We start from the raw sequence: 72,089 nt of genomic DNA on the forward strand, positions 1-72,089 counted from the left end.
AATTTAGGACATTTAATTACATCATGATTCAAGGCAATAACAAATATATCGTTAAATTAATATAGTACAAAGTCATTAACTCCTAAACGTCATGTTTGAAAATAAAGCAATTAATGATTAAAACATGTTTTTAAACATTATTTCAGTAGAACATCTTGAGTTGTTATATTACATTGAAAGATACTGATCTAATTAGTCGTTGTTGTTTTTAAAAACATATTTCAACAACAAAAGCATCTCCCTTTTGATGTCCTTACTGAAATGCTCACATTAAGACTGTAGAACGAACTTGCCTTAAGCCACACCCCTACAAATATCACCAGGTGATGGGATTGCACCCCTCTCCAGCATGGCCACACAACGAGTAGTCTGTCTGCAAACGTTTTGAAGAAAATGAGTGAGCAACTTGGTAAATGGGCGGCGCACAATTGGCCCAGCGTCGTCCAGGGTAGGGGAGGGAATGGCCGGCAGGGATGTAGCTCAGTTGATAGAGCATGGCGTTTGCAACGCCAGGGTTGTGGGTTCGATTCCCACAGGGGCCAGTATAATAATAATAATATGTATTCACTAACTGTAAGTCGCTCTGGATAAGAGCGTCTGCTAAATGATTAAAATGTAAATGTAATGTAAAATGTAAATCTTCATGTATTTTTAAAAAGTGTCACTACCGAACATCTAATATTTGATGAAATATATAAAGTGTAGTTTTGGGACTAAAATATGTTTTCTGGGATGTACATCTGTCCAAATGAAAGCTAGCCAGTGATATGCTAGCTAAGGGGATTCATTAGTCCAAAATAAGTCTAAATTGTGCAAACCGAAACGTCACAACCGAAACAATTTACACCATAGAGACAGAGGTCTCATCTTTGTATCTGTGCCATTATGGCATCTGTGACAGCACAGGCAGGGCCATTGAGGCAATCTCTATTATAAAGTTGCAAGTGCCATGGTCTATCAACTGAGCTACAGAGGATGACCATGTGGGTAGTGGACAAGTGCACACTTCAGGGAAAAGTGTGGAGTTCAGATGCATAGCCAGTAGGGAGCTCCAACCCTCCAAGAGCCTAAACATTGACATCTATTTGGCCCAAACATAGAAGTCTATAATGTGCTGTACTAAACTGTATTGTATTGTACTGTAAAAAAAAAAAAAGGGAACGGAAAGGGGATACCTAGTCAGTTACACAATTCACAATTCATGGCAATATTTCAAATATGCAAGACAAACTGTGTGTGAGACATAGATATGTCTATGTAACATACTGTACGTTGTAAGAGATGTGTGCTGAAAGTTTGGTAAAAATAGGATACAAATGTGAATTTTTTTCCAACCCCCAATTTGCACCACTTTTGTAGAATCACCCATACACACTGAGTATACAAAATATTAAGAACACCTGCTATTTCCATGACATAGACTGACCAGGTGAAAGCTATGATCCCTTATTTATGTCACTTGGTAAGTCCACTTCAATCAGTGTAGATGAAGGGGAGGAGACAGGTTAAAGAAGGATTTTTAAGCCTTCAGACAATTGAGACATGGATTGTGTATGTGTGCCATTCAGAGGGTGAATGAGCCAGACAAAATATTTTAAGTGCCTTTGTTGAACGGGGTATGGTAGTAGCTGCCAGGCGCACCGGTTTGAGTGTATCAAGAACTGCAACACTGCTGGGTTTTTCACACTCAACAGTTTCCTGTGTGTATCAAGAATGGTCCACCACCCAAAGGACATCCAGCCAACTTGACACAACTGTGGGAAGCATTGGAGTCAACATGGGCCAGAATCCCTGTGGAATGCTTTCGACACCTTGTGTTGTCCATGCCCCAGTGAATTGAGGGTGCAACTCAATATTAGGAAGGTGTTCCTAATGTTTGGTATACTCAGTGTATGACTGGTTATGATATCAGAAAGGTCACCATACACTGCCTTAGTGTTATCAGATGACTCCAGCTGCCATTGTTGAGCGCCTGCCTGCCAAATAAGGGCTCATTTGTATACTGTGGATGCATCTCACAAAGGGCAGCAGAGCAGCTGAATCATTACCTGGGTTCGCAGCCATAATCCGATTGTCACTAGTTACCACAGCAACAAATATATATATGGCTACATCGTAAAAATTCATTAAAACAAAAATGTGCTTTTTGGTCTTAATTTGAGGCTAGGGTTAGACATAAAGTTAGCAGGGTGGTTAGGGTTAGGTCTAAAATCTGATGTTAAGAACATCAATTGTAAAAATAGGCGGGGTTTAGCCATAATTATGACTTTGTGGCGGTGGTAACTAGTGACGGCCCCATATTCCCTTTGAGGAAATATCCTGTGAATATGAGACTGTGTTTTTCTGCTACGGGGGTGCCAGCTATGCTAAAATATGAATTACTCAGTTAGTGTAATGCTATAGCCATTTTGCGGATGTGTGTGTTCCCCAATAATTGTCTGGCTAACCTCGTAAAAAGTGTTGCCCCAATATCTCAATACCACAGAGTGCTGAACAGTCAACAAATTAATAGTTTTGTTCCAAAACGCCATATATTCACATTTTTCACATTTGTGTTTATTCATTGGAAATCATTGCTTATGGGTACCTTCGTGTGTGTAAAATGTTAATGTTCTCAGATAGTTAATTCATAGATTTTAGATCTATATATTAAAATGGGTTTTGTTGCAAAACGCTATATATCAATTGTTTAGCTGGAATGGAATGCTAATATCCTGTATATTTGACTGTGATATGTGCTTGTCTCACCTACCAATCCTAATCCTAAAATGAATGCACTCTGGATAAAACTCTGCTAAATGACTAAAATGTCAAATGTAAATATTTTACATACAGATCTCATATTACTGTATAGATTAAAAAACAATGTTGATGTCACATGTACAGTTCTTTATAAAAAATGTGTCTGTGTAAAACCTAGCAGTACTACTATTTATCTGAGAGTGAGACGGATGTATAGCATTTTCAAACAAAACTTTTATTTGTCTCTGAAATGAAACCATCAGGTGATAGATTTCAAACAAATACATGTCTGTCATTTAACAATCCCATGCCATGATTAGATGGTCTATTTCATAAGTTCTTTAAATAATAATAGCTAATTTAAATGGAAGAAAATGGATATATAGCGTTTTGGAATGAATCTCTTCATATCTAATAGTATTTTCCCCAGTCCAGCCAGGGCAGACCTCTACATCACTGCTGAGTAGCCACAGGGCACTGCCCACATAAAAGCAATCACATTCCCTGCCACCCTCCCTGCCACCTACATCTCGGCAGGCACCCAAACAGGCTCGACTTCAACCCACTAGAACAGGCATGGGATTATGCTCAAATGGACTTTGTAATGATGTTGGCAATCATGTTCTGCAAATGGCATTGTACATCTACAATGTATGCCAGGCAGATCGATGACCACCTCAATGGATTGGGCAACAATGCACCAGTGGTTAGATATGGGGGACGAATAATGGCAAGCTTTGTCATATCAGCTGATGGCTGATATGAGAGAGCTTCACCCCAAGCTGGGTAGTGGTACCGTGAGACTAGGATATAAGTAATAAACCCACACAACCAGGATCAGATCTGCCTCAGAGCCATGACCCATATTTAAAAGGCAGGGGGGGTCCAAAATAGGGGAGGGTTGTGTGTGTTTTTTATTGGGCACAGGGAAGGGTAGTGCGTTCTTTCCCTGGTTTACATTCACAGTTTTTCAGGTTTTACTAAATAATTTCTTCCATCCTAGCCAAATTTCCTCATCTGCTTGCATGCGCCTCCCCTATCACGCTTTTCCGTGCTCTTACTATACCACCAGTCAATATAGTCTACCAGTCTAACTGTCTATCCTGCCCTCTATCCACCATTCATAGTCGCAATAGTGGTAGGTGGATCGTTTGTCCCATGACTATGTACCACACATAAAATCATTAAAAGCTGTACCAATTTTCTATATTAATCCACAAGAACAAAGAGGAATAGCTGATAGGTAGCAAAGTGGAAAGAACAGTGAAGGCATGAGACACGCAGCTCCCCTATTGATCTTGTTTAGGGACAATATAATTATCCTACCTAGACTAGCCTACAACACCACAATGCAATGAATAAGTGCATTATTGTTTTCAAGTGAGTACAAAATTATAGTCTAGGCTGTAAACTGCAGTGAAAATGTAATTTGAATAACGACGCAAAAGTTTGGTGATTTGAACGTCACATTCCATTCAATCCATTTGGATCAGTTGTGCGTCTACTCTCGACAGTTTATAAGGTCTAGAAAGGCAGAGTAGCAGGCCAGTCTGGCTGTATTTGTACATCTGATACTGAATGTGCTGTCTGTTGCAGATCATCATTCTCCCAAGTCATCCTATAATAATGTGGCCACGTGCTCCCAGCAGGCCCAGTTATTCAGGAAAGCTCTGCCTCCTCTCCGATCCAAGTGAAAATATTTGTCATTTAACTTTTCAAATGTATTACCTTGTGTGTGGCATAAACACAATCAGTCACAATCTTTAATCTGATTAGGCTACTTCAAAAGTCTCCTGTATGCCACCTGCACACATTCGTCCACTCTACTCTAATATAATTCCAGCATTCAAACAGTGCACCTGCCATCTAATGAATGGAAAGAGACATTTGACTACAAAACACCCAAATGTTTAATGACATTCGAAGACTGTCAAGCCAAGCCTTCCATACTGAGTAGGGAGGGATGTATTTTCTGTTTGTCGAGATTGACATAGCCCTCGTCTATTTGATTGTGGTGAAAACGCAAACCATGATGTTGAAGCGCCCAAAGTCAGTAATTGGTATGCAGTTACGCTTTGCTTATTGTTTGTGTGGTGCATTGGCACAGAAAACTGTTGGAGGGAGGGAGGGAGGGAGGGAGAGAGAGAGAGAATCAATCAAATGTTAAGAATGTCAGCGCATGAGTCACCAGTGCAGGTGAGACTTTGCCCTTGGTAATACATGAGTGACACAAGCAATTCAGCTTGCAATTGATGTCACGAGAAGGAGTGCAAAATATGTGTAGGACAGACTTTGCAGCAAAGTCCCCATGACTCATGTCACACTATTCCAGAATTGCTTTGATGCAGAGGCGCCATGGAGCGAACAGTAGCGGTGCGTGTGTAAAATCACCTGGGAAGCCAAGCCAGAAAAAAAACATATTACAACCTGTGTTGTGATAATTGAGTTGTTTGCTCTATAACCTGTTAGTTCATATAGCTTGCCACCGTTATATATAGGCCTAAGGCCAAGACAATAAGACGATACAGTGGCAGAATAAATTCAACCACACCTTTGTTTCATCACAATACCGGAGAGCAACATCTGTCCGGTGAAGTCCACAAAGCATATTGCATGTAACAAACAGTTACATTACTTTCAGCATGGTCCAGCAAGTTAATGTTTATGACATTTTCAGACTACTAAATAACAATTGATTTAGAACCCCGGTGTTACCGCAAGTCGCAAAGAAAACAGGAGCTGCCGCCACTATTCCAGGACCATTTCAACTTCAACATTTCAACATCATCAAATCACCTATGCTTAGTCCAGTGACAACTAAGATACCAAAAACTATTTAGTCCAATCAACGTAAGCTAAATATGATGTGGCTGTCCATGGTACTGATTTCTCTCTGTGTGTGTGTGTGTGTGTGTGTGTGTGTGTGTGCAAGGAGAAAAAACATGTTGACTCACTCTGCTTGTAGAGAAACAATGCCATCCTCCTCTCTTTCATTTTGCCGAAACGGTCTGTGACTGTCATACAGTACACGTTTTTATTTTTTGTTTTATGCTTGCTTCCTAGCCTAACTTCCTTTCATGGGCAATGATGAGCCAGGCCAGCTAGTTAACATTAGCCTATTACATGTAGCTACATATTGAATTTTCATCCTCTCAGGCCAGGGGCACAATGTATGAATTTATGGTTGGATCAGAATCGCCATTATAATCATTGGCCAGTACGGATAATTAAGTAAAACCACAAGTCCAAATCCCTATCTCCATCCATGGCAAATTAAGGAAAGGGCCAATTTTAGCTAGCTAGCCACTGGAGGACAAAGACACAATGAGATGCAACAGTTCAAGGTTTTTCTGTAAATTACCTTTTGCTTTTGATGTGATTGGTGTGAAGCCAAATCCAAACTGGCTTCCCTTGACACTTATTTTTGGTGCACCAGCACCATTCACAGTTGACCTCACTCAACAGCTGATTGGCTGTTGTTTTATATTTATTTATGTTTATGAAGGGAGGCCAATCCCTTGCATTCAATGCTACACGGGGCAACAATGTCATACTATTTTTGACCAGACAGCATCAGATAGATGGGCTACACATACTGAGACAGAGGGCGCTGTTTCGCTCGCTCGATTGCTTTCTCCTGTGAGATACACAGCCTCTTGCGAATTGAAGGAGAAGTATGAAACACAGAGAGACGAAAGATACATGATAAAAAAAATAAAAAAAATGGGAAGCCTAGCTTCCCTTGGCATCCATGAATACACGCCACTGCGGAGCGAATCTTGTATGTAGGGCAGCGCAGGCTACGCCTCTTCAAAACAAATTGTATATAGGCTGTAGTGTAGTGCGTAGTGTATTCCTTGCTAGGAGGACTTGAGAACTGCAGTACATTATCGCAATGTCAGTTGTTTCTGTGGAGGTGCGGCAGTTGTTGCCATGACAGCATATAGTTGGCAAACTCTCCTGTTGCCATCAATTATTAGCAATAGGCTACACATTCAAACCCATTGCTCTGGTCATTTTTCAGCTGTCTTTCGCCTGTTTTGGAATTAAAAGAACCGCAGTCACACCGAACGTTTTGTGGAACGCTGCATCATGTTGCAACTTGCTGGTAGGACGGGAAACACTCTAAAAAGTAGCCAGCGCTGTCCGTGTTTGGAAAACGTATTTATGTAATCTTTCATTCATGTAATCTTTCCTGACCTGATACAGTGTTGCCAGGACAGTAAGGGAAAGGGGAAACGCTTTACAGTAGGCTTAAGGCAATGGGAGTGACACTGCACTCACCCAATTCTACAAATATCCACAGTCTTGATTAAAACTAAATACAATGGGGACATCTGGAACTGATGCAGTCGCATTCTCAGGGGAAGAGGAGGAAGAAGAGGAGGAATACTATGAAGTTGAGCATCTGCCTCCACTCCTTGAAGATGAGGTGAGAGTAAATATTTATGTTTAGCCTACATTATTATCATCATAATTAAGGTTCTCTCAATGACATATATTACATCAGCCAGAATTATGTACCACCAATATTGTGGACTGAGGTCCCCAGGGGACTGACTTTATTGGCTGTGACATATGCACCTGTGTTACATCACTTGTGCAGTCCCAATAAATACACTATTGGGGGGTAAAAAGGTGCTATTTAACCTAAAGGGGTTCTTCGGCTGTCCCCATAGGAGAACCCTTTGAAGAACCCTTTTTGATTCCAAGTAGAACCCTTTTGGTTCCAGGTAGAACCCTTTTGGGTTCCATGTAAAACCCTTTCCACAGAGGGTTCTACATGGAACCAAAAAGGGTTCTACCTGGGACCAAAAACGGTTCTACATGGAACCAAAAAGGTTTCTCCTATTGGGACAGCCGCTATACGGCTAACATACAGTGAGGTGAAAAAAGTATTTGATCCCCTGCTGATTTTGTACGTTTGCCCACTGACAAAGAAATGATCAGTCTATAATTTTAATGGTAGGTTTATTTGAACAGTAAGAGACAGAATAACAACAACAAAATCCAGAAAAACGCATGTCAAAAATGTTATAAATTGATTTGCATTTTAATGAGGGAAATAAGTATTTGACCCCCTCTCAATCAGAAAGATTTCTGGCTTCCAGGTATCTTTTATACAGGTAACAAGCTGAGATTAGGAGCACACTCTTAAAGGGAGTGCTCCTAATCTCAGCTTGTTACCTGTATAAAAGACACCTGTCCACAGAAGCAATCAATCAATCAGATTCCAAACTCTCCACCATGTCCAAGACCAAAGAGCTCTCCAAGGATGTCAGGGACAATGATCATGAGAATGGTGAGGAATCAGCCCAGAACTACACGGGAGGATCTTGTCAATGATCTCAAGGCAGCTGGGACCATAGTCACCAAGAAAACAACTGGTAACGCACTACACCATGAAGGACTGCAATCCTACAGCGCCCGCAAGGTCCCCCTGCTCAAGAAAGCACATATACAGGCCCGTCTGAAGTTTGCCAATGAACATCTGAATGATTCAGAGGAGAACTGGGTGAAAGTGTTGTGGTCAGATCAGACCAAAATCGAGCTCTTTGGCATCAACTCAACTCGCCGTGTTTGGAGGAGGAGGAATGCTGCCTTAGCTCCTGAGTGGCGCAGTGGTCTAAGGCACTGCATCGCAGTGCTAACTGTGCCACTAGAGATCCTGGTTCGAATCCAGGCTCTGTCGCAGCCGGCCGCGACCGGGAGACTCATGGGCGGCGCACAATTGGCCCAGCGTCGTCCAGGGTAGGGGAGGGAATGGCCGGCAGGGATGTAGCTCAGTTGATAGAGCATGGCGTTTGCAACGCCAGGGTTGCGGGTTCGATTCCCACGGGGGGGCAGTATAAAAAAAAAATGTATTCACTAACTGTAAGTCGCTCTGGATAAGAGCGTCTGCTAAATGACTAAAATGTAAATGTAATGACCCCAAGAACACCATCCCCAAAGTCAAACATGGAGGTGAAAACATTACGCTTTGGGGGTGTTTTTCTGCTAAGGGGACAGGACAACTTCACCGCATCAAAGGGACAATGGACAGGGCCATGTATCGTCAAATCTTGGGTGAGAACCTCCTTCCCTCAGCCAGGGCATTGAAAATGGGTCGTGGATGGGTATTCCAGCATGACAATGATCCAAAACACACGGCCAAGGCAACAAAGGAGTGGCTCAAGGAGAAGCACATTAAGGTCCTGGAGTGGCCTAGCCAGTCTCCAGACCTTAATCCCATAGAAAATCTGTGGAGGGAGCTGAAAGTTCGAGTTACCAAACGTCAGCCTCGAAACCTTAATGACTTGGAGAAGATCTGCAAAGAGGAGTGGGACAAAATCCCTCCTGAGATGTGTGCAAAGCTGGTGGCCAACTACAAGAAACGTCTGACCTCTGTGATTGCCAACAAGGGTTTTGCCACCAAGTACTAAGTCATGTTTTGCAGAGGGGTCAAATACTTATTTCCCTCATTAAAATGCAAATCAATGTATAACATTTTTGACATGCGTTTTACTGGATTTTTTTGTTGTTATTCTGTCTCTCACTGTTCAAATAAACCTACCATTAAAATTATAGACTGATCATGTCTTTGTCAGTGGGCAAACGTGCAAAATCAGCAGGGGATCAAATACTTTTTTTCTCTCACTGTATGCTCTTGACCGAGTGATTGAATGATTGAAAAAGACTGTTTTCTAAGGTCTAATTTAATCAACAACATTCTCTCTCTCTCTCTCTCTCTCTCTCTCTCTCTCTCTCAGGACACCAATATAAGATTAATGTGTCTGTGGCCTTTCCTTATAACTCTCATGGTGATCTGGGACCATATTAATTGTACTGTGGGATGTACAGTAATACCCACCACAGCTTACTGTACAGATGTATTGACCCCTGCTGTGTCCTCTCTTGACTTAATGTGGATAATAAGGGTATTCATTAAAACACTACCCCATCCCCCAGTTTGAGTGTTAAAGTTCCAATGTGAAACAATGTACAGTGAGCAATATGATTCAGTGCAGAACAGTTGTTCAGTCCAGACGTTTTGAGCTGCAGGTGCCTTTGCAAGTGTGGAGACTCCAGAGACACTGCAGGGTAATCTTGAGTGGAGGGCGGTATGTGTGAGGTCAGCCTGACAGATGCATTCAGCTGTAGCCTACACACAAGGGGAACAAGTGTAAATGTAATCACTTTTTACCTTTGAATACTAAGGGATTAATTAAACCACTAACAGCTCACCATGATTTCCCTCAATTACTTAGTCACCCACTTAGTAGCCCACCCAGAAAAAAGTCCCTAACTACTTCACTCTTCTTTTCTTTCCTCTATCTCATTCTATTTCCTTCTCTAAACCTTGGAGGTGCTCCACCAGTGTATAGTTGGTCTTATTAGAGCTCTTATGGTGAGAGGGAAAGTTATGTAGGCCAGCATATTTAACTTGAGGAGGGAGGGAGAGACTCAATGTTTCTCTGCACTGTTCTCAAGGGAAACATTCTATTTATAGGCTTACTGTATGCTGCTGCTTAAAGTGACATCTTTTTGACCTATTATTGTGCCATATTATACAGCATTTTAGGTGTGCTTTATTCACCTTCTGCCAAAAATATTTTGTAACAAACAATAATCTCTTAGATCTCTCTCAGATCAATCGAAGAAGGATATTCTGTATTCACTCCAGTTCTAACTTTTTTAAATGTATGACAAAGACACAAAACCAGGGCCTGCAAAGTATCTCAGAGTAGGAGTGCTGATCTAGGATCAGGTCCCCCCCTGTCCATGTAATCTCATTCATTATGGTCTAAAAGACGAAACTGATCCTAGATCAGAACTCCGTCTCTGAAATGCTTTGTGTGTACGGACCCAGATGTTTTACAGAGAAAAGAATAATGGAACGTTATTGAGAATGGGACGTCCTAGTGATGAGCTCATCGTTCCACTCAGAAAGACAACTTGACTCCAATTCTGAAAAACAATGACAACAACTGAATGCCCATGTCCCATGAGACTAGGCTATTGTGAAAAGACAGTGGTCTGTTACACTGTCCAGTCACATGCACATAATGGAAATGCAGAGTATTGGACACCACATCACAATGGAGTCTCTTTATCTCAGTGGCATCAAATACTTTATTTTGTGCTCATGTGCCAAGCCAACAAAAGATCCTGTCTTCTTCACACACTGAAAATGTCAAACATGCCATGAGATGTTTTCTATTTATGGATGCAATTAGGCTTCTTCATAACACGAAATGTGCCCACTTGGCTTTCCACTGTTTGCAGCATGACATACAAGGATGTGGGTGTAAGTGGGTGTATTGCTGCATGACACTTACTGTATTAATTTTGCGTGTGCATGCTTGTTACTGCTGTGTGTGTATGTGTGTGTGCCCACAGGAGAACGTGTCCCTGGCAGATATCCTGTCGTTGCGGGACATCTGTCTGACGGAGCAGGAGGTGTGGGCGGTGTGTGTGGAGTGTGTCCTGGCTCTGCAGAGTATCGCCCCATCGCCCCTGTTCCACACCTTGTGCATCACGCCCGACACCCTGGCCTTCAACGCCCATGGCAACGTGTGCTTTATGGAGCAGCTCAGTGGTGAGTCAACACAGTTCAACAAAGCCCAACACAACCCTCCATAGCTCAACACAGCCCAACACAGCCCAACACAGTCCAACACAGCCCAACATGGCCCTCTCTACCTCACAGACGATGAAGTCTCCCTGTCTATTCAGGGTCACATTCATTAGGGCACACACAAACATTTAAAATGATTTGCAACGGGAAACTAAAATCAGTGTGTCCTATTGGACAAGTCCAGGTAGTCCCTCCCTGTTTCAGTTAATGTTCTACCATTTGGTGCCTAATGAACACGACCCAGGTCTATCAGTTATTCAGTGGATTATCTGGTGTTTCGTCCCATACAGTACATCTGTTAGTCAGTGGTGTCTTCTATTGTAAAAGGCTGAAGCAGCACTCTCTCCACTGATTAATCTGTCTGATCTGATCCACCATGGTATCCTGAGGTCATAGATCAATATGTCCTTCCTATGGGAAGTCAAAGGATCATGAAGATCAGGGCCTGTATTCAGGTCCCCCCTTCTATTTATTATGATTTAAAAGTTCAAACTGATCCTAGATCAGTACTCATACTCTGAAATGCTTTATGAATAGGGGCCCAGACTCTCCTCCCCATGAAAAGTTTGTTTCCATATTCTCTTTTGGTCAGCAGTATATGTCTCAAACTAGAAAGTTACACCTGATCCCAAAAGTATTGAAATGTAAAATGGCTGCATTTGGGCTGTCTCTTAATAAAAAAATGCTGAGCCTTTGTGTGATTACATCTGTGTGATGTGATTTTGCAGTCGTCTGCAGTGCCTGGTCTCATTTGGATGGAGAGGGTTGGTGAAACTGAGTCACATCTTTCATGTTCAGGATACTCTGCCGCTTTCTCACTATGGCTTGTCCCTCAGACATTGTGATAAATCCTCTCCGCTAACAGACTAGCTTCTTCTCCTCTCAGCGAACCGCAATCATCTGTCTTTTACCAAACAGGGTTACGTCACCGCCTGTCACACTCAGCCCCGTTGTCCGTTCCACACAAACGTACACAGGCACGTAAACACACACACACGTAAGCATGGACGCACAGACATACATGCGCACCGGATGCTCACACACACACGCACAAACCCATGCACACACATAACCATTCAGGGATAGCCTCCCATTTTCCCCATGGCAACATCAGTAATTGATAAGCATTGATGAGCTCAACAGTGTCCACATTGCCAAGGGGATTGTTGCCCTGGTAACAGATATTCTGGCAGTCAGCTGCCTATCAGTGCCTTTGACTCACCCTGGATTCACATTAGAATCTATTGCTGATCACTAATTGGGTTGATTTGTTTTAGCCACAATGAAATACTAACCAGCACTTATATGCCAATACTACTTTTCTCCCCTGCATTGATTAGGTTTAATTGAGCTTAGGAGCTTTTTCTTGAATACTGATGCATGTGTGAGATCATCACGAGTCCCCTCAGGAATTGAGCCTACAGAGTGACCTTAAGTGACCAGTTAATGACCAGCATGCAGCAGTGTATAAGTCATGGCGCAGTATCCATTCATTGGTAGAAAATAGCATTACACTTTTATGACACCTCGACCACATTGTAATAAATGTTCATATAAGCACTCTCCAGTCTCATCTGGGAGAATATGGGAGCCTTAATTTAGGTCGTTTTTCTCAATCATAGTGTTAGGGAGCACATTCCTTCACTCATTGAGTTCACTGCAGTCTCCTTCCTATGTGTTTGCCCCTCCTGTCATATCATAGAGCCAGCTTACCTTTGATCTGGCCGTAGCCTTTTACTGTTGAACCTCCTGAAATAGCCGAATATTCTGTATTCAGAATGAGCGAATTTGCAATTGCCCTTTTTCAATTAAACATTTTGTATAACCAAATAAACCCAAACCTCTTATTAACAGCACTTTATACAGGTATTTCCCTGTTTACCGATGGATTTCTCATTTTGCAGTATTACAATCCACTTACAATACCTATCGTTCCTTTCTCTTACCACCTCCGTTTCTCAGTCTTTCGACCTCTCCTCTCTTCTCTCCCTCTGTGTTTTTGTCTCTACCCAATAGTACTCACTTCTCCTTGGCCGTTCGTTCTGACCCTCTGGAGTGTCTGGCCTCCTCCTGTCTTGGAGCCCATCAAAACTCCAGTAGTCAGAGACAGCCCCAAATCTAGACCTGACCTACTTAACTGTGGTTAGAGGAGGCTGAGGGCGGGAGGCTTTATCCCTGCTTCCACCCCAGCACAAACACTGGCCTACTTAAGACTGCAGATGCTCCGCATCGCAACACCAAGGCTCTGTTCAGGAGATAGCTGCAGTCTCATTTGTCTGGGATTGTCTCTGAGCTAATTAATGATATACAGTATGAGTGGGTAGTTTCATTGGCTTAGCACCCCATATTGTCAATTAGGACTGATACCAACACTACATGTAATCAAACATTTATTACACATTTTATTAACAAGTTGGATTGTTGTGTGCTTATTCTGCTGGACTGAATTATGTAGATGACTGGTTACAAGTGGTTTCATTGGCTTAGCACCTGGTCTTATAATTGGCCACATATTGTCAATTAAGATGGAATAATGTGATCAAATGTTGTGTGGAAAAATAGGCCTACCAACACCACATATAATAAAACATTTATTATACATAACTAGATGTACTTTTGTATGCTTGTCTTGCAGATGACCCTGAGGGCTCGTTTATACCTCCAGAGTTTGACAAGACTGGCAGTACATTTGAGGTAAGTGGATCCTTTCACTACAAATGGCTACTTCACAGTATGTATTGCCACTCACTGTAGCAGATGTTACAATACATTCTTGAAATGAAGGGTTGAGAACAAGAAAGAAAACAACAGTTTTGAGGTGCCTTTCGTTTTTCCAGGCCTTTTTCTAATATTTTCTTATATATTCAAGTAAGTGGAATTTGGCATTTAAAAGAAGACTTGCACTCTGAAATATGTCCGCTAGAAAGGAAGTGATAAGATTGCTTCTCAAGACATTCTCTTCCGTTTATTGTTTTTACTGGACTTAATAAAATACACAATACGGCAACAACCTTTCACTGTTGAAGTTTGTTGGAAGAACACTGTGCATACACATTAGTCCACCATACTTAATTTACTAGAAATCAATATTACATAAACGCTATTTCAAAACAAACATGATGGAAATCAAAGGAATCATAATTAGCTTTATGTATAGCAGCAAATACAGAGGATAACAATACGTCTCACTAAGAAAGTATTTCACTCTCTCTCATTACATCTATCTTTCTGTCTGATTCACTTATTTTCCCTCCCTCCACCACTTTCTCGTCTTTTGTTCACTTATTCTCTATCAGATCTCCCTCTCTCTAATTTCTTCCTCTGCGTTGTGTAGCCCCATGAATTGATTTCCTGTCTTGACCACATTTATCAGTTGCTCAATTTCAGGTTTAATGTGTGTGTCTATGTTTGTCTAATGTAACTAGTCTTCCAATGTACATAAGTGCTCCAAGTGGAGCGACTGGGGCCATAGAAATACAATTGATTCTAGTAATTCTATTTCTATGGCTGGGACCTGCTTGTGCACACAACGGGAACTCGACATGACCTTTCAGCAGCTGGTGGATTTAACATGTTCTGGCTCTTTACATGTTTATGTGTTATGTCTCACACATTGAGATCTGTATCTTCCACCTTTCCCATATCCACCACATAAGTATGGGTTGCATTCCTTTTAATTGTTTGCAATCCGTATCTTGTCCGAGATTTGACCTAAAAAACACCTGGTTCAGATTCATTCAAGAGCCAACATGTCAACCATAATTGCAACGGAGAGCACAATTCCCCCAAGTAAAGCACAAGAGAAGACTGTCAAATATCTGCAAGTTACAATGATAGTTCACTGGGGTAAAAGTGTCTGACTTTTCAGCTATCAGTCTCTTGAGGCTTACAAAGAGACAGGCTCTCATGAAATTCCCACTTATGCGCTGTAATTTCATCTCCACTGACTCCTGGTATTGTAGCCAATGATCCAATGAGATCCAAGGCAAATATGGAGAGATCATTATGCGTTTGTTGGATGAGGCCCCAGAATGCATTGCCTGCCATGCATAATGGCTCGATTACAACGAACAGGCAGAACTTAACGCACTCGTGCATGTTACCGCTGGATTTCTTAAAACACTACTAACGGGAGATTACACGCACCTGCGGGCTAAACTTTGCTTAGTTGCAACAACAAAACCAATAAGGATAAACCAGCAGATCAGTTGATCTCTCGTTGTTACCGTGTCAAGCAATTATGATACCAGACAGCTGGTCTAGATTCTCTAATCCCGCTCCCAATTAAATATTGACCTATCAGGAGCATCGAAAACCATAAGGCTGATGAATGTAAAGAATATAGAAGTAGTAGGCCTGTATTTCATTCAAACGTTTCACTTTAAATGGCAAAATAATAAATGCCATTTGAATTAACTTTAGTTTAAGTTTAATTTATTTAAACCAAAGAAAACAAGTGATAAACAACAATAAAGATGAAAACAAATAATTTTCAAAAAACGGTGTGCATGTGTGGTTGGAAGCCCAAGGGCTTATATGAAAACCACACCACAAAAAAATTACCAACAATACATAAGTACAAAAATAAAGGTTTGTTAAAACAGATAACAAAACCTACTAATTATAAATGTATAAATTAATACTAATTACAAATGAATTGATCAGTAATCACGAAAAAAAATGAACAGTATTTGTTTTGTTTAAATGTGTGCGTTCATGTGAGTGTGTGAGAGTTAGGCTATATGGAGGAGATTACTGAGTAGTTTGGTTCATCAGGCTGACCCCCAGTCTTCGCTTGAAGTTATTGAGCGATGATGATGTTTTGGCAATGTGAAGATAAGAATTCCAGAGTATGGTACCTCTTTATCTGATAGAGAATTTACTATGTGAGGTGCGGCAGTGGGTAGGGTGAAGGTTATCGCAGTGTCTTGTGCTATATAGATGGATTTCAGAATTAACCTGGAAGAATCCATTGAAATGTAAACTGTCTGGGAGGTATGAGTATTTGTAGATATACAGTGGGGCAAAAAAGTATTTAGTCAGCCACCAATTGTGCAAGTTCTCCCACTTAAAAAGATGAGAGAGGCCTGTAATTTTCATCATAGGTACACGTCAACTATGAAAGACAAAATGAGAAAAAAAAATCCAGAAAATCACATTATAGGATTTTTTATGAATTTATTTGCAAATTATGGTGGAAAATAAGTATTTGGTCAATAACAAAAGTTTTGTCAATACTTTGTTATATACCCTTTGTTGGCAATGACACAGGTCAAACGTTTTCTGTAAGTCTTCACAAGGTTTTCACACACTGTTGCTGGTATTTTGGCCCATTCCTCCATGCAGATCTCCTCTAGAGCAGTGATGTTTTGGGGCTGTCGCTGGGCAACACGGACTTTCAACTCCCTCCAAAGATTTTCTATGGGGTTGAGATCTGGAGACTGGCTAGGCCACTCCAGGACCTTGAAATGCTTCTTACGAAGCCACTCCTTCGTTGCCCGGGCGGTGTGTTTGGGATCATTGTAATGCTGAAAGATCCAGCCACGTTTCATCTTCAATGCCCTTGCTGATGGAAGGAGGTTTTCACTCAAAATCTCACGATACATGGCCCCATTCATTCTTTCCTTTACACGGATCAGTCGTCCTGGTCCCTTTGCAGAAAAACAGCCCCAAAGCATGATGTTTCCACCCCCATGCTTCACAGTAGGTATGGTGTTCTTTGGATGCAACTCAGCATTCTTTGTCCTCCAAACACGACGAGTTGAGTTTTTACCAAAAAGTTATATTTTGGTTTCATCTGACCATATGACATTCTCCCAATCCTCTTCTGGATCATCCAAATGCACTCTAGCAAACTTCAGACGGGCCTGGACATGTACTGGCTTAAGCAGGGGGACACGTCTCGCACTGCAGGATTTGAGTCCCTGGCGGCGTAGTGTGTTACTGATGGTAGGCTTTGTTACTTTGGTCCCAGCTCTCTGCAGGTCATTCACTAGGTCCCCCCGTGTGGTTCTGGGATTTTTGCTCACCGTTCTTGTGATCAATTTGACCCCACGGGGTGAGATCTTGCGTGGAGCCCCAGATCGAGGGAGATTATCAGTGGTCTTGTATGTCTTCCATTTCCTAATAATTGCTCCCACAGTTGATTTCTTCAAACCAAGCTGCTTACCTATTGCAGATTCAGTCTTCCCAGCCTGGTGCAGGTCTACAATTTTGTTTCTGGTGTCCTTTGACAGCGCTTTGGTCTTGGCCATAGTGGAGTTTGGAGTGTGACTGTTTGAGGTTGTGGACAGGTGTCTTTTATACTGATAACAAGTTCAAACAAGTGCCATTAATATAGGTAACGAGTGGAGGACAGAGGAGCCTCTTAAAGAAGAAGTTACAGGTCTGTGAGAGCCAGAAATGTTGCTTGTTTGTAGGTGACCAAATACTTATTTTCCACCATAATTTGCAAATAAATTCATTAAAAATCCTACAATGTGATTTTCTGGATTTTTTTTTCTCAATTTGTCTGTCATAGTTGACGTGTACCTATGATGAAAATTACAGGCCTCTCTCATCTTTTTAAGTGGGAGAACTTGCACAATTGGTTTCTGACTAAATACTTTTTTTCCCCACTGTAAGTGCATAATTGGCGTACATTAATGTCGTAAATAGACAAGATATTGAGTTTCTTAAACAAAGGTGTAGATGGAGCCAGGTAATTAGAGGAGTTGACTAGGATTGCAAATGTAGTTTGTATGATGAGTCATTTGTGTAGGTAGGAGGCATATGTACTGGCCTAGACAATATTACAGTAAATGAGATATGGGTAAATTAAGCTATAGTATAGAGTTAGGAAGCAAGCCTGATGAACCAAACCACTTATCGGTCTTATGATACTAACAGATTTCATCACTTTGCTGCAGACAAATTGAATATGATCTGTCCAGGATAACTTTTCATCAATTAGAACTCCAAGGAATCTAATGGATGTGACTTGTTCCATTTCATTCCCACTAATTGAGATTCTGGCTCTTTCCTTTTTTTTTTTTTTTTTTTCTTATTCTGAATAGTGAATAGAATAAAGTTAGATTTTTTTACATTTAAAGATTATTTGTTTATCTGGAACCATTCAGAAAATTTGACCATGCCTGAGTTGACTTCATTAATTAGTGAATCCACATTTTTGTGGGATAAAATCTAATCTAAAATCTAAATCTAAAATCTAATTGGTATCATCAGCAAAAATCTAATTGGTATCATCACTCTCCTGAGTGGCGCAGTGGTCTAAGGCACTGCATCGCACTGTGCCACTAGAGATCCTGGTTCGAATCCAGGCTCTGTCGCAGCCGGCCGCGACCGGGAGACTCATGGGCGGCGCACAATTGGCCCAGCGTCGTCCAGGGTAGGGGAGGGAATGGCCGGCAGGGATGTAGCTCAGTTGATAGAGCATGGCGTTTGCAACGCCAGGGTTGTGGGTTCGATTCCCACGGGGGGCCAGTATTAAAAATAAATAAAAAATATATATGTATTCACTAACTGTAAGTCGCTCTGGATAAGAGCGTCTGCTAAATGACTAAAATGTAAATGGAAGTATGGTAGAAGACACGGCAGCAAGGTCATTGTTATTGATTAGGAATAACAAAGGACCAATTATCAAACCCTGTGGCACGCCACAGGATATCTTGGCCCTGGTAGATGCAAAGCCGTTTGCATAAACAAATTGTTCTCTATCATAAACATAACTATATAACCAATTATATGTATAAACATGAATAATAATGCAATTTAGAAAGTAATATTTCAGCCATGTCAAACGATTTGGATAAATCTAAAAAGGTGCCTAGAGCGTATTCATTGTTGTCAAGTGCTGTAAAGATTTTATCCACCAGTTGCAAAAGAGCCATGTCTGTGGAGTAGTTTTTACGAAAAACGTATTGGTGCTCATATGGAAAACAGGGTTGATTTAAATGTTTCAACATTCTGTTATAAACCATTTTTGGGGGATTATAGGAAAACATGGTAGTTCAGATATTGGGCGATAATATTGAAAAGATCTTGGATCCATAGATTTATGGAGGGGGATAACTTTCAATTTTCAAGTCTTTAGGAACAATACCAGTTTGCATATATTTATCTATTTGACAATTACCACAGTAGATATGCCGTGGTAAATTAGGAAATACTTTAATACTGTAAGGAATGATTATCAAATAGATAAATCGCCATTAGTCTGCCCATAAAGTAGGAATAAGTTGTTCCCTTGATAATACCAACCAGAAGGTGAAATAGTCTTGAAAAATGTTGGCTGTAATCAAGACTAAAAGATAACCTCAACATCCACGTTAGGGAGTGGTAATGCTGGTTGCAATTGAGATCAGCTGTGCGGGTTATTTTAGTGCGTATTGATTGTTTAACGAGAGATCAGCTGGCGATATTCTAGTGGCTTTCGATGGTTGCTATTGGCCTAATGGATCTGAAGGGGCTCATATTAGGGAGGAACATGGCCCTGGCCTTGGCCTGGCCTACTGCAGCTTTATTGACTTCATAAAGGCCTGATGAATTACTTCCTCAACCAAAAGCATGCCAACTAGGCCTAGTTTCCAGCAAGACCCCACAGAGATGCCCAAAGGACTTGTGCTGCATATACTAATAAATTGAGGTTGTCATGGGACAGTAGTGATTTATGGCTTCTTTTTTAGTACATGAGCTGCTGACATTAGATAAATGACACATATTTGAGGTTTTAATTCCCATATGGTTTAAGGTGAACATGTCCAGGCAGTGTAAACGTGTCTAAGCAGTCTTATTGTTTTTTATATGATAAACAATTGTAGTGTGGTGGATGTTATGGGTCAGTTTGAGGTCAATGACACTCTGTATCTCCTCCAGGGACATGTGTACTCTCTGGGCTCCACCCTCTCTGCCGCATTGGACTTTGTCATTGAGCCAGAGCTGGAGGCAGAGCTGGGGGAGGAGATTCAGAGACTGCTGGAGCAGATGCAGGAGGAGGGGCCAGAGGACAGACCACTCCCCCAGGTAATATCACCATCATGGATGAACTTTAATGGAGTGCTGTCTTTACGCTCTTATTATACAAATTAAGTGGCTGCGATTCCGAATTCTCTGCAAGCCTCTTCCCAATAGCAAAAAGTCCAAAGCTTCTGTGCATGTGCGGAATTCGCTACTTTACGCACAGTCTCTGATCTACTCGTTTGGCTGCCCAGAGAACAGGCTACCAACAGGCTACCAACAGGCTACCAACAGGCTACTCTGGCGAATTTCAGTGATGAATGGAGAATGGTGCTCATTTAATAAAGTTAGATCAAAGCTCAATCAATGTCTGTAAGATCACAAAATGATAGTATTCTACATAACATAAGTATTCAAACCCATTGACTTATTCCACATGGTGTTGTGTTACAGCCCGAATTCAAAATGGATTACAATTATAATTTTTCTCACCCATCTACACACTATACCCTGTAGTGACAAAGTGGAAAAATGTTTTCAGAAATGTTTGCAAATGTATTGAAAATGAAATACAGGTATCTCATTTACATAAGGATTCACACCCCTGAGTCAATACTTTGTAGAAGCACCTTTGGCAAAATGATACAAGAGACATGACATACTGATATGCAACTGTAATGGATGTGCACAGACAGTGAACATGAGCAGCACCGTGTGGAGGAGCAATGACAGTGCAATGCAGATAGGTAGTGGTGGGAAGTTCGGCTATTTTTACTGACTCTGATCTTTTCGACTCGTTCAGTGAAAAGAACATATCTTTCGACTAATTTTGTTCATTTGAGTCAGTAATGCCCAGAGCACGCAGGACCCCCCTACCGGTGAACGATGAACTGAAAACTCAAAAGATGATTCTACAAGCCTGCCGTTCACATCTCGTTCACCATAGTGGGCTTATTGGAGCTGTCATTTGTGACTGCTTTAAACAATGTACATTTGCTGATTGCTAGGCATACAAATACGATTATTTCTTGATACATTTGAAACAAGGTCTAGTTGTGGCCGCAACCGGACTAGATTGTGAACGACTCTTGGCAGAATGCATTGCTTGACTGCTGTGAGGGTGATAAGCACAATATCATTTGTGAACTGCAGTCCCCCCAAACGATTCGTTCTCAAGTTCGAGATTGTTGAGCAGAGGTGGTGTATGTTTTGGTTCTATAAAGCTGTGTCCATCATAACATTCAATAATCAATTAATTGAATTCATTCTTGCACTATGCGATCCATTATTAGTTCTAAACATTCTCTATGTTGCCTGCTGCATGATCTATTGTCCTGTGCGCATATATGACAGACAGTTATTGGTCGGAGCAGAGCACGTCTCTAGATCCTCTGAGCAGGAGGAGAGTGAATCAATCCTGCAGTAGGACTTATTGGGGCCAGCAGGTCAAACGAACGACTAAAATCACTAGTCATGCATGAAACCAGAATTCTGCCCAGGGGATAAAACTCAAATATGAAGTTTACACCAGTTACAGGATGTATTTTCTTTTTTACAGGATGTATTTTCTTTTTTACAGGATGTATTTTCTTTTTTACAGGATGTATTTTCTTTTGTCCTCAACAATTAGTCATCAACAATGAAATGGCAAAAACTTATTAAACCCCCTAAAGTGCATAGTTTATATTTATATTAATATCATCTGAACGGTACATGTTAGAAACGTACCGTTTCGATATAAACCTAAACTTACCATTGCGTCATAAAGTATGTACTTTATGTCTATGTTAGCTGATATATTATGTATCTTCCCCTCAGGACATCCTCTCCCTTGCAGAGGAAAAGCTAGTAGATACCTCTTCCACAGCCCTGTGCCGGAAACTCTCTTCTATAGGAAGAAGAGTTCTGTCAATCGAATCCGTCGCAACATTTCAAGGTTAGCCTTTAGACATGAGATATGTCTGTGGATATCGATGTAAACATACATTTCTATTGTAGTCCACTGTGGCCATAACCATACTACCTGTGTATCCATCCACAGATGGGTGGGATGGCTCTTGGGAGGCTCGATGGCAGCAGCCCAAACCCAACTGGCAGCTCCACAAGAGCATCAGCTCTGAGGACAGTAGCTCCAAAGACCAGGGCATTGTCTCAGACACCACGGCAGAGAACCCAGACCTAAACGACCCCAACGGCCTTCACCGGCATCACATATGTGGAGCCTGGGACTCCACCCTTTGGGCTGACGGTATGGGGGATGTGGAAGAGAATGGATGTGTCAGAGAGGAGGACATGTTTGGTTCTCAGCTGGATAGCAGATCTCAGAACAGTTCTCCTGTACACCGGAGGGCTCAGGAGAGGGCTGGGAGGGTGAGGGGGGTTCTGAATCGTTCCTGCTCCATCCCAGACTCCAATAATCCCCCTGCACTCCCCCCCGCGCCGCACGGGGATATCAGTGTCAATGTATCGGACCTCACAGAGATAGGAGCTGAGGAATGCATGGGGCACGGGTCTGTTTGGAGCAAGAGAGGGGACAGAGAGAAGGCCCCTTATGAGTGCAATGACTCCGAGCAATGGGACTCAGTGAGAGACAGTGAGACATTAGAAGGGGAAAGAGATTCTCCCCTGCCCATATGTGGTGGTGAAACAGATTCAGACAGTCAAAGTGGAACACGAGATGATCCCTCTTTGTCCCGCCCAGCTCAAGACCCGGACGTGTCGGTCGACTCTGCTTGCAACATGACTTCAACCTCAAACCTTTACACTCCCAATAATCACATGACTAAAAGCATGCTGTGCCTCAATGAAGAATCTCAGGATGAGGTGAGTTCAAGGCTTAGTTTCATATACTGTACACTGTATGTAGATTTACATGCCTTTGTTTCAGGAAAGTTCTTGTTCACAACTCTTCGGAACGGTTTCCCAGACCCAGATTAAGCCTATTCCTGAACTAAAAAGCACTTTCGGTGGTGATTTTTCATTGAGCATGGTATTTTGTCCAGGACTGGCTTAATCTGGGACCGTTAAACTGGCCAAGAGGGAAATAAATGTTAACAGTGCTTTTTATTGATTGTGACCTAGTGGATCTCTCTGAGGGATCTACTCACACGAAGTGGGCGGAGACTGTCTGTGAATGAGCTATGGGCCCTGTGTCATACCTGCCTCTCCACACTGCAGACCTACATAGACTACCCAGGTTGGACTCCTCACTTCTTCAGTTAACCAACCACTGATTCTCTGTGTAAACCAATTACATTATTTACTAAGCAGTAAGCATCCAATCCCTCACCTTGTCTGGTCTCTGTAAACCACTTTGCTGTTGATGAAATTATAATGGGAAAACGTCACTATGGCAGTGCCAATAAATCATTTTAAACGTTGTTTAGTTTGACATACATGTTATGTAATGTATTAACCTCTTACTCTTCTTTCATATTCTTTATTTCCTTCCTGAAAGCATACCTATGCCTGGATACAATGTATGTGGGTTGTGAGGGAGAAGTTCTCTTCTTGAAACCTAAAAACACAGGTATGGCTCTTTTTGCTTATAGGGTACACGGTAGTCAGCAATTGTCTCTGGTTGGAATGATAAAGTTACTTCAGCACTTTCCATTTATTATTTGTCTCTCTTTATTTATTTACAACTGTTGTGACTTCAAATATTCAAAAGTTATCTTGAGAAAAGTGTCTTGAGTAAAGTGTCTGAAGGAACATTCATTGAAATGTTGTCACATTCAATAATTCAACGTGAATTTTCCTCGTAGGATCCTGCGATGCATTTTATCTGGCGCCTGAATTCCAGGATCATGGAATCGTAACTGAAAAGGTTTGCCTCAACTTCTGACATTCATCTTTTAAAATAAAACCTTTTTCTCCATCAAGTAGATGCTTTTGATTACTGATTAAGTGGGTGTCGTCTGTCTGTCTGTCCATCTGTATGTCTATCTCTCTGTCCACCCGCCCGTCCTTCTGTCTGTTTTTAGGCCTGCGTTTATGGGGTGGCTGCCATCCTATGGGCCACGGCCAAGTTCAACCTGTCAGCCAATCAGAAGCTGGCTATGCCCAGGAAGTTGAAGATGCTGCTGCTGGAGATGGCCAAGAGGACGCCCATCGAGAGACCTTCCATTGTCGTAGCTAAAAAGGTAGTCAGAGTTTCAGCTCTCAACCACTTGATTGAAAGCACATTCATCTATTCTTCTTTTGATCAATGTGTTAGTAACATTAATTACATATGTAACATCATTTAGCATTTTTAATAGCCGGCAATCGTGACACAATATTATATTTTGTTCACCTTTTAATTCATAAAAGTGATTGTAATTAAACTAGTAACAATCCAATTATCTCAATTTGAAAGCAAAGTATCTGTAGGACTCCCTGGAAAGCAGTGGCAATTGTTACTAAGTGGACTATCCTGGTTAATTAAATTAAGGGAATGAATGAATGAGCAAAGTTTCTTTACTGTAAAGTGTGTTGCGATTTTATATACACTTTAAATTAAGTTTGATTTGATGAACAAATTCATTAATGAAGGATCTTAGGTGCTAAGGTATACGATTTTAATGTATTTTATTATGTTTCTGCTGTTACAGAGCTGTCGGGATTATCTATCACGCCAAGGAACGAATGCAGAGACAGTGTGGACGAAGCTGATCAACAGAGTCCACCCGGTATCACTCCACTGTACCACTGTAGCTACTGTTTGGCAGGGGTAGTGAGAAACATACTGCCCCTCAGAGTGAAAGGGAGGACACATTGCTATTCCATTATTGTCTGTCGAGGATAACTCCCTCCCTTACCTTTCAGCCACTCACAAAGGACATTGATGCAGAGGTTCAGAATGGATTGGACAGTAGAGTAAGCTCAAGTCAGGAATCAACACGTATCAAGAGTGGTAGGATTAATTAATCTTTTCAGACATTATGTTCATGCGATTTCGTTGACCTTGCATCTACATACAGATTTGTGATCATCAAATGGTATTGATGTTGTAACTGAGATTGTTGTAACTGTGTGTAGGGTTTGTGCCCATGGCCACTGAGAGCCGATTGGCTCCTGTACCTGGCCCTGTTCCCCATAGCTATCCAATTAGCAGAGCACCCCAGCTTCCAGAGGCCTTCACCTCCCCTGCCACACACTTCACCCCCATCGTCCTGACCAGGGAGGGGGACACTAAGGAAGAAACTCCCCTGCCTGCTTCAGACATTGAGGGGTAAGCAGCATGCCTCCTTTCTATGGAGATGAGAGCTACCAGTCAAGGAATTATTTCACACACTGTTGATGTCTTTGCAAGGTGGAGCTTACCATAGTTGCTTTATTGATTATTGCAAAGATGTCATTGAATTTTAGCGCTGATTTCAAGAATGCATTTTTAATTTTCACATAATTTTGGGTTCCAGGACTATAAGTGAAGTCACAAGAGGCAGTGAAATCCAGCCTGTGCAAGAGGCCAAGGACCGAGAAACCCTCTCACACCTTAAGGACCCACCCCTACCTCAGTCAGATAGAGACCTACAGGACGACGGACAGGACAGCCCTGTCAATCAAAGGAGCGTGGTCACACATAACTTTTCCTCCACTGCCTATAGTGGCAGGACATTGGTCAACTCTCCACCTCCCACCTCCCCCGAACTCACCAACCAGAGGACTCCCGTTTCAGACCACACACTCCCTCCTCCGACCACCCAATTGACTTCATCTTTCTCTTGCCAATCATCATCCTGCTCTCATCTGACTGGTGGTGGTGTTTTCAACAACTTCCTCTTGCGTCAGGACCCTCTAACAGGGCGCTTAACCCTGGTGCCAGTGCAGATAACAGTCCCTGAGTCCATCCATGGTCTGGAGCTCAATCTGCCCGTGACCTCAAGCTCCAGCTACCTCCAGGGTCAGCCCACACATCCAGGGGGCCCTAGAGACCATCTGACCCCTGGCCAGGGAGTTGAACCTCTTTTGGATTGCCTTAATGGCAGCACCTGCAGCAGACCCTCAGACCCCACAGCGTCCATGCCCCATCCCCACAATGGAGAAGGAGGTCCAAGGACAGGAGACGGTGAGGATGAACACCTATCAGAGTCCCATGGACCTCCTCAGGGAGACTCCCCTCCTCCCCCATCCCCTCTGATGAACCCTTCCCTACAGGAGGTTATTGGCCTGCTCAGGGCAGAGTTTGCCTTTGATGGCTATCTGGAGAATGGTGTAGAGGATCTAGCAATGGGTAAGTAACATGGAGATTAATATTCATTCTCATGTAGCCTATGGCCCCAGATCGGTTTAGACTGTTTTGACAACCGCTACGGTTCTTGTCACACCAGTTGGTAAGACCGCACAAACAGATATGGCACCAGGCTAGTAGCCCGCTATCCCTGTTTCCCCCCCCCAGTGAATTTGGTTAGGTTAATTGCTTTGTAGAGAGATACTAGAGTTGTGTCATTGAAGAGTATGATCACTGGTGTGAACTTGTATGACAAGCTTTCTTTCTAAAAACCTGTAATTGATGTACTGTCTCATGTTTATGTGTTTAAAGGGGAGTATGTCCTGTCTCTGAAGGACCTACAGTACCAGACATTCTGCAATGTTGTGAAAGAGAAGTTCTGTGACCTTTACTGGGATGAGGACTTATTGGGAGTGCTACATTGTGTGGTCAACTACAGCCAATTCTCTCTGTGAGTATGTCAATGATTGCCTGTTTCATTGTTGATCCAAACACAGGTCTTCTCTCAATAACAGAAGCCTAACAGAAGAGAAATGATACAAGTGAAAAAGGAGTCAAACTTTCATTTATATAGATGGAAAGCAAACACTGATCCTGTTATTTTGGACAACACTTTATCTCTAGTAACACTTTAAAGGGAGCTGAACTTCCTGATTTGGCCTCATTTAAAAAAATGAATTAACAAATGCAAGTGGCCATGACTGAAGCCAAAAGAGAGTTGTCTTGGGGGTGTGGTTTGATGTGGGTATTTTTTGGTGGTGTCTTTACCATTCAATCACAACAAACAAGGGTAGTAGTGAGTAGTGACAATGATGTAAGCTAAGCTAACTTTGCTACTGAGAGAAGTTTTGAAGTTGAGGACTTCTCCCCTCCTGACTGACTCGCCAAGCCTGTGCTGACCTTGTGTTAAGCCAAGCTGACTGCAGCTAGCTTTTTCTCTGTCAAATCACAGTTATGCCAAGATAGCAAGAGCCAGTGTGTGGAATGTGTTTCATTAGACACTCGTTTTACAACACCTTGCTATGGAAGTAGCTTGCGACTTAGTTTCAAAGTTTAGTCACGTCATGTAAAGACATGGTACAGTGGAAACTATATCAACTGCGAGTTGAATGCCCGGTCTTCAGTCAACTCAGCTGTCCTATAACACAACAATATTCTATAACTGGCTAGTTTTGTCTCTCCTTATGTCCGCTGTTAGATCTTTCCCGGGGGACAAATCCCAGAATTACTAATATCCCTACAGGTGTAGGCTACATGTGGATATTGCACAAACAAACATCGCCCAGCTTGAGTGTAGATACATTTATCAACTAAAAATGAATGCGTTTGTTTGACAAAACATTTTCTGCTGTAAATATCATATTGATGTTCTTATAAAGACATTATGCCGACACTTTACCTAGCAAATGAAAATACAGTGTGTGTAGAGTTCATCTTCAGCTGTATAACCAGAACTAGAATGGCATAGGTATTCTTGGCCAAATCTAAGGATATGTCTGTCTAATCACACACTGACATGCACAGCTCTCTGGGTGAGGTTCTGTCTTCAAGTCTCCAGTGGGTGATGAAGTCCCTTCCATCTATGTCATGTATTATAGGTTATGGACAGGTGCAGTCAGGTGGCAGGAGGGGTGGAGTGCATGACACTCCATCCTGGATATGAAAGAGTTTGCCTCAACCCATGGGTCCAGCAGGAAGAGTTCAATAACTACAGGCAGATGTGAGATTCAGAAGGATGGCACCGATGGCATTACTCACCCGGGCCCAGGAGTAGGCTAGTCCATTGACATAGTGGAAGGTGGCACCTCCTTACAACATAAAGACACATAAAACCACACAAATCACAGATTACATTATCAATGGTGGTTATGATAGGTGAATTCCAAGTGATTGTATTTGGAGCTTTGGCGAGATCAAATGTGACCAACCTGATTCAAGTGTCCTCCATTTCTCTGAAACGGGAGGGGCTCAGCCTTGTCTGTCATCATTATTTTTGCCCTAGAGAATACACAATGTTGTTGTTTTGGTTTTGGGTTAGCTGAAGCCCTCGAATGCTAGCTAGCTAGTTACCTAGCTTCCCTAACTCTGTAGCTAGCTAGCTTGCTAGCTATCTAATTTGCAAATCCGACTTGAAATTAGGTAACGTTCACTAGTTAGCTAGATAGGTAACATTAGCTAGCAGGGATCTTAGCTAGCCAGTTCGAGTTGGAACATTATTGAAAGCAAGCTGGCTACATCCTATCACACCTGAAATGCCAATGAATAGGCTACAGTTAGCAAGATCTGGCATGATAACCAATCGAGATCCCTCCACCTTGCTGTTGCTAGCAAGGTAGCTAGCTAGCTTGTTCACGTTAGTAATGCAAATATTCCTCTGACATTACATCACATTACACATTAGGGAGAGGCTTTGTATTTAGCTAGATACATCACAGTATCATAGCTAGCCTGGCTCGCTAGCATTAGGTAGTATAACCAACATTTACTCACCAGTCACCAACAACACCAGTCTCAGTTTTATTTTTTATTTCTGTTGTACTTTTACCTATTTTTCGTGATATCCAATTTGTACTAACTGTAAGTCGCTCTGGATAAGAGCGTCTGCTAAATGACTAAAATGTAAAATGTAAATGTAGTTACAGTCTTGTCCCATCGCTGCAACTCCCCTACGGACTCGGGCGAAGGTCGAGAGCCATGCGTCCTCCGAAACACAACCCTGCCAAGCTGCACTGCTTCTTGACACACTGCTCGCTTAACCCAGAAGCCAGCCGCACCAATGTGTCGGAGGAAACACCGTCCAACTGGCGACCAGAGTCAGCTTGCAGGCGCCCGGCCCACCACAAGGAGTCCGTAGAGCGTGATGGGACAAGGAAATACCGTCCGGCCAAACCCTCCACTAACCCGAAACAACGCTGGGCCAATTGTGCGCCGCCTCATGGGTCTCCCGGTCACGGCCGGCTGTGACACAGCCTGGGATCGAACCCGGGGCTGTAGTAACTCCTCAAGCACTGTGATGCAGTGCCTTAGACTGCCAGTCTCAGGTCTGAAGGTTGACAGCATGCAGAAGTATTAGCTAGCATTGGATGTAATTAATATCCTAACCATCTGCACAAGATTGTTGAAGAACTTTATGGAAGCCCCAGTATTTCTTGAGCAATATGTGCATTGCACATCAAGCTATTGCCAAAGATAACGGCAGGGGAAGTAACCACACCATGTTGTCTGGAGAAGACTGTTTCTCTGTGCATAATCTCGATTACCCACAAGTCAAATTATCTCATGAAAGTTTGTAATTTCCTGTTTACTTCTGGGGGGAATGCCATTAACAATTGTGATTACCTTTGTGCAAAGGAAGGAAGTGAAGTCTTGGCCAAACCCCGCCCTTCCGCTAATTTCACCTGTGTTTATCATGACCAAAAAGCACATTTTTGTTTTCATGATTTTTTTTAACAATACAATAATTTTGACTTTGTGGCTGCGGAATCTAGTGGAAACCGTTTATTTTCCGCACACGGGCTTGCAAATCACAGCACCAGTTTAAGCACCACCTTCGCCCAATCCTGATTCATAAAATAATCAACCACGAAAACCCAAAACCATGAATTACTGCTGGTCGTAATCACATAATTCTATGTGAGCCTTGACAGATTCTCACTATTTCATCTGTCCACGAGAATTGGTCCACGAGAGATTACTCCGTGCATGACAATTCTCCCTAGGCGTTGCCACAATGTGTTAATGGGCACTCACCACCTTCCGGAGACACTTGAAACCCCACCTCTTTAAGGAATACCTGGGATAGGATAAAGTAATCCTTCTACCCCCCCTTACCCCACACCTCCATAAAAAACATTTAAAAAAAACATTTATTTTTATAAAAAATAATAAATAAATATAAACAAAATATGAAAAAATAAAATAAAAATACAAATATTGCAAAGTGTTTGTCCCACTGGCTATCATAAGGTGAATGCACGAATTTGTAAGTCGCTCTGGATAAGAGTGTCGAAAATGTAAATGTAAATGTAAATGTAAAAAGGGGGCATGTATGTTGACATAATTGTAATCCAAACCCAACCTTTGTGTAAGTCGTGACAAACATACTTAAAAAAACATTGTTTTAGATGAGACTGACTTTATAACCAAAATTATCCTATTTACACTTTGTAGTCAATTTTGACACTAAAATAAAAGTTTTGGACTCATAACGATGCCACATAGGCCCTTTTCAAAAGGAGCAGTTGCTTTTTTGATTCAGTCGCTCTTTAAGTTACACCCTTGGTTAAACAAAAGATAATGCCTGTGTCATAAAACTGTCTTTAGCTGGAGGGGCTGTCAATACTATAAGAAGGATTTTGTTCTCCTTAAAAGTATTCTCTATCAACAAGCTTATCCAGTCAACAAGTTTAGTTTTACTCTCTGAGCAGGGGAGAAGCCCAAAATTGGCAGTGTTTGTGATTAGAATGTTAATTTCTCTCATGTGTGTCCTCAACAACATTAGGCACTTTAGATGCTACAACCCCTCCCCCCTTACACACACACACACACACACACACACACACACACACACATACATGCACGCACACTCCACTCATAATCAGCATTCACAGAAGATGCACTTCAGACACACACTTCCACTCCCTCCGGCTTTCTCCAGCAAGAAAGGTCCCTATGGTAACCGCTCATCTCAAGTTTTTTGTTTGTCTCGAGAATATTGGCTTGGCACCATTAATGAGCTACTTATGATTCGTCCTGCCTTTGAGAGAATCATAAGGATCCTTGAGGAGTGTACATGAAGGAAAAGGTGAAATAAGGACTTGCCCCTTTTTTTGTTCCTGCAGACAAAGACAGATAGAGGGGCACATGAGTGTGGTGAGGAGATGTGCAGCTTGTCAGTTTACTTAGACACTGTTTCATCTCATGGTTGCGGTGCTGTTAACGGCTGGGGCAGTGTGTTGAGATAATTTTGTATCTTCTGAGGTGATGAGACAGACTGACATCACAGCCTTGGTCAGACAGACAAACAATCCTCTGAGTGGAGATTTTAGACTGTCAGCTGGAGTAGCCTTTCACTGCTAGGGTAGCTCATTGGAGAAGTCCTGGTGCTGGAACACTTGGCTTTGGATACAGACAGAACCGCTTTGGATACAGACAGAACCGCTTTGGATACAGACAGTTTTGGACAACTCAACCTCAGCAGTCAGGATGCTGCTAAGGAGCTGCTAAGGATTGATTTGTTTTGATGGCTAATTATTGATTGGTTTGTTTTGATTAATTCATTTGTGTTGGCCTACTTAACTATTTTAATTGTGCCTGTGAGGACTGGGCTTGTCTCAATTGTCTGTCTAGATTTCTCAGAATATGATTATTTGTCTGAACTTTCAGTATCTGCTGTGTTTTCGTATTGACTGAGTTGTTATTCCCACTATTTTGTCTGCATTGTTTATGTTGTGTCTAATTACTGTCTGTGATGTTTTAATGACTTTTCAGTCTGAGCTCTTATAGTCTGCGTTCCGTTTGATTGAATTAGTGTGTTTTGCCTGTTTTTTGTCTGTGTTTGTTATGTGTTTGTCTAGTGGTCTGTGTGTGGCTGAGATGGTTGTGACTAGCTATGACTGACTGGTGTGTTGTGATTACTCTCTCCCTCTCTCTCTCTCTCTGGCTGCTGATGTGCCACATGCAGAGGCTCTAATGAACAGTCTCCATCAAAGCCATGGCAAAGGTCAGCCACCTCACCCCTGAGTTCTGCCACCTGTAGAGCGGAGGAGAGGGAGGCACTGCAGTGTGGTCATGTCATCCTGAACGGCAACCTGCACCACAGTGGACCTGTAGCTTCAGACGCGTGGGAGAGATTTGAGAGAGACCAGAGGGCCCTGTCTGCACACAGAGAAACAGAGACTAGACCTGAACATAGAGATACCAAATCAGAGGAGGGTCAACATCATGGCTGCCCAGGTAGGAAAGGAAATAACTTCACAACTTTCATCACTGTTACCATTACTTCACAACTGTTATCACTGTTATCATTACTTCACAACTCGTCTCTGTTACCATTACTTCACAACAAGGGGGTGTGAGGATGAGGTGCTGTGGGATTATTTAAGATACACTTTGAAGAGGTAGGGTTTCAGATGTTTTCGGAAGATGGGCAGAGACTCTGCTGTCCTAGCTTCAGGGGGAAGCTGGTTCCACCATTGGGGTGCCAGGACAGAGAAGAGCTTGGACTGGGCTGAGCGGGAGCTGCCCTCCCATAGGGGTGGGGGGCCAAGAGACCAGAGGTGGCAGAACGGAGTGCTCGGGTTGGGGTGTAGGGTTTGAGCATAGCCTGAAGGTAGGGAGGGGCAGTTCCTCTTGCTGCTCCGTTGGCAAGTACCATGGTCTTGTAGTGGATGCGAGCTTCGACTGGAAGCCAGTGGAGTGTGCGGAGGAGTGGGGTGACATGGGAGAACTTGGGAAGGTTGAACACCAGGCGGGCTGCAGCGTTCTGGATAAGTTGCAGGGGTTTGATGGCACAAGCTGGGAGCCCAGCCAACAGCGAGTTGCAGTAGTCCAGACGTGAGATGACAAGTGCCTCGATTAGGACCTGCGGCACTTCCTGTGTGAGGTAGAGTTGTACTCTACGGATGTTGTAGAGCATGAACCTGCTGGAGAGAGTCACTGCTTTTATGTTTGCAGATAACGACAGGGTGTTGTCCAGGGTCACGCCAAAGTTCTTTGCACTCTGGGAGGGGGACACTGTGGAGTTGTCAACCGTGATGGAGAGGTCTTTGAGCGGGCAGGCCTTCCCCAGGAGGAAGAGCAGGTCTGTCTTGTCAAGGTTGAGCTTGAGGTGGTGGGCCTACATACAAGTTGAGATATCTGCCAGGCATGCAGAGATGCGTGTCGCCACCTGGGTGTCAGAAGTGGGGAAGGAGAAATGTAATTGAGTGTCATCCGCATAGCAATGATAGGAGAGACCATGTGAGGATATGACAGAGCCGAGTATCTTGGTATATAGAGATAAGAGGAGAGGGCCTAGAACTGAGCCCTGGTTGGACACCAGTCGTGAGAGTACATGGTGCAAACACAGATCCTCTCCACCTCACCTGGTAAGAGCGGCCTGCCAGGTAGGATGCAATCCAAGAGTGTGTAGAGCCTGAGACGCCCAGCCCTGAGAGGGAGGAAAGAAGGATCTGATGGTTCACAGTGTTGAAAGCAATGGATAGATCTAGGAGGATGAGAACAGAGGATAGAGATTTAGCTTTGGCATTGTGGAGAGCCTCCGTCACACAGAAAATAGCAGTCTCGGTTGTGTGACCCGACTTGAAGCCTGTCTGGTTAGGGAGGAGGGGATGGGGTCAAGTGAGCAGGTTGTCGGACGGCCGGACCTCACTAGTCGCACGATTTCATCTGGATCTGGAGAGAGAAGGGCAAAAGGTCAAGGCCTAGGGTTCTGTGTGAGTGGGACCAGTGGACTCAATAGGCTGAGTGAATGAGGAGCGGATGTCATCAACCTTCTTTTCAAAGTCAGTTGACAAAGTCGTCCGCAGAGAGGGAGGAGGGAGGGGGAGGGGTGGAGGATTAAGGAGGGATGAGAAGGTGGAAAAAGTATCCTAGGGTTAAAGGCAGAAGCTTGAAATGTACAGTGATAGAAAGTGGCTTTAGCAGCAGATACAGAGGAAGAGAAGGTAGAGAGGAGGGAGTGGAAGGATGATAGGTCCTCCGGAAGTTTATTTTTCCTCCATTTTCACTCAGCTGCCCCCAGCCCTGTTCTGTAAGCTTGCGATGAGTCACTCAGCCACGGAGCAGGAGGGGAGGGCCGAGTCGGCCGGGAGGAAAGGTGACTGTGCGAGTCATAGGATGCGGAAAGGAAGGAGAGTAGGGTTGAAGAGGCAGATTTAGGAGACAGGAGGGAGAAGGATTTAGCAGAAGGGACAGATGATAGGATAGAAGAGGAGGGAGTAATGGGAGCGAGAGAGTGAAGATTTAGATGGCGCATGACCATCTGGGTAGGGGCTGAGTGGTTAGGGTTGGAGGAAAGGGAGACAGAAAAGGAAACAAAGTAGTGATCAGAGACATGGAAGGGGTTCCAGTGAGATTAGTAGGGGAACAGCCTCTAGTAAAGATGAGGTCAAGCGTATTGCCTGCCTTGTGAGTGGGAGGGGACTGGGAATGGGTGAGGTCAAAAGAGGAAAGGAGGGGAAAGAGAGAGTTGGAAAGAAATTAATTGAAGGCAGACGTCGGGAAGTTGAAGTCGCCAAGTATGAAGAGCGGTAAGCCATCAAGGTGTCAAGCTCATTGAGGAACTCTCTAAGGGCACCTGGTGGGCGATGGATGACAACAATGTTAAGCTTGAGTGGACAAGTGACCGTGATAACATGGAATTCAAATGAGGAGATGGACAGGTGAGAGAGGAGAAAATAAAACATCTCCACTTAGGAGAAATGAGTAGCCCTGTGCCACTAATGCGTCAACCAGATGCTCTCACACACCAAGTAGGCTACTAGAACAACAGGCAGCACTTAAAGGAGATGGCCCTAGATAGCAAAAAGACAGTACTAGACAACATCAGATAAAGACAAAAATTATACTTATCCCTCCTGGAGATATTAGGAGTCCTCTAGCTATAGAATGAAGGACCATTACTTCACAACTGTCATTACAGTTACCATTACTTCACAACTGTTATCACTGTTACCATTACTTCACAAATGTCATCCTTGTTACCATTACTTCACAGCTGTCATTACTGTTACCATTATTTCACAACTGTCATCACTGTTACCATTATCATGATAAATGTCTGTGAGACGACGTAGTTAGATGAAGTTGTATACTGAAGCGGGGATGTTGTGACAAATCCAGCTTTGAATGGCAGTTGGATCAAGTTGTTAGGGGAATGATTGGCGGTTGGATTAAGTTGTTAAGAGCACAGCTTATTCAAGATGGCCCAAATCACGCTGTGATGTTACAATGATCTCCTCAGCTGGAGAGGATTGTTGTGGAAACAGACACAGGCACAGTTACTTCCTTTCCATCTACAGACGCCAATACAGTGGCTTGCGAAAGTATTCACCCCCCTTGGCATTTTTCCTATTTTGTTGCCTTACAACCTGGAATTAAAATGGATTTTTTGGGGGTTTGTATCATTTGATTTACACAACATGCCTACCACTTTAAAGATGCAACATATTTTTTATTGTGAAACAAACAACAAATAAAACAGAAAACTTGAGCGTGCATAACTATTCACCCCCCCCCCCTCAAGTTGGATGGTTTCCGCTGGTGTAGAGCAATCTTTAAGTCATACCACAGATTCTCAATTGGATTGAGGTCTGGGCTTTGACTAGGCCATTCCAAGACATTTAAATGTTTCCCCTTAAACCACTTGAGTGTTGCTTTAGCAGTATGCTTAGGGTCATTGTCCTGCTGGAAGGTGAACCTCCGTCCCAGTCTCAAATCTCTGGAAGACTGAAACAGGTTTCCCTCAAGAATTTCCCTGTATTTAGCGCCATCCATCATTGCTTCAATTCTGACCAGTTTCCCAGTCCCTGCCGATGAAAAACATCCCCACAGCTTGATGCTGCCACCACCATACTTCACTGTGGGGATGTTGTTCTCGGGGTGATGAGAGGTGTTGGATTTGCGCCAGACATAGCGTTTTCCTTGATGGCCAAAAAGCTCAATTTTAGTCTCATCTGACCAGAGGACCTTCTTCCATATGTTTGGGGAGTCTCCCACATGCCTTTTGGCGAACACCAAATGTGTTTGCTTATTTTTTTCTTTAAGCAATGGCTGTTTTTCTGGCTACTCTCGTGTAAAGCCCAGCTCTGTGGAGTGTACGGCTTAAAGTGGTCCTATGGACAGATACTCCAATCTCCGCTGTGAAGCTTTGCAGCTCCTTCAGGGTTATCTTTGGTCTCTTTGTTGCCTCTCTGATTAATGCCCTCCTTGCCTGGTCCGTGGGTTTTGGTGGGCGGCCCTCTCTTGGCAGGTTTGTTGTGGTGCCATATTCGTTCTATTTTTTAATAAGTGATTTAATGGTGCTCCGTGGGATGTTCAACGTTTCTGATATTTTTTTATAACCCAACCCTGATCTGTACTTCTCCACAACTTTGTCCCTGACCTGTTTGGAGAGCTCCTTGGTCTTCATGGTGCCCCTTGCTTAGTGGTGCCCCTTGCTTAGTGGTGTTGCAGACTCTGGGGCCTTTCAGAACAGGTGTGTATACTGAGATCATGTGACACTTAAATAAAGTCCACTTGTGTGCAATCTAACTAATTATGTGACTTCTGAAGGTATTTGGTTGCACCAGATCTTATTTAGGGGCTTCGTAGCAAAGGGGGTGAATACATATGCACGCACAACTTTTAATTAAATTACAGGTTGTAATGCAACAAAATAGGAAAAACGCCAAGGGGGATGAATACTTTTGCAAGGCACTGTACATACACTTAGCATAATACACGCCCACACAGACACCTAAATACCCATTGGTAACAAACACTGCACTCTTGCACACAAACACACCTACAGTTTCACACAAAATACTTTGTGTGAGATGATAAATCAGAGCAAAGATAGGTTGCTCACACTGGTAGGTGGAGGACGCCTGTGATGCAGAATCTAACAATATAACAAGGTTAATGTAATGAATACTCAGGGAGAAAAAGGTGTAGATTCATGCGCAGAGCGTGGCAGGTGTTTATTACGCCTTTGCGGAAGGCAGGAATTGTGGTCACAGGCAGGCAATGGTCATACACTGGTAGGAAAACAGGCAGGTGAAACAAAACTTGGACTGAAGGCTAAAACTGGTTCTCACAAACGAGCTAGGAAAAGGCTTAGTAGAGTCAAAACGAACAATACCTCACAAGGCACAAACAGAAAGAACAGAACTAAATAAGGAGCTGATGAGACCAGGTGAGTAACTAACACAGGTGAAATCAATGAACGAAAATGAAATACAGGACTATATTCAAGAACACAAAGAAACAGGGCTACGTTCAAGAACACAAGGTGAACTAAGAAAATAAATACAGAACCTTACAGTTGGCGTTTAACAGCATGCCAACAAACACATTTAAAAGAGCCTTTCACCAAAAGAAACCTTCAGCCTTGAGAGAATTCCACCCCTCAAAAGCTCTGCACACACAGATACATGCATGAACACACACACAAACACACATACAGACTGCCTGACCCATCCATTTTCTCTGTCTCTTCCTGCTCTGCCATTTTCCTGGTCCAGGATTGAGAGCTGCTGAGTGTTTGGTTAAGGGGGCTATGGAGAGTCCCGAGCATCCAGTGGGGGGCTGCGATGAAAGTCCCTCTGAAGATGACTCTCTATGGGGGATGGACGAGCCACTGAGGGTGGGCCACCGAGGCCAGATGAGCCCTGACTGCTGCGAGGACATGGAGGACACAGATTCTCTGGCGTCTGATCGTCTCCTCTCCCCCAGCTCCGGAGCAGAGGAGTCCAGCCACAGCCTCAGCCCAGCCTGGGCCCTGGCCTTCTATGGAGAGGACTGTTTTAGTCAGGATGTGGTGGAATATGCTAGGAACTTGGGACAGCACAGTGAGTCACCGTGCCTGGAGCTGAAAACACAGGTGGGTAACCTGGGAGGAAAAGCTATTGGGCTTAAATATAATAGACTAGCTGTGAGTCATGACAGACCGTACAGATACCATGGTCTCAATGTTTGGAATAGTGCTTTTTTGGATATGTGTAAATATTTGACTCTCATTTTAGCTCATTTTAGAAGACATTATGTGGTAACGATGTATACTGTCTGATACTTCAAAGATTCAACATGATTAGTTACTACTTTCTACCAAATGGTACATAATGAAAAAGGTACATTCATCTGAAATAAACAAGAAGTAGTTATTATATCATAATTATGTAATTATCTTGTGTCACGAACCGGCTCAAGTTCGTAACAAAAAGAGCAAAGAGAGAGAATACGGCAGACAGAGTGGGAGGGTCGTCACACTTGTAAGTCCACATAAATGACAGAGAACAAACAGACTAAAATAAAGCGAAATCATGTTTAATGTTTAAGGCAAGTAGTGTCATTGCCTAAGGCAGTTCTAATTCTACTGTTCACTTAATGCTCACTATATTAAAAGGACTCCTCTCTCTTTAAACAAGATTTTATCTAGGTAGTGTATGTTGCATTGCAGCCAATGATGAAGCTGTACTCATTTCATAATGACATTACAGTAATGTCAATTACATAGGAGTGGCATTTTTGATATAAAGCATGCAATTTCTATTAGTCTCATCCATTGAATGATCCCATCTCATTGGATTGAATGATGACCTATAGTAGAGAATGTACCACTGCCTTGCATTTTGAGCATGCACAAAATAGTATTATAGACATAATTTATTATAAATTACACTTTCAGTCAAACTCCATAATATGTTTGGATAAGTGCATGCATTTCATGAAAAAGCTATGAGATTATTAGTTAAAATCAAGCAAAACAACATTAATAGCTGTAGCAAATCAGGGCATAATCATGATTTGATTATGCCCTGATTAACTCAGTCACCGTGTCGGTGTTAGATGTGCACCATCTCTCACTTCAAATGTCCTATTGATTTCTGTTACCATAGTGAGGGATACAAGGGGAGAGCCAGCCCTGTACATATATTGTAGACTCTAAAGGCCCGTTTCCATTGGCACTTTGAAGTCAACCCGGGTTGGGCTGGCCTTGGTGGACTAGCTCAAATTATGTTTCCACCACTGCCTCCAGAAATGAGAAATTATGTCATGTTGCTAGGTAGACAATATGTGACCATGCAGCTGGCTTCGCAAATGTTGCTAGCTACCTAGCTAGCAATATGTTAAAGAATGTAATTCCCCTAACCTTGCTGTAACTAACGTTTTCCCATACTCATGCCAGTGGCAGACAGACTCAGAGACATGTATTTAGCTTGCTAACATTAGCTAGCTAGCGAAACAGTTAGCGTTGTCACTAGCATAACAGGCTAGCTAGCTAGCGTAATTCTTACCTTGCTTGCCATGGCTTTGGCTATTAGCTAGCTAACCAAGCAAACCAGATGACAGGGTTTGATATGATGTAGCTATCTAGCTAGCTTTCAATATGACCTGACCTCCTAAAACTCCTGCTAGCTCACATTAGCTAGCTAGCTAGTTTCAACTCTGATTTGCTAGCTAACGTTAGGTAGCTAACATTCGAGGGCTGACTGTTCTCATAAAAGTTTCTGTAGTGCAAAAATTAATGAAGGATCCAGCTATGGTTGTAATTCGTGTCATGTCTGACTACTGCAGTGCTGATTGTCCATGTGCTAGCTAACAGCAACAAGCCCAGACGAGCTAGCTAAACGTTGTCAGCATCCAGCAGTGATCAGCTGGTGGTTGCATAGTAACGGCATCACCAGACCGAATTCTAATCGAGCTGGCACCAGTTGTGAAACTGGGCTGTGCTGGTCTGGGTTTCCCTCGACCCAGCTCAAATTTGAGAATTCCATTCGAACCAGCCCTAATTTGGCCCTAATTTTAAGTGCCAGTGGAAACGGGGCTTAAAAGGGTCTTCATGTACTGTATATAAACCCTTGGGAAAAAGGGTTAATAATGGGTTCCTCGGCTGTCCCTACTATGACAACATTTTCACCTAACGAAAAACCAAACCTTTGGCAAAAAGGTTCTACCTGGGAACAAAAAAAGAGTTCTACCTGGAACCAAAAAGGGGTTTCCTACAGGGACAGCCAAAGAACCCTTGACGGTTCTAAAGTTTGCGATCTGAATGGCTTGGTGTCTACTTTATGTGTTATGCATTAAATGTTCTACTTGTAGGAGCTTCAACAGCAGCTTATGATTGAGACAAAGGATCTGAAAAAGACCAGAAATTTCTACCAAAAGCTGCTCCATCAAGAGAGAAAAAGTAAAGGTACCAATCAATCCCCTATGACTTTTACAATTCCAATTTCTACTATGGGGTTGATAAATAGAGAAATAACACACGTTTTCAATGTGTTTTTCTGCTGAAGGTTCAGATGCTAGATTGATGCTGTCCAAACTCAAAGTCCAGCTTGAGGAGTTGAGGTCCAAAGTGGAGTTTCTAGACTCTATGAAGAAATATCTTGAGGTGCAGACAGGTTGAATAGAAATAATCCCCAAATCCCCTAATACTAACACAAAGCTCCCTTGACTTTTTCCACATTTTGTTACGTTACAGCCTTATTCTAAAATGGATTAAATAAATAAAAATCCTCATCAATCTACACACAATACCATATAATGACAAAGCGAAAACAGGTTTTTAGAAATGTTTGCAAATTTATTAAAAATAAAAAACATGATTTGGAAAGGCACACACCTGTCTATATAAGGTCCCACAGTTGACAGTGCATGTCAGAGCAAAAACCAAGCCATGAGGTCAAAGGAATTGTCCGTAGAGCTCCGAGACAGGATTGTGTCGAGGCACAGATCTGGGGAAGGGAACCAACAAATTTGAGCTGAGCTGGCCACGCGGCCAAACTGAGCAATCGGGGGAGAAGGGCCTTGGTCAGGGATGTGACCAAGAACCCGATGGTCACTCTGACAGAGCTCCAGAATTCCCCTGTGGCGATGGGAGAACCTTCCAGAAGGACAACCATCTCTGCAGCAGTCTACCAATCAGGCCTTTATGGTAGAGTGGCCAGACGGAAGCCACTCCTCAGTAAAAGGCAAATGACAGCCCGCTTATGCCAAAAGGAACCTAAAGGACTCTCAGACCATGAGAAACAAGATTCTCTGGTCTGATGAAACCAAGATTGAACTCTTTGGCGGCAGGGACTGGGAGACTAGTCAGGATCGAGAGAAAGATGAACGGAGCAAAGTACAGAGAGATCCTTAATAAAAACCTGCTCCAGAGCGCTCATGACCTCAGACTGGGGCGAAGGTTTACCTTCCCACAGGACAACGACCCTAAGCGCACAGCCAAGACAACGCAGGAGTGGCTTCGGGACAAGTCTCTGAATATCCTTGAGTGGCCCAGCCAGAGCCTGGACTTGAACCCGATCTAACATTTCTGGAGAGAACTGACAATAGCTGTGCAGCGATGCTCCCCATCCAACCTGACAGATCTTGAGATGATCTGCTGAGAAGAATGGGAGAAACTCCCAAAATACAGGTGTGCCAAGCTTGTAGCGGCATACCCAAGAAGACTTGAGGCTGTAATCACTGCCAAAGGTGCTTCAACAAAGTACTGAGTAAAGGGTCTGAATACTTATGTAAATGTGATATTTTAGTTTTTAATTGTAATAAATATGCAGAAACTTCTAAAAACCTGTTTTTGCTTTGTCGTTATGGGGTATTGTGTGCAGATTGATGAGGAAAAAAAACAATTTAATCAATTTTAGAATAAGGCTGTAATGTAACAAAATGGGGTCTGAATACTTTCCGAATGCACTGTACATCTCCCATATCTCTAATTGTTTGTTGGTTTTGATTGGTTGTTGGCTCATATCACTGATTGGTTACTGTTTCTGATGGGTTGCTGGTTCATATACAGTATTTGGTTGTTGGCTCATATCTCTGCCTGGTTGTTTTGGTCAGGTTCTGAGTGTGGATCAGTGGGGTGTGGATGTGTCCCTCCTTCCCTCCCTGGCAGCCTCTGGTCCAGGGAGCCCTCTGGATCTCCAGCCCTCAGAGGAGCCTGCCGTGCTGGGATTGGTGTCTTTGTCTGGGGCAGGGAGAGGGAAGAGTAGCCTGCAGGCCGCCACACCCCTGGGTCTCATGTCCTACCTCTATGCCAGGTAACACTAATTAACTATATATCAGGTTACAGTAGCAGGTTAAAAGGTTACAGTAAAAGGTTTAGGTTACAGTAATACATGAACTATTAAACCCATCAGTGTGATTAACAGTGTATTAGCAAGTATGGTTTAAATCAGGGCTGTCCTATTCCCATCCTTGAGGGCCGAAACACTTCTGTTTTTTGTTTCTACCTGGTAGTTAATTGCACTCACCTGGTGTCCCAAGTCTGAATCAGTCCCTGATTAATAGGAGAGGATGAAAACCAGAAGTGTTTTGGCCCTCCAGGACCGGAATTGTAGCCTCGCAAAGCCGCCTGATCCTGCAAGCTTACATAAAACGCTGCACGGATATCGTTTTATGTAAGCTTGTGGGATCAGGTGGCTTTGTGTGGCTACCGGAATTGGGCAGCCCTGGTTTAAATGGTGGCCCTCTACTGGTCAATGTGTTAAACTGAGCACCAAAGTTTACTGTCCATCATCATGCTTTTGATTGCTGAGAAAATTTAACATTAATTTATACCTACATAGGGCACAATAAGACATTTCTGTTTAATTATATCTGTGTCCAAACGTGTTTCACTGTGATTTGTCCTAATTCTTATAGACATGTTGTGTAGTGAGATCACTTAGATATTGCATTCAACAAATACCAAACTAAACTATTTTCTATCTCCTCCTCTGACAGAAATGCTCCATTGGAGGGTTACATCCAACAGTTCCTGTACACGTACCGCTATTTCTGCACCCCTCAAGAACTCCTTCAGTTCCTGATGGACAAATTCACCAATGCAGCAGCAGCAGGGTATGTATGCTACTGTGGCAGAAATAGAAACAGACGGACATAAAACAAAATAGATTTTCATGCTCTTTGGATGGTGGCCTGACACCCTGTGTTGCTTGTATAGAAATATAATTAGAATGTCCTTTCTAGTCGTTCTATTTATGTGGTTATTTGATTCTGTGGAATTAGAATGTCTGGTCTAGTAATTATATTTCTATGGTCAAATGCTAATTGAGACAATATAATTGGCATTTGAAGAAAATAATAAGAAAATGTATGGCCACTTGTAGAATAAAAAAGAAGCCAAATTGGCAGTACTACTATAACTGTCTTCCATAAAGAGCCGCCGGGAAAACGTGGCGAGACAGCATTTGCCCCAGTACTTTTCAATCTGGTGTGGCGCCACCACACCACCTTCAAAGCAGCAGCACCGACCAGGCCAGTAACTTCTCAGCACATTTCTGCATCCTAGTTCAAAATGTACCTGCTCTGTCGCAGTCCGAAAACGATTGAAGACTACACGCAGAAAAGTTGTGCTATTTGTATTTGAGCAATATGATTGGCCGTTCATTCAAGCACCAATATGCTTTTGAACCTGTGGTGCCACCTCTGCTTCCATAACATTAGCATGAGGTCAAGTAAGAAAACTGTAAACATGGGCCTGTTTAAACAAGGATCACATTTTTGCACAACTAAAATTATATTGGCATGGAAGCTGCCTTTGAAAATGAACTAGAGTCTATCATACTTTTCATATTAATTTTACTTCAAGATAATTTAACAAAATGGTTTCACATTGATAACATAATTCAAAACCAGTAACCTGCGACTGGGAAAAGTCCAAAATTATTCCACCATGTTTGACATTTTATGAATATGTTACTTTCTTGAGTGTATGAATCCAAAATGGAAGTCCTTTGTTGCAATAATGGACTGATATTATCAAAGTTTGATTGAATAGGGCCATGCAATTAAATTTACCATTCAGCTGGATCCAGCATTTCCTTGGACTATAGCACCAGTTGTCCATGGTTTCCTGCTATACTCTGTTTGATCATTACATCATCATTCAAATAAAATTGTATTTGTATAGGACGTTTTGCAAAAGTAAATTCATAACACATCAATTTACCTGAAACCACCAGAAAGAATTATACAGAGTTCTCGCTTTGCTTTCCTAACGGTGTTGTACATATCCTGCCTTTTTGTTCCCGTCTCCTGAGAGAAGATCTCTCTGCCTTCATTTGATTTCTTCTTTATGTTTTTTGTCCTGTTTTCTTTCTTTGTGGGCAAACAGTATATGCCTGTTCAGTGTCCCCTTGCGAGTTAAGCTTTTCCCACATTCACCACAGCTAAATGGTTTTTCTTCTTTGTGAGTCCTTATGTGCAAGTTTGGGTCCTCTTGTCGATTTGAAGCTTTTCCAACAGTCACCACAGCGAAATGTTTTCTCCCCTGTGAGTCATTATATGTTTTGTTAGGTTTTCCGTGTACTTTTTTCTCTGAGTGAATCCTCGAGTGTGTCTTCAGCCTACCAATCCCAAGGAAGCATTTGCCACAGTCAAGTCAGCTGTGAGGTTTTTTAGACGTGGTGCGGGGTTTAGTGCTGGGTTTTCTCAATGGTGTTTTGGTATCCAATGGTAGGTTGGGATCCAATGGTGTTTTGGGATCCAATAGTGGGTTGGGATCCAATGGTGGGTTGGGATCCAATGGTAGGTTGGGATCCAATGGTGTTTTGGTATCCAATGGTAGGTTGGGATCCAATGGTGGGTTGGGATCCAATGGTGGGTTGGGATCCAATGGTAGGCTGATGTCAAGTCCTACTCGGTCGCTACTTACGGCTGAGCTGTGACTGGAGGCATTGTTTTTGATTATCTGAAGGGTCACCGGGAATGTCGAGACCCAGTAGGTGTGTCACAGTGCGAAAAAGATTTGAGATCCAATGGCTTAGAGTCACTCTCTGTCATCCTGATCACATTCCCTTTTCACACAGGGAGGAGTGAAATCGAGTCTTTGGTGTAAAAAATCCCTTGAAGCTGCTCTTCCTGCTGACTGGTCCTGAGTTCCTCCTGTTTCTCCTTAATCTGTGTGGGCTCTTGGTCCTCCTGCACCAGACTGGGTCTCCATTCCTGCTCACAGTGCTGCTGCTCGTAACCTCCTCCTCAGAGACCGCAAGAGAGAACCGGAGGGAGTCTATTCTACATAGTTTTATCTCCGGTGTGATCTGCAGCAGTCTCCGTAACTGGTCATTCTCCTCTTTAGATCTACTGCTGGTACTCCGCTACCACTTTCTCTACTACCTCCAAAATCTGTACGGCAACTGCCGTTAATAAACACTCATTCAAAAACACACTCAGAGACTGGAGTTTAGCCATTTTGAGTGGACCATTGAGTTGGGTACTCAGTTCAATGGATCTTTAGTTCACACAAGGAATGTTGAAAATAAAGACAAACCTGCCTCCAATTCTAGTTCCGTGTTGTCCTCTTCTTTTATGTTTTCATCGGTTGTAAAGCCCAGAATGAGCAACAGCAACGCCAGCTGGATGGGTGTCTGGTCTGGAGTAGATAAGAACAAAAATTTGTACCCCTTGGAATGGATTGAGAAATGTTGCTCTAGAGCGGGGGTGTCGTTCCATGGAGGGCCTAGTGTCTGCTGGTTTTTGTTTTTTCCTTTCAATTAAGATCTAGACAACCAGGTGAGGGGAGATCTTTACTAATTAGTCACCTCAATTAAACAATCAAATACAAGGGAAGAGCAAAAACCCGCAGACAATCGTCCCTCCGTGGAATGAGTTTCACACGTGCTCTAGAGGAAGTTGTGTTCTGGGCTGGGCTGGGCTGGGCTGGGCTGGGCTGGGCTAGATAGATAGATAGATAGATAGATAGATAGCTGTAGGGAGTTGTAGGGAGTTGTAGTCTCATGTCTAGCACACAGAGGGAGGGAGAGAGGCTACAGACGCGTTTATTTTTCACTACAGTAGAGTTGGTCTCAAAACATGCAATCTTGTCACAACAAATCCAAGCCCAGGCCCGAATCAATTCTCAGAATATCAGGCCCGACCCGGGCAGAAAATCAAAACTCTACTTTCAAGGGAATTCTGAAAAGTAGCTGACCAGAATTAATTTTACTATTTTGTAATACTGACTGCTTTTTTAATTGAAATAAAATAAAATAAACACTATGTCCGAGAGAGTAAAAGTATTCCAAAGCTTAAAATACATTAGGCTTGAATATAGCTCATTTTCACCTTAAAAACATTGAAGAAAATCTGTGTAACTACAATGTCCGGTCTAGATATTCTATTTATGTGGTTATCTGTGTGATCTTCACATTCCTTTTTCTACCAGAGGTGGTCCAGATGTGTCAGGGGACCGTGCTAAGGTGTACCACCGGAGTCTGGACGTGCTGCAAACCTGGCTGACTGACTACAGACTGGTGGACTTCAGCCCCAAGTCCAGCCTGCTGATGACACTGGAAAACTTCCTTACCACTGAAGTAATTAAAGAGCTGATCAATCATCAATGAATCACAAAAAAGCAATCAAATGATAAAACCAATCACTCAAGAAATTAATCATCGGATTAATGTCTCAACTGAGACGTCAGGAAGACTAGCAGTTAAGAGCTTTGGGCCAGTAACCGAAAGGTCGCTGGATCAAATTCCCGAGTCGACTAGTTGAAAAATCAATCACTCAAGCAAGTAAATTAATCATCAGATTATTGTCTCAACAAGGGCGATAGGTAGCTTAGCGGTTAAGAGCGTTGGGCCAGAAACCGAAAGGTTGCTGGTTCGCATCCCCGAGCCAACTAGGTGAAAGATATGTCTGTGCCATTGAGCAAGGCACTTAACCCTAGTTGCTCTGGATAAGAGCATCTGCTAAATGACTAAAATGTAAATGTCAACTAATTAGCTAAATCTGTAGCAGTGTTGTTGCTGTTGTCTATTTTTCAGTGTTTAGACATACAATACTCTTAAGGAAGGTTTTTGTAATGATCTGGTTCTTATTTAGGTGTCTCCAGTAGACAGTAGAGGAGAGAGGCTTTTGACTACTCTTCAGAGCTCTCCCAGGAAGAGGTGGAGCCAAGGCTGTGGGAGCCCAATCAGCATGCAGCAGGATGATGATGCACTGTCTGTCCATACCTTATGCAGAAAAGCATCTATTGAATACTCTGGAAGGAAGGTCCATATAAGGATTATTATGAGTGTACTATTATGTTGTTTTTCTTGCCAGAAACCAAAAAGCATCTGATTGGTCCAAAGTACGGGAAGTTTGTCTGGCTCAAAAAGAATCAATTTACACTGATATGTATTTAAACTGATAGGGACCATCAGAGCTGCGTTGTATTCATTACGTGAATTAATATGTTACATTAGCACCAAACTGAAAAAAAACTGACTGAATGAAGGAGGGACTACCTGGACTTGTCCAATAAGAACCACAGTTTGTGCCCTAATGAATATGGCCATGGTATATACAGTGCCTTCAGAAAGTATTCATACCCCTTAACCTATTCCACATTTTGTTGTGTTACAGCCTGAATTCAAAATGGATTAAATATATTTTATCTCTCTCACCCATCTAGACAAAATACCCCATAATGACCAAGTGAAAACATGTTTTTAGAGATTTTTGCAAATGTATTTAAAATGAAATACAGAAATATCTCATTTACATAAGTATTCACACCCCTGAGTCAATACATGTTAGAATCACCTTTGGCAGCGATTACAGCTGTGAGTCTTTCTGGGTAAGTCTCTTAGAGCTTTGCACACCTAGATTGTACAATATTTGCACATTGTTCTTTTTAAAATTCTTCAAGCTCTGTGTAGTTGGTTGTTGATCATTGCTAGACAGCCATTTTCAAGTCTTGCCCTAGATTTTCAAGCCGATATAAGTCAAAACTGTAACTAGGCCAATCAGGAACATTCAGTGTCATCTTGGTAAGCAACTCCAGTGTATATTTGGCCTTGTGTTTTAGATTATAGTCCTGCTGAAAGGTGAATTTGTCTCCCAGTGTCTGTTGGAAAGCAGACTGAACCAGGTTTTCCTCTAGGATTTTGCCTGTGCTTAGCTCTATTCTGTTTCATTTTATCCCCCCCAAAAAACTCCCTAGTCCTTGCCGATGACAAGCGTACCCGTAAAATGATGCAGCCACCACCATGCTTGAAAATATGAAGAGTGGTACATTTTTTTGCAGTTTTACTTTAGTGCCTTATTGCAAAATACATGTTTTGGAATATTTTTATTTTGTACAGGTTTCCTTCTTTTCACTCTGTCATTTAGGTTAGTATTGTGGTGTTTTCTCCTTTCACAGCCATTAATCTCTGTAACTGTTTTAAAGTCACCATTTGCCTACTGTTAAAATCCCTGAGCGGTTTCCTTTCTCTCCGGCAACTGAGTTAGGAAGGATGCCTTTGTCTTTGTAGTGACTGGGTGTATTGATACACCATCCAAAGTGTAATTAATAACTTCTCCATGCTCAAAGGGCTATTCAATGTCGCTTTGTATTTTTTTACCCAATTGGTGCCCTTCTTTGCGAGGCGTTGGAAAACGTCCCTGGTCTTTGTGGTTGAAGCTGTGTTTGAAATTCACTGCTCGACTGAGGGACCTTACAGATAATTGTATGTGTATGTCCCCTGTAGCTCAGTTGGTAGAGCATGGCGCTTGCAACGCCAGGGTTGTGGGTTCGTTTCCCACGGGGGGCCAGTATGAAAATGTATGCACTCACTGACTGTAAGTTGCTCTGGATAAGAGCATCTGCTAAATGACTAAAAATGTAAAAATGTACAGAGATGAGGTAGTCATTCAAAAGTCATGTTCAACACTATTACTGCACATACAACTTATTATGTGACTTGTTAAACAAATATTTACTCCTGAACGTAATTAGGCTTGCCATAATAAAGGGGTTGAATACTTATTGACTCAAGACATTTCAGCTTTTCATTTTTTAAATTAATTTGTTAAAAGAAATTCTAAAAACATAATTCCAATTTGACATTATGGGTTATTGTGTGTAGGCCAGTGACACTAAATCTAAATGTAATCCATTTTCAATTCAGGCTGTAACACAACAAAATGGGGAAAAAGTCAAGGGGTGTGAATACTTTCTGAAGGCACTGTATGCATTCATAGACAGAACCTTTCTAAGTTGATGTGTCTCTGTAGAGCTTTCAGTGGAGGGTATCCAGGGTGGTGGAGCCCCAGTCGACCGAGCCTAAAGACAAGGCCTACTCCATAGCAGCAGCCCTGCCCCGACCCTACTACACCTCCCTTATGGATGACATCTCCAGTGCCTGCCTCAGAAGCGAGGAGAGACACCCCTTTAGTCAGAGTGAACACAGCGCCCAACACACGGCACAGCAACTCACTCTACTGCAGCAGGTTAACGCACTGACATGCCCACCAAATCATCCTGCAGCAAGATCAACACAGACATGCCATTTCTGCCTCTCTCATGCATTCACACTCACCCGCTAAACCACAAACACATTGTCATTTATAAACACTAGGGGGAGACAAATCACTGCTTTGTGAATTTAAAACATTCACAGACCTACAGTATATATTTACATTTACATTTGAGTCATTTAGCAGATAAATGTGTAAAATAATCTTTTGGTTTGATTTTTTTCTCCAAATTCAGGAAATGTTTCAAGGCTGTCACCCAATTCATTTCCTCAACTCTAAAGCTCAAGGAGTCAGGGACAAAGTGGTTAGTGTCACCAAGTGAGTAAATATTCCCTTTGGTCTAAATATTTCAGTGGCTTTCTAGACAGATTTGTTTAAAGTATCAAATGAGTATACCAGAATGCATAATCTGAAACCATTATCACTTGCTAGATAATGAGACGTTAGTGCCAGTCAGCTATTGCATCCCTGACAATATCTGTGACATAAAATAAACCATTCATCTACATCCCAGTCTCTAGTCTGACTGCCTGTCTTCTCCCACAGACATGCATCACACTCTGTACCTCCAGCAGAGGGCAGCAGTCTATTTGTTAATGAAGGGACTCCACATGACAGCCACCTCCAACAGCTACTGAGATATGCTGACAGCGTCTCCAATTGGGTCTCTGCTGAAATCGTCATCTGTGATTCGATAAAGGTGAGATCTACTAGTAATAAGGCTACAACTCTGTTGGACATTACGGTTTGATCTCTATATCGATGTGCATCATTCATTCAACACACACACACTAATATTCATTTATTTTAATTCTGAAGGTCAGTCATTGTCCATTGAATCTAATTACATGAGAGCCATCAGATGCACTTATATGATGTATCCTATGATTTCTATAATGATTTGTGTGAATGAATGACCATCGAATCTCTCCTCTTCTTTTCTTGCTGCAGACCCAAGCGACTTTGCTGGCCAAGTTTCTCCTAATTGCCAAACACTGCTATGAATCGAGAGACTTTGCCACGGCCATGCAGGTCCTTGGAGGCCTGGAGAATGTGATTGTCAGGCAATTACCCGTAAGTCTGCATACCTGCATCTGAAATGGGTCTCTATTCAGTACAAACTGTAGTGCAAAACTGTAGTAGTACTGTAGTACTTTTGGCCAGAGACATTTCGGAATCACCCCGTGAAAGAAATCATTCTACACAAACAGGTGGAATGTTTGAAAAGTAACGTACCTCTCAGGCCCTTGAGGGAAATGTCTCTTTAATCTGCTGTATGGGAACCAGAACATCAGAATGTATGTGTTTAAATAAGCTGTAGGAGGAAGTAACAGGAGCATGAAGTGCAACAAAAACGCCCAATTTAATTGTGTAAGTGTAACAACTGAAATTGATTTATTCTTGTTGTTTCTCCATGTTCTAATAATACTCTACCTGTTCTAGTCAATGTTGAACTTTACGGGACTAAAGCTTCTGTAAGTGTGAGACAGATTTATTGGTTCTTGCTAAATGAAACACCTCTTCTCTTGCCGATAGGCTTGGAAACATCTGTCTACCAAGGTGTGTCAGGTCCTAGAGGATCTGCGAGCCGTGCAGGTGAGGCGTGTCTTTGTGTGTGTGTGTGTGTGTGCGCGTGTCCTCTGCTCTACCAGAGATGTGTGGGGCTTCAGGCAAATAAACCGAAAGAAAAACACCTTCAAGCAGCACACCTGTGTGTGAAATTCTGTGACACACTCACAGCTGGCCAGCATTTTGTTATATGACTTTTTTAGTGATTTATTTAAACGAGTATTATATAGAAACTAATCTCGTGCTACCAGACATCACACCGTATTCACATTTGAGAATGGCTGAAGGCTATATCGAAGGCTATATACACTGGTGTAATGTACTTAAGTAAAAATACTTTAAAGTACTACTTAAGTAGTTTTTTGGGGTTTCTTTACTTTACTATTTCTATTTTTAACAACTTTTACTTTTACTTCACTACATTCCTAAAGTGGTCCTCTGTAGCTCAAATGGTAGAGCAGGGCCCTTGTAACGCCAGGGTAGTGGGTTCGATCCCCGAGACCACCCATACATAAAAATGTATGCACGCATGACTGTAAGTCGCTTTGGATAAAAGCGTCTGTTAAATGGCATAATATTATTATTTATTATAAAGAAAATAATGTACTTTTTACTCCATACATTTTCCCTGACACCCAAAAGTACTCTTTAAATTTTGACAGGAAAATGGTCCAATTCACGCACTTATCAAGAGAACATCCCTGGTCATCCCTACTGCCTCTGATCTGGCGGACTCTCTAAACACAAATGCTTTGTTTGTAAATGAATGTCTGAGTGTTGGAGTTTGCTCCTGGCTATCTATAAATTAAAATAAATTAAAATAAATTGGGCCGTTTGGTTTGCATAATATAAGGGTTTGAAATCATTAATACTTTTACTTTTGATACTTAAGTATATTTGAGCAATTCCATTGACTTTTGATACTTAAGTATATTTAAAACCAAATACCTTTAGACTTTTACTCAAGTAGGATTTTACTGGGTGACTTTCACTTTTACATGAGTCATTTTCTATTAAGGTATCTTTACTTTTACTCAAGTATGATATTTTAGTACTTTTTCCAACACTGGCTATATAGAACCAAACTTGATGGAAGATATTCTCAAATAACATACAGTACACATGCCAACCTTTTCAAAGAGGAGGGATTTTGCCAAACTTTATCGTTTATTTTTTCATTCAATCAATGTTATAAATCAAGGGAAGAGTCAGACATCTGTTTGTGAATGCTCTTTCTCTCTCAATTCAATTCAATTTCAATTTAAGGGCTTTATTGGCATGGGAAACGTGTGTTAACATTGCCAAAGCAAGTGAAGTAGATAGTAAACAAAAGTGAAATAAACAATAAATATTAACAGTAAACATTACACTCAGAAGTTTCAAAAGAATAAAGACATTTCAAATGTCATATTATGTATATATACAGTGTTGTAACAATGTGCAAATAGTTAAAGTACAAATGGGAAAATAAATAAACATAAATATGGGTTGTATTTACAATGGTGTTTGTTCTTCACTGGTTGCCCTTTTCTTGTGGCAACAGGTCACAAATCTTGCAGCTGTGATGGCACACTGTGGTTTTTCACCCAGTAGATAAGGGAGTTTCTCTCTCTCTCGCTCTCTCTCTTTCCCTCTCCCCCCTCCCCCTCCCCCTCCCTCTTTGTCAGGTCTTTCTGAAGAGTGATAACCTGTGTCTGATGGGAGGAGAACATGTAAGGAGGAGACCCACCCTCCCTGCTGCCCACATCCTGGCCATGCACATCCAGCAGCTGGAGATCGGAGCCTTCACTCTGACCAGTGGCGCCTACAAGTGGCCAAAACTCAGGTGAATTAACGTAATGCAATTTCTCAGGGCCGGTTTCCTGGACACAGATTAAGTCTTGGACTAAAAAGGGTGTTTTAATGAGAATCTGAATGGAGTATTTGAAAGTGGGTTTAAATCCAGGACTAGGATTATTTTGGGTCCGGGAAACCGGCACCTGGGCCTGTATTCACAAACTGTCTCAGAGTTGGAGTGGTGGTCTAGGATCAGTTTAGCCTTTTAGATCATAATGAATAAGCAGGTAGCTTAGTGGGTAAGAGCGTTGTGCCAGTAACCGAAAGGTCGCTGGTTCTAATCCCCGAGCCGACTAGGTGAAAAATCTGTCGATGTGCCCTTAAGCAAGGCACTTAACCCTAATTGCTCCTGTAAGTCGCTCTGGATAAGAGCGTCTGCTAAATGTATAATACATTTTAAAAAATAAAAAAGATGATATGGACAGGGAAAACCTGATCCTAGATCAGCACTTCTTCTCTGAGATGCTTTGTGAATACACGCCCAGGACTAGGTTTAATCTGGGTCTAGAAAATCTTGTAGCCTACACTAGGCCTATACACTCAAAATACTGGCCTATAGCATTCATTTGCACGTATGTACAATTGAGATTAATTCTGGTCACCTTTGCACTGACAGAGATATCAACCTGACACTCATTGTTAAACGGCATAAACTTGAGATTAACTTTCTTCCGCGATGTAACGAAGTGGGCCAAGTTGCCACCAAACAAGTTTCCCTGTGTCCTTCTACCCACTGAAATATGGCGGCCAGATGCTGGGTTCACAGAATGTCACGGTGGACGATAATGACACAGCTGCTTATTCTGTGGCAGTCGTGTAGGATTTGGGTTCCTCTACTAAAGCTAGCACACAGCCAGATGGTGTATCGGGGATGCGGTGTGATTTTAGGAGATGTGGCATGCCAGGTGCTCCGAGACGCATCGATGTTGACAGATGCTGGGGTCATAAGGGTCACGGTGAGAGGCAGCGTCACAGCTGGTTATGATAGACCCTAGGTTCCCCGACTACTCTGGAAATCAGGTCACTTACTGTACTGTATATGGTGCAAGTGTTCAGTAAAATGGTGGAAAACCAAGAGTATGTTTCTGCCGAAGATGAACAGTAACAAACTCATTTTTCTATTTTTCACTCTCTCTGTCTTGTTCTTCATCTCCATGGTGGCCCCAACTTCCACCTCTGCATTTGTCCTTATTTCCTGTACTTTCTTGTCGCCCATCTTTACCACTCTATCTGCTTCTTTCCCCCCTCTCTCTCTATCTTTATCACTCTCCTGCTCTCTCCTTCCTCACTCTCCAGGGCCATAGCGAAGGTGGTGAGTCAGGTGCATGCGTTCCAGGAGACGGTGTACTCCTTCACTCCTGACCTGGGGCTGCAGGCCTACATAAGACTACGCATAGCCCACCTCAGCGTCTGTGACATCCCCCTGCTGGCTGCAGACAACGAGGCCAACTTCTACCACACCCCCACTGACCGACACACCCGCAGGCTCCAGGACACACTGAAGAGGGTGAAGGCCACCTTCCAGTGACCCACAGCCTTGCTGATCTAGGATCAATTTGGCCTATTAGATCATAATGAATATATGGACAGAGAGCACCTATTCCTAGCCCTGTTCAGACAACTACTCAACAGACCCCAAACTGTTCCTTTTTCTCTCTTTATTGGTAATAACTTTGTATAAGAAACATTGAGGACAGTCCAGCTTAATCCCCCACATTGCATCCCATAGCCTGACAACCCACAGCACACATCTAATAATATGCCATTTAGCAGACGCTTTTATCCAAAGCGACTTACAGTCATGCGTGCATACATTTTTTGTGTATGGGTGGTCCCGGGGATCGAACCCACTACCTTGACGTTACAAGCGCCGTGCTCTACCAGCTGAGCTACAGAGGACTAACTCCTTGATTCTCTCCAAAGTGGACTACAATGTCATCTGAAACAGTATGGGACTTTTTTTTTTTGATATTGGGATGAGAAGAGTAGAAACAGTATGGGACTTTTAAAAATCCTTCTGGTGGAGGCATATGGATGTTCCCATTTCTCTTACGCAATGTTGATTGCTAGTCTCCAAGACAACATAATAATGATAATGTGCAACAATGTTTCATAATGAGTTGACATAATGTCTTTAATTCACTGAGTGTACTCATGTATTATAGCTAAATTAGATTTCAAAATAGATATTTTGATACAACCACAGATAGCTAATGACTATTTTCATCCCATTGGAGCACCATTTAAATGCATTGCCAATGGCTACTTGACATGAGAATTACAGCATTTCAAGATACAAAAAAATAATCAAAATCATGATGTAGTATGCTGTTACGACTAAATGATTACAAATACCTGTATAATTGCTATAGTTTCATATACTAAGTGTTTTTAAAACAAACTTTGTTAATGTTGCAATATAACTACAGTATATAGGCTACAAATTGTTGCATAGTCATACTTGCAAAAGTGAAATTAGATTTTTTTCTAAACATGTGATTTGCAAACAAATTGAAATGATGTGTCTGAACAACATAAGTACAATAAATGTTTGAATAGATTGAGTTTGCTATGCTACATCCTTCTCCCTGGTTGATTAATGATAAAACGTCATTAACTTCTCTTTTTTTTCAGTCAGAAAATATATCAACATACATGTATGTGGAAAACACAAAAACTAAACATTGGCATAATCATACTACCATATTTAGTACATTGACATCTTATTAAGTTGGTGTATAAAATTGTGTATTTAATATGAGAATGAAGTGCTGTAGTTACAATTATTGTATGCCTCCTAGCACTATTTCAAGGATCTAAAAACGCAAACTAAGCTACATTGTAATCTTTGATGTTTCAGAGCCTGATGTCAACGTGCTAAATATGTTAGTTTATGCCAATGCCTGTTTTTTGGTATTTTCCCACATATGTTCATATATTTTTTGACTGAAAGAAAAGTTCATGATTTTTATATAATTAATCAACCAAGGGACGAGAATGTAGCCCACCATGCTTAAAATTAGTAGCAAACTTTATCTGTGAAAATATGTATTGTATCTTACTTATGTTGTTGTATGGATTTATAGGAATACAACAAATAAAAATAAAAAACCTGATCACTGAGGATCGGAGAGGAGAGCATGCCACAGTGGCAGACTCATTGTGTGCGTGTGTTGGTGTCTTAAAGTTGGGGGTCCAATTTGTATCCGACTACTAAGGACCTTGCCACAGAGGCGAGGAAATATGCTCTGTATGGAGGCGACTTCCCCCGGCGGCGTCCCGTGAGGACCGGACAGCTTCCATTGTTATCTGACTGAATCAGGGCACATCTTCAAAGCGCACGAGATAAAGGGTCGTAATTGGGAGGCTGAGAAGGCCTTCACAGCAATAGTCAGATCATCGATAAAGGAGACATTCAATATATCCTTATCTGCATTGTCATACCTAAGCGATCATTTTAGGGTTATTGTCCCGTAGCTGCTGGGGGTATTCCATCTGAAGAGACTGAAACGTGAAGGGCTTCGCATACAGAGAGAAGGAACACCTGGCAACATTGGCCTGGTTGGATCATTTGGGGTTGACCAAATTTCTTCAACGTCCCATTTCTAGATTTTTTGGACATTCTTTTTGGAGAACATCTCGCTTGAATGCAATTTTGTTTAGGCCTATTTGAGGATACTTTACGCAGTTGTAAGCTATGCAAAACCACATGTTGCCATTGTAGGCGTTTTTCAGACTTCTTTACAGCTTGCTCTCCACTATTTACATTTCAACTGGCGGACAATCAAACCTAATTGTGTTGCTACTGTAATACCTTTGATCTGTAATGTTTAAACCGACTGCGCCAACTGCTGTCTGTTGGGCCAGTGGCGCCAGTGCTCACCAGGGTATCGAAGAGGTGTTAATACTAAACCATTAGAGCAGTATTTTACTTGCCTTTGCTTTACATTTGATTTTAGTGTCGGGGAAGGGGCTGAGATTTAGAAAGCAATGATGTAAATGATCAGACTGCAGGCTGAGAAATGTTGGTGGTAATATTGCATATGGTGTAAAGTCATTAAACAAATTATATCAGTGGTCAACTATAAAGTATTATACAATAGCATTCCATTCCAATAAAATCATAGAGTGATTGCCTGAAATGTAAGCGTATGATCCTGGGCCGGCTGAAAACGTGTGGCGAACACGCATTTTCCCCAACACTTTTCAATCAGGTGGGAGCAGACACCCGCCTCTTTTGGTTTAGTTGAATAAAAAATATTGATGCAAAAGCATTGAAAGGAAGGGCAAAGTGCTGTTTTTTAGACCGATTTGCCTCACGATTTGTCAACTCGTCCACACATCCTCTGTCCAAATTTGGATTATGTTCAAACTTGTACCTAGACTTGTTCAATCAAAAATGATTAACTGGAGTTAATCAATAATCACAATAGACTGTGAGTTATTAGGCCTACAGTTGCATTGGGCAGGCCTACATAATGCAAACATACACAAAGCAGTTATATTGTCCAATCATGTTTCTGTCACTGTGTCTGTTAGTCTAGCTTTAAAATATAATTAATATGAACATGTACAAGGTTGCTGCAGTTTGGCCCAGGAGTTTTGCCAATATATATATATTTTTTTAACCATGTGACTTGATTAGAAAAACTGGTCCCATCATAGCCCATATATATCATTTTTATAACTGATTAATCACGTCATACTGTATAAGGTCTGGAGTTTTACCTGGTTAGGTTACCAGATCAGGATAAACTACAGGCCCCAGGAACGAAGATCGCCCCAGCACTCTTGGACCTGTTGTGCCACTTTTCGGATCAAGGTACAGATATAGACACAATTGTCTCCTCACTGACTTGTGTTGCTGCATGATGTTATAAGTTTAGTCATATTGAGGTTTCCTTTTTATTAGGTCAAGGCCTATGGCAAAACCTGTTATCTTGATTACATAGTGTTTTTAATTGGTCTGCTGTTTTCAGTGTGATCTATTCGTCCTTATTTTTTATGAAATAAACATATTGTAGGCCTTTATGTGTCAACATATCATATCCTTAGAACTATGATGCAGAGGAGGACTCTCCCCCTCTGTATGTGATGTTTCGGTATGGTTTCAGCTGAGGCAGACAAATGCATGAGCTCAACTGGTTCTCACAGACTTGGTGGCGCCAGGCTTTCACACAATCACAGGATGTGTAAAGGCTTCAACAACGACCCATTAGGCCCCAATCACTGGGAATCGATCAGGCGTTAACACGGCTTTGCAGATGCAAATGTTGGAGAGGGTCGGACCTATATAGGGAGGGCCTCAACAGGTATTGTCACAACATTCTCTGACCCACCTCAGATAGTTTGCTGACCAACACAGAGCTCCTAGAAGCAAACATGGTCAAGATCTTCTCTGTAGACTGGCTGGCACAGAGCCATCACAACACCAACCCGAAAAAAGGACCTGTGGATACTATGCCAACCTACTTCAGACCTCATGTTCCTTGCATGGTCCAGCCTCGACCGCCAACATCTTATAACAAGATATATCTCCAACCAAAACCAAAGACCACAAGGATTGAACTCACGGATTCCACTGAAGAACCAAAAAATCTAGAATCCAGGTTGAGCTCACCTCAGCATCCGATAACTTGCTCTTCCCCAAGTCGTAAGTACAATTTACTATACGATACAATTACTTAATATTACGTGTATAATGATGAAGTGTATTAACTGATATGTTATCACAGTTTCAGAAAACAGCGGGTACACCTCGGGGTATGACAGTGAGGCTGCCTCCTCGGAATGTCCCTCGGTGGAAGAGGCGAGCGAGGGAGAGAGAGACGGAGGCCAACGACGTGTGCGTACTAGGTTTACACCGGAGCAGATAGAAAAGCTGGAAAAGATTTTCAACAAGCACAAATATCCAGATGCTGGGGAAAGAGTCAAAACTGCACTGAAGTTGAACCTCTCTGAAACTCAGGTAAGAAAGTAAACTAAATGTAAACTAACAACTGGACACAGACATCAATTATAACGTTTTACATTTTTTACATTTTTGTCATTTGGCTGACGCTCTTATCCAGAGCAACTTTCAGTTAGTGAGTGCATATATTTTTCATAAGGTCTATTCCACGTTGGTTCAAACAACGTGGACTCAACCAGTTTGTGCCCAATGGGTATGCACATTTTTGTCATTAGGCCTATACATTGTGTATTTGTATTTGATTCGATTACATAAGTGTTCATTTGGTTCTGATCGTTTTCATGTTATGTTTCAGGTGAGAACTTGGTTTCAGAACAGGAGGATGAAACTGAAAAGGGAGCTCCAAGACTTGCGCGCTGAGTACCTCGCTCCCGCTCAGTCTCAGATGATGTTCCAGCCCATGCGACCATTTCAGTACCCCGGCTTCGGTGGACAGCACCTCTCATACCCCGCTGCAAACTACGTGATGTACCCGCCCATGGTGCAACAGATCCCCATGAAACAGATGGTTTCTCATCATCAGCACCCGATGATGTCCAACGCACATTTATACTAAGGACAATATGCTACACACTGAACATTCCACTCTAACACTTAAAAAATCAAGTGCAATCTAGTTGTTGTTTTTTCTTGGATGTGAAAAATGTTTATATTTCGTATAAAGATGTACAGAGATTAAAGTATATTTATCATTCAATAAAGTATATCTTATATCACAACCTTACTTTTCTACTTGGTCACTTTCATATGCAATGTCAACATTTCCAAGTTTGATAGCAACAATAGTTTGATAGTATAGGCAGATTAACTAAATTCTGATAAATGTAGGATGATCGCATTATTTTGATTACTGGATTAGTGGTACCATGAATAGATCATATTGATCTATCATTCAAGAATAGAGGCTCCAGGGTCATGATACGCAGTGTGGTTGGGGATCAGTTGATTGGCTCTTGGGCCAGAGTTGTCATTCTGGCAGCTTCCCTGATGTTTGTACTCGTATGTTTTGTATTTATTAAGGATCCCCATTAACTCCGTCTTGTCAGGTATAGCCTCCTAGTTGCCCATCTGAGATTTAAATTATTTAGGCATGTCAATTATTAAAGAGTATGACTTCATTATAGGCCTTTATGACATTAGAGTAGATGGTGTTGAACAGAACTGTAGGCAAAAAAACTGCCACGGCAGCAGCTACTCTCCCTGATGTTGACCCATGCCTACTAGATAACAGATCTTAGGCCTACAAAACTAATTATATATTGGCCTTTGCATATAGCTTGAATGAATCAATGAAATACTGACAGAACAACTCAATTTTAGGCTGTATCATCCACGTCACTTCCCGCTCTTCTTGTCCACCACAGCAGTGGCCCACATACTGTGCTTTCATATGCGCGTCAACTAATTCTGTTTGTCTCTAATGCGGCACTTCAAAGGTTAGCTAACGGGGAGATCATGGTCAACAATTAGTCCTAATTCCGCCTGTCATTGATGAGTTTACACTTACCACATGAGCCCTAGGGACTGGCTCCAGAGAGTCTGGGGTTTTGTGTGCTAAAGAGCCCGATCTCAGGTTTGAAGTTCAGCCTGAGGTAACACTGGGATTACGTGATACGATTTCTGAGACCCTATGTCTTGAAGTAGGTAATAGATAGGACACCTTTGTCTATATAAATACATGTGAAAACCAGTCATTGAAGCGTGATCATTTAAAGGAGGTAGGCTATAGATCACAAAACCACCCATACAGACAAATACTGACAGATACGATATAGGGGGCAAATACTGTAGGCTATATTATGCAATTAAATCAAATCAAAGTTTATTGGTCGCGTACACAGATTTGCAGATGTTATCACAGGTGCAGCGAAATGCTTTTTTCTAGTTCCAACAGTGCAGTAATTATGAAAATGTACAGTGATGTTGTTGTGCTGAATGAAATTTAGGAACTGCATTGAGACATGCTATGGAACGTGGTTGATTGAGAATCACGATTCCGCAGGGGCCTAAAGCAAATGCCTTTTCAAATTCACAAGTAAACAGAGATCAAATGTGGTTCTCTCATTTTCCGTTTAGGCATGCTGACAGCAATCACACCCACTTTGTCAGAAAGACAATTGGTCCTCATCAGCAATCAGCTGCATGTTGGCGAGCAGACAGCTGGGCGCTTCTGTCTACATCTGGAACAATGGTCTCACAAATGATAGTTACAGTAGCCTGGCCCCATAGAATATCAGCGCAATAAAGAATTTAACGTATAGAAAAAGGCCGTATGCCAGCATACATTTTTGGGGTAATATTTGCATTGCAGGGGCATATAGGGCCTATATATTTCCATATTAGATTAATGTAGGCTATCAATAAATCATGCCAATGCTTTTGACAGATACATAAAAATATTGAATTTACTTTTCCAAATGAAATAATGTAAAATAATCAAAGCAGTTTTGTTCAACCCCCTCTAATATAATATTATAATGGCCTATAATAAAGTCATACTCTTGAATAATTGACAAGCCTAAATAATTTCATTCTGAGATGGGCAACCATGAGGCTATACCTGACAAGACGGAGTTTCATAGCCTACTCAGACATGGTGGCGCCGGGACACATCAACTAGGCTACTGAACTTGTGAAAAACCACAATTGCAACATCTATTAATTTCCATTACACCGACCATCAAGTTTTTATCGTTCCGTTGAGAGTCCTTTGCATATGCAAATACAGGGGTGTCTCCTATATAGAGCGAGGACCCGAGGCTAGAGGCCTACAACAGACCACCAGATCGCACCAACAAGAGGGCACACCATGGCGAACTTCTCAGTAGAATGGCTATCTCAAAGTTTTTACAACACTTCAACGGACCGAGTGGACATCGAAGAAGACACAACATATGACAGGACAAGGTCTCATATGCCTTGTGTAGTTGTTCCTCGGGCTCCATCAATGTATAATCAGGTTTCAGTTGAGCCGAAAGTACCTACTGAAGTGATACTTCATGTCGACATGAAAGAGCTTGCTACTAAAGACGACTACACTCCATCATCTCCAAACGGTAAGTGTATAATTTCCCCCTCAAAACAATCAATTTGAGCATTTCATGTTGGAGTGTGTTACATATAAACCTACTTGTGATTTCTGGATGATTGACTGACAATATTTTGTTTGTTTAACTTTCCAGATAGCTGTGGCTACACGACGGGCTCTGAGAGCGAGGTGGGGGACGATAGCGAGAGCGAGTCTGCACTACACCGCAGGATGAGAACCAAGTTCACCTCTGATCAGATCTGCAGACTAGAACGAACCTTCAACAAACACAGATACCTCGGTACAACTCAGAGGAGAAAGATTGCTGAGAAAATGAAGCTCTCTGAAACTCAGGTAGGGGCACAAGCCATAGCCTAAGCTATGATATGTCTTCACGACTTGGATTTATGATTTGATCAAGAACAACATTACAACGTTAGCATTCAATAATGTATCATATTTTATGATTTCCTTTCAGGTGAAAACATGGTTTCAAAACAGAAGGATGAAGCTGAAGCGAGAGGTCCAAGACCTGCGGCCAGAATTCTTTGCTCCTCCAGCATCTCTGCTGCCACCGCTGGTCTACGCCGCAGCTCCGTTATTTCAGCACCAAGCGCATGGTGGACAGCTCCCCACCTTCGCCCAGAGCACACATGCTCTCTGCCCGCATCACATTCAGAGAGTCCCAATGCAACAGATGATTCATCGAAAACCAATCCACCCCATGATGTTGGCGCCCTGTTACTACTGATTGGACAGCAATCCTAAAGACTGATACTTATAGTATAACTTCTGTTTTAATAGTGAACTTCTGTTTAATTATTTGACTTGCAACTGGTTGATTCCAATTGGGGAATTTGTATCTAGAATCTAGATCTGTCTCCATCCTTGTCCTTTTTGAGGGGATTATAGACATTGTAATTAATTGCAAAGTACTAAGTTATATGTACATACAGATAAATATATGTAAACATTCGGAAATGACGTTTTTCACAAATAAAATGTATAATTGTTGCTAGCTTCTTGCTTTTTGCTTGTTTTCTCCATTATGCATGGTCTATTCCATATTAGTTTTGGTTCAGTCCTTGGAATAATTGTCTTTTAACCAAGCAGATACTCTACAATCAGAGGCTTATTTCATGCACATATGCGTTCACTGATCTTCCTTAATTAAACCAAAAACAATGCAAATTCTAGGCCAACTAAAAATAAAACCATGACATCATAAGTAGGTCTATAGCTATGAGACTAGTTATTGACACGATACGTTTGCATGGGTCGTGTATGAACGAACACAATGGCTTGGTGTTTAAACGCCTGTCATAATCTCCATGTGAATAAGGTCTCGCAACAAGCGGTATAATTTCAGCAAACTTTATGTATGGCAATGACTTGTCGCTGATTCCTCTTTGGTGCTGATTTTAGTATCGCGCATTGCATCTATAGGTTTCGCAAATACTCGATGTGAAGAATGAAGGGGGATGGCAAGTGTTAGTGGTGCGTTTCTTCAACCAACCCTTCACATTATGAACTCATATTATTTTGGTAACAAATTATTTTAGGTATTTTATTAAAAACGCAAACAAAAGCATTACATCAATTCACTGCTCAAGAAAATATCAATTTGTTACATGATCTAATACCGACTTGAAGGGTGGTCTTCCGATAACGTTATATTTATGTCAGTAGGCAGTATAGGCCACTCCAATCTGTCTAGAGCAACATGTAGCGGCATACAGATAGATACGTCTGTATGCTGGCTGCTGTAGACAAATGTTTCCGATGGCGTCCGGTGGTATGGTGTGGCTCCGAGCCTTGACTGCACTCTGCTAGCAGGAGATTTGCATCTTCAAAGAGGTTGAAAGAGACATCAAAGAAGAGGTAACTACAAGATCATTGAGCTCTATTGTCTCTCAATCGGAGAATTCGCACTTACTCGAGAAGCGCGAGGGACGGCGCCCTAAAGTCTGCAAGAGGTGTATATTGCCTCACGTTAAAGTCATTAGTTGATACCAGCTAAATAGGTTGGCTGATTGAGTCATTCCGAATTTCCGTCATAAAAAATTCTGGAGTAATTTAATGGTCCATCCCATTTACCAAACTAGTCTATTTATGTCACCTCTTGTCGGATGAGATGCTCTATCTCAACCAGTTCTGAGTGAAGTTGGTTCTAAAAACCAGAACATCTGACACTCAGGGCTTGCAGTGCATCAGGGCTTGCAGTGCATCAGGGCTTGCAGTGCATCTGAGGTCAAACATGCACAGATATGATCGAGGAGTAGTATGAAATGTGTATGCACTCACTACAGTATGGAAATGTATGCACTCACTACTGTAAGTCGCTCTGGATAAGAGCGTCTGCTAAATGACTAAAATGTAAATGTCGAAAAATGTAGGCAGTCCTGCAAAATCACAGCTCTGGTATTGAGTCCCTGACTGTGCACTCTGTTAAACAAAGACATTTAGAGTTTCACGTTTTCCAAACAATAGGCCTAAATTATAATTTTAGCATAATCTATGGTTTATGCTAAATCTAAGGGATACTGACACCTATTGCTGCTGGTATTGGGCCATCGAACACAAGACTGGTATTGGGTCTGCAAAAAAAAAAGACTAATGAATCGTTTTGCTTCTTGCATTGAGTTTGGTAAGGCACATATAACAACCAACGGTTAAATATGTTGCTGCTTTCCCTGCTTGTCTGTAGACTGAGAGGCACTGTTTTTGCATGACCAAAATGGTGATCTGCATATGAGTGTGGTGTTGGGGGCCTATTGGAACTCAGGGGAAACTGTCTGGCTACTGGAAGTAACTTTGATTGACATTCATTCTCAGCCATGAAGTATGATGGTATTGTCTAGGCTAAATGGAAAGGATAGTGTAGGCCTAATTTATGTTAAAATAAAAGTGACTGTATTTTTAATACAACAATAAATACCTGTTCAATTCATCATTCCAAACAGTCGATTTCTGAGTGGATAAACTATTGTAAATATCTAAAGCCAGCTAAATCTGAATCAGTCCGTCTGCGTTTGTTTCTCCTGAGTGGCGCAGTGGTCTAAGGCACCGCATCGCAGTGCTAACTGTGCCACTAGAGATCCTGGTTCGAATCCAGGCTCTGTCGCAGCCGACCGGGAGACTCATGGGTGGCGCACAATTGGCCCAGTGTCGTCCAGGGTAGGGGAGGGAATGGCCGGCAGGGATGTAGCTCAGTTGATAGAGCATGGCGTTTGAAACGCCAGGGTTGTGGGTTCGATTCCCACGGGGGGCCAGTATAAAAAATATATGTATTCACTAACTGTAAGTCTGCTAAATGACAAAAATGTAAAATGTTTGATCTGAGGGTGGGTATTGGACAGGAAGGGATTGTATTTGGGTAGGTTGAACTTGATTGTCTCTGGGTATTGAGGAGAGCTGGAAGTTTGTAAGTGCTACTCATCCATTTACTGTATACATGAGTTGTATCAGTCACAATATCTGATTGATTGTTTACTAAAATTGTGTCAAGCACACAGTTTGTTATAATGAAATAAATCACAGTATGAAGTAAATCACAGATACTACAAACTGAGCAACAGAAATATATCATTTATACAATGTTTTCTGTCATTGGTTGACAAAACATTATTCTGGTAATACCCACCAGGAGGCACAACATTCATGTCTATTACAGTATTTCAAAATGAACTGCAGTTTCCTTTACTTTATGGTTAATTTTAATAATTCACCATTGTGGCAAACTAGCATGTGTAGTAAGGTAAGAATGTGCTAACTGCCCTGCTAAGAGCTGACTGGTCTGTGGCTGAATGGCTGCAGACAGAGAGGAGCCGACAGGACTGAGTAGGGTGGGAATAATAGACCCAATGGCTGTTTTCTGCATAATGAGCACACATGTCATTCTCCCATCACTCACTCTTCCATTTTATCCTAGGCTCCAGATGCTCTGATACAGGAGACATTCTTCAAGAAGTGCAAGCATCTATTGCAACTGAATTCTCAGAATTAAAGGCAAGATTCTTAGAACCGTGCATAGTTCTTAGAAACTAGCATCGTTTTAAGAAAATTGCATCATTTTGGAAAATCACGGAAATTCCTGTTTTGTGGAAAATGTGTATGATAAGATCAGAAACACACTATTTAAAACCTTTCTCTTTACCATAACCACTTTATATGCTTCTTTAAATCTCATAGTATTGAGAAAAAACTACTGTTTAATTATTAAAGTGTAACCTTTCCATAGCTAAGCTAATGGGGGACTTTACTGGGATCTAAACAATCTTTTGCAATGCCCTTGACCTTAAAAAAATTGCCATTCCTCGAAATCTTATTAATGTGTGAATGTTCCGTTAAAATCGCCATAAAGTCATTTCTGCATGGTGGAAATACAAGGTGGTTTGGTGGTATTTTAACTAAGTCAAAGAATAACTAAAATGTACATCTATTTAAGATTTGATTATCTGATTCCACACGAGCTATTCATGGTTATTCAATTTAAGGGATACATTTGTCCTATAATAGAAAATAAGACACAAACATTTGAAGATCAATAATTGGTTATTCAGCACACCCAAAAATGTTTTACAGACTTTGTTACTGAACAACAACAGACAATTCCATCCACTAGGTGGACAACAAACATTGCAAAACATTAATCAATATAGAAAGTCTGTAATACAACAACAACTTTGACATCTACGAAATGTACTACAGTATTATCATCATAATATCAAATAAAGGAGGTGACGATAGAATATTTCAGGACATTGTAAAACCCAGTTCCTCATTACGAGGTATGGTATAGTCTCTCCACTGAGTTCAGGGTATCTTGTTGTGGTCTTGTTTTCTGGAGTCCTCTGGTTCAGGTCCAAGATGGGGGAACAGGGAGAACTTAGGGCTGTGCTGGTTGACCAGGGGTAGTCCAGTCGGTGAAATACCTCTGCAGCCCCATTTTCCCATGCCCTATGCCTCTTTAAAGTTAAATCTCAAAGAGGTATATGCATAGGAAAAAGAAACAGCGAGTACAGATACCCCTCTCGATTTGGCCGCTGTGTGGACCTAGAAGGGAGAGACACAGACAACCTCACAGAATTAACTCTTTGGATATGAAACCTTATTAAAATAACACAAAAAAACAAGTGATTCATATTTTATCATGTATAGCCAACATTGCACAAGTAACTTATACTTTAGAATACGTTGAAAATGATTTTCAGGACTTCAATCATTGAATAAAACAATAACTGCAATTGACAAATTCTTACTTAATAATAATTTGCTAAACAGCAAATGTGAAAAACCTAAAATAGACTTTATACTCCGCATGAGCCTGTAGGATAAAGTTTTAGTTCTACATCATTATCAGGTGAAAATCATCCAAAAGAAGCTGACTTACCCTGTACAGCTCCAGAGCTCTCTCCCCAAAGCAAGCACCTTCTCATGGGCATTTATCCCTCCCCAGAGACCTTGAAGATGTTTGAGAAAGACAGAGTAGCTGTTTTCTGTGCTCCGTCAGCACTTAGCCCACCTCCTTGGTTTCAGGCCATAGCATAACATGCACCTGCAGGGGCCAGAGCAACCCCCTAAAAAATAGGCACATTACATAAAGTAACCAGCAACAAGCATGACAAAGCCTCAGTGTCTCAGCTGAGGCTGATTGGCTGTCATTGCTCGCCATTGTAGCGGAGGGTAAACTTGCTACATAATCTGCTATCTTCCTCACAGACATCAACAGCACAGCGAGGAAGGAGGGAGAGAGTTGGGACACCTCGTTCCTACCAGCTGAAACATTTCTTATCAGTTCAGGGTCTCTTTCTCTCCCCCTCCCAGGAGAGGCCCCATGCTTTAGCACTCCTCAAGGTCTTCAGACAAGGACTCTCAGGATGTGCTGAGGTGAGACATGCACACACCAATGTAGTACACCCATACACACGCACAAAGGTACACACGTGCATTGCACACGCACTGATGCGCTCTCTCTCTCTCTTACACACACACACACACACACACACACACACACACACACACACACACACACACACACACACACACACACACACACACACACACACACACACACACACACACACACACACACACACACACACACACACACACACACACACACACACAGACACAGACACAGACACACACACTGTAGCAGTGGGAGCGTTCATGTCAAGGCCAGAGGCCAGTACAAACCCTCTCACCAGACAGAAATGAAACTGTGTGAAACTGCAGTCCTCTTGCGGGGTTCATGTATTATAGAAGTTGGTAACGGACGTCCTGTCCTACATTACCATATCGTTATATGACCATATCCTTGCCTAACCAGGCCAGGAAAATCTGTCCAAGTTTATCTTCTGAATAGCAGTGTGGGGAACTATTTAGAATGAACTCTGTCAGACTAAGAACATGGTTCAAACAGTGATGGGCATACCCTCAGTCAATATATTTCGGCCTATTCTAGTGATGTATAGATTTATTAGATTTCACCATGGATATTTGTTTGTATCATGACAAGCTGGGAAAATATCCCATATAGAACAATAAATCTACATTTTATTTGAACACCTTTGTCAGATGTGAATGTGTCAGTCTAGTCATGCCCTGCATAGGACCCTTGATGAGGCACACATACCCTGTTGTGAAAACCACTGCTCTGAACTCAATTCATACCATCCATGATGTTAAACCTTTGACAGCTATCCACAATCACCACTGGGGGAAGCAGTTCCAAGCCCTGGATGGTAGCAATGCTCTCATGCGTTACATGTGGCCTTTCGCCTTCTTTCCTTTCCTGTCCTCTCTTGCCCTTCTCTCACTCCCCCCCCCCCCCCCCCCCTCTCTTTCTGTCTCTCTCTTTCTGTGTCTCTCTTTCTGTGTCTCTCTTTCTGTCTCTCTCTTTCTGTCTCTCTCTTTCTGTCTCTCTCTTTCTGTCTCTCTCTTTCTGTCTCTCTCTTTCTGTCTCTCTCTTTCTGTGTCTCTCTGTGTCTCTCTTTCTGTCTCTCTCTTTATGTCTCTCTCTTTCTGTCTCTCTCGTTCTGTGTCTCTCTTTCTGTCTCTCTCGTTCTGTCTCTCTCTTTCTGTCTCTCTCTTTCTGTGTCTCTCTTTCTGTCTCTCTCTTTCTGTGTCTCTCTTTCTGTGTCTCTCTTTCTCTCTCAATTCAATTTCAATTCAATTTAAGGGCTTTGTTGGCATGGGAAACGTATGTTAACATTGCCAAAGAAAGTGAAGTAGATAGTAAACAAAAGTGAAATAAACAATAAATATTAACAGTAAACATTACACTCAGAAGTTCCAAAATAATAAAGACATTTCAAATGTCATATTATGTATATATACAGTGTTGTAACAATGTGCAAATAGTTAAAGTACAAATGGGAAAATAAATAAACATAAATATGGGTTGTATTTACAATGGTGTTTGTTCTTCACTGGTTGCCCTTTTCTTGTGGCAACAGGTCACAAATCTTGCAGCTGTGATGGCACACTGTGGTTTTTCACCCAGTACATAAGGGAGTTTATCAAAATCGGGTTTGTTTTCAAATTCTTTGTGGATCTCTGTAATCTGAGGGAAATATGTGTCTCTAATATGGTCATACATTTGGCAGGAGGTTAGGAAGTGCAGCTCAGTTTCCACCTCATTTTGTGGGCAGTGTGCACATAGCCTGTCTTCTCTTGAGAGCCAGATCTGCCTACGGCAGCCTTTCTCAATAGCAAGGCTATGCTCACTGAGTCTGTACATAGTCAAAGCTTTCCTTAAGTTTGGGTCAGTCACAGTGGTCAGGTATTCTGCCACTGTGCACTCTCTGTTTAGAGCCAAATAGCATTCTAGTTTGCTCTGTTTTTTTGTTAATTATTTCCAATGTGTCAAGTAATTCTCTTTTTGTTTTCTCATGATTTGGTTGGGTCTAATTGTGTTGTTGTTGTTTCTCTCTCTCTCTCTCTCTCTCTCTCTCTCTCTCTCTCTCTCTCTCTCTCTCTCTCTCTCTCTCTCTCTCTCTCTCTCTCTCTCTCTCTCTCTCTCTCTCTCTCTCTCTCTCTCTCTCTCTCTCTCTCTCTCTCTCTCTCTCTCTCTCTCTCTCTCTCTCTCTCTCTCTCTCTCTCTCTCTCTCTCTCTCTCTCTCTCTCTCTCTCTCTCTCTCTCTAAATGCCTGCTAAACAGAATAGTTGCCTGTCCTGTTGTTGCTTACAGTTCACCTTGATTGACATCCCTGACTAATTTTACTCCCAATCCTCAAGAGACCCATTTGAGGTGTTAGTTGTGCTCAAATAAACAATGACTACAAAAGTGTTAATCTGCCTAATTCACGTATTTTGACTGGACCACAGACAATATATCTGCCATTTCTTCAACTCATGTTGATTTTGGGCTTTACAAAGCATTTAGTTTATGGCTGACACTTTCACATGCATTGACTATGTACAATTGAAGTCGGAAGTTTACGTACACCTTAGCCAAATACATTTAAACTCAGTTTTTCACAATTCCTGACATTTAATCCTAGTAAAAATTCCATGTCTTAGGTCAGTTAGGATCACCACTTTATTTTAAGAATATGAAATGTCAGAATAATAGTCGAGATAATTATTTATTTCAGCTTTTATTTCTTTCATTACATTCCCAGTGGGTCGGACGTTTACATACACTCAATTAGTATTTGGTATCATTGCCTTTCAATTGTTTAACTTGGGTCAAACGTTTCGGGTAGCCTTCCACAACCTTCCCACAATAAATTGGGTGAATTTTGGCCCATTCCTGCTGACAGAGCTGGTGTAACTGAGTCAGGTTTGTAGGCCTCCTTGCTCGCACACGCTTTTTCAGTTCTGCCCACAAATCTTCTATAGGATTGAGGTCAGGGCTTTGTGATGGCCACTCCAATACCTTGACTTTGTTGTCCTTAAGCCATTTTGCCACAACTTTGGAAGTATGCTTGGGGTCATTGTCCATTTGGAAGACTCATTTGCAACCAAGCTTTAACTTCCTGACTGATGTCTTAAGATGTTGCTTCAATATCTTCACATCATTTTCCTTCCTCACGATGCCATCTATTTTGTGAAGTACACCAGTCCCTCCTGCAGCAAAGCACCCCCACAGCATGATGCTTCCACACCCGTGCTTCACGGTTGGGATGGTGTTCTTTTGCTTGCAAGCCACCCCCTTTTTCCTCCAAACATGGTCATTTTGGCCAAACTGTTCTATTTTTGTTTCATCAGACCAGAGGACATTTCTCCAAAAAGTAAGATCTTTGTCCCCATGTGCAGTTGCAAACCGTAGTCTGGCTTTTTTATGGCGGTTTTGGAGCAGTGGCTTCTTCCTTGCTGAGCGGCCTTTCAGGTTATGTTGATATAGGACTCATTTTACTGTGGATATAGATACCTTTTTACTTCTTTCCTCCAGCATCTTCACAAGGTCCTTTGCTGTTGTTCTGGGATTGATTTGCACTTTTCGCACCAAAGTACGTTCATCTCTAGGAGACAGAATGCGTCTCCTTCCTGAGCGGTATGACAGCTGCATGGTCCCATGGTGTTTATACTTGCGTACTATTGTTTGTACAGATGAACGTGGTACCTTCAGGTGTTTTGAAATTGCTCCCAAGGATGAACCAGACTTGTGGAGGTCTACCAATTTTTTTCCGGAGGTCTTGGCTGATTTCTTTCGATTTCCCCATGATGTCAAGCAAAGAGGCACTGAGTTTGAAGGTAGGCCTTGAAATACATCCACAGGTACACCTCCAATTGACTCAAAATATGTCAATTAGCCTATCAGAAGCTTCTGAAGCCATGACATCATTTTCTGGAATTTTCCAAGCTGTTTAAAGGCACAGTCAACTTAGTGTATGTAAACTTCTGACCCACTGGAATTGTGATACAGTGAATTATAAGTGAAATCATCTGTCTGTAAACAATTGTTGGAAAAATTGCTTGTGTCATGCACAAAGTAGATGTCCTAACCGACTTGCCAAAACTATAGTTTGTTAACAAGAAATTTGTGGAGTGGTTGAAAAACAAGTTTTAATGACTCCAACCTAAGTGTATGTAAACTTCCGACTTCAACTGTATATTTTCTTGGTTGCATTGTGTTTTTACAGCACAGACCACTTACAATTCCAATGTTGAACTATTTATCTTTCATTCCTGCAGCAACGCTGAGAGGGAAACGCTGAGATAGGAGAGAGACTAGGTGGCCTGAGTCAAACCTGGTAAAACGTTGAGATAGGAG

The 72,089-nt window shown here is 42.0% G+C and overlaps 2 protein-coding genes across 2 annotated transcripts; both read left to right on the forward strand.

The window, feature by feature from the left end:
• Nucleotides 1–7,069: 7,069 nt before the first annotated feature.
• LOC311110552 (kinase non-catalytic C-lobe domain-containing protein 1-like) lies at nucleotides 7,070–54,396 on the forward strand (the record flags this gene model as incomplete). The annotated part of the gene is made up of 30 exons (XM_084153059.1): nucleotides 7,070–7,174; nucleotides 11,122–11,320; nucleotides 13,995–14,053; nucleotides 20,234–20,380; nucleotides 22,133–22,250; nucleotides 22,356–23,137; nucleotides 23,396–23,510; nucleotides 23,772–23,843; nucleotides 24,079–24,140; nucleotides 24,298–24,456; nucleotides 24,907–24,984; nucleotides 25,121–25,208; nucleotides 25,334–25,526; nucleotides 25,714–26,528; nucleotides 26,838–26,976; nucleotides 32,209–32,480; nucleotides 37,751–38,109; nucleotides 40,329–40,422; nucleotides 40,523–40,620; nucleotides 42,072–42,271; nucleotides 42,957–43,073; nucleotides 46,399–46,546; nucleotides 47,061–47,231; nucleotides 49,221–49,436; nucleotides 49,699–49,781; nucleotides 50,010–50,163; nucleotides 50,415–50,537; nucleotides 51,000–51,059; nucleotides 52,700–52,857; nucleotides 54,165–54,396. 30 exons carry the CDS (start codon nucleotides 7,070–7,072, stop codon nucleotides 54,394–54,396), a joined length of 5,616 nt encoding a protein of 1,871 aa, XP_084009185.1.
• A 3,830-nt stretch (nucleotides 54,397–58,226) lies between these two features.
• Nucleotides 58,227–59,395, forward strand: LOC311110553 (homeobox protein vent1-like; the record flags this gene model as incomplete). Its single annotated transcript, XM_084153060.1, has 3 exons — nucleotides 58,227–58,521; nucleotides 58,604–58,836; nucleotides 59,135–59,395. The coding sequence occupies exons 1-3, from the start codon at nucleotides 58,251–58,253 to the stop codon at nucleotides 59,393–59,395; spliced, it is 765 nt and encodes a 254-aa protein (XP_084009186.1). The 5' UTR covers nucleotides 58,227–58,250.
• Between the last annotated feature and the right edge of the window lie 12,694 nt (nucleotides 59,396–72,089).

The sequence above is a fragment of the Coregonus lavaretus genome, assembly GCF_964263955.1.
Source record: "Coregonus lavaretus genome assembly, chromosome: 36".
NCBI lineage: Eukaryota > Metazoa > Chordata > Actinopteri > Salmoniformes > Salmonidae > Coregonus > Coregonus lavaretus.